This window comes from Nycticebus coucang, chromosome 22 (genome assembly GCF_027406575.1).
Source record: "Nycticebus coucang isolate mNycCou1 chromosome 22, mNycCou1.pri, whole genome shotgun sequence".
Classification (NCBI taxonomy): domain Eukaryota; kingdom Metazoa; phylum Chordata; class Mammalia; order Primates; family Lorisidae; genus Nycticebus; species Nycticebus coucang.
In genome coordinates this window covers 6,915,305-6,971,583 of record NC_069801.1, presented here as the reverse complement: position 1 = coordinate 6,971,583, position 56,279 = coordinate 6,915,305, and the positions used below count along the sequence as shown (strand labels likewise).

General features: G+C 42.8%; 2 protein-coding genes across 9 annotated transcripts; one reads left to right on the top strand and one right to left on the bottom strand.

The window, feature by feature from the left end:
* Nucleotides 1–1,120: 1,120 nt before the first annotated feature.
* Nucleotides 1,121–55,949, bottom strand: NMNAT1 (nicotinamide nucleotide adenylyltransferase 1). Of its 5 annotated transcripts, none has more exons than XM_053577281.1 (6): nucleotides 55,683–55,949; nucleotides 26,930–27,055; nucleotides 10,716–10,886; nucleotides 7,470–7,653; nucleotides 4,456–4,598; nucleotides 1,121–4,127 (listed from the first exon to the last, which is right to left on the bottom strand). In XM_053577281.1, exons 3-6 carry the CDS (start codon nucleotides 10,828–10,830, stop codon nucleotides 3,727–3,729), a joined length of 843 nt encoding a protein of 280 aa, XP_053433256.1. In that variant the 5' UTR covers nucleotides 10,831–10,886; nucleotides 26,930–27,055; nucleotides 55,683–55,949; the 3' UTR covers nucleotides 1,121–3,726. The 5 variants fall into 5 exon arrangements, with proteins under 5 accessions (XP_053433256.1, XP_053433255.1, XP_053433257.1 ...); XM_053577280.1 differs by lacking the exon at nucleotides 55,683–55,949 and adding an exon at nucleotides 27,795–27,886; XM_053577282.1 differs by lacking the exon at nucleotides 55,683–55,949 and adding an exon at nucleotides 27,629–27,774.
* On the top strand, nucleotides 27,843–41,012 carry LZIC (leucine zipper and CTNNBIP1 domain containing). Of its 4 annotated transcripts, none has more exons than XM_053577287.1 (8): nucleotides 27,843–27,960; nucleotides 28,563–28,704; nucleotides 35,035–35,143; nucleotides 36,390–36,525; nucleotides 36,829–36,927; nucleotides 37,991–38,086; nucleotides 38,260–38,341; nucleotides 39,596–41,012. In XM_053577287.1, the coding sequence occupies exons 2-8, from the start codon at nucleotides 28,662–28,664 to the stop codon at nucleotides 39,652–39,654; spliced, it is 624 nt and encodes a 207-aa protein (XP_053433262.1). In that variant the 5' UTR covers nucleotides 27,843–27,960; nucleotides 28,563–28,661; the 3' UTR covers nucleotides 39,655–41,012. The 4 variants fall into 4 exon arrangements, with proteins under 4 accessions (XP_053433262.1, XP_053433261.1, XP_053433263.1 ...); XM_053577286.1 differs by lacking the exon at nucleotides 27,843–27,960 and adding an exon at nucleotides 27,970–28,041; XM_053577288.1 differs by lacking the exon at nucleotides 27,843–27,960 and adding an exon at nucleotides 27,976–28,224.
* Nucleotides 55,950–56,279: the final 330 nt, after the last annotated feature.

The following is a 56,279-nucleotide window of genomic DNA, read 5'->3' as shown; positions in this document are numbered from 1 at the left end:
TAGCAAATCATATAACAAGCTTGTGTTTTTAACATGAAGTCAAGACTAATTATTTTTATTATTATTATTTTTTTTTTTGGTAGAGACAGAGTCTCACTTTATGGCCCTCTGTAGAGTGCCGTGGCATCACACAGCTCACAGCAACCTCCAACTGCTGGGCTTAAGCGATTCTCTGGCCTTAGCCTCCCAAGTAGCTGGGACTACAGAAGACTAATTATTATTTGAGAGTTTTCATACAAAAAGACAAGAAAAGGCAGCGCCTATGGCTCAAAGGAGTAGGGCGCTGGCCCCATATGCTCTGGCCCCATATGCTGGAGGTGGCGGATTCAAACCCAGCCCTGGGCAAAAACTGCAAAAAGACAAGAAAAAGAGTAAGAGGGCGGCGCCTGTGGCTCAGCGGGTAGGGCGCCGGCCCCACATGCCGAGGGTGGTGGGTTCAAACCCGGCCCTGGCCAAACTGCAACAAAAAAATAGCCGGGCGTTGTGGCGGGCGCCTGTAATCCCAGCTACTTGGGAGGCTGAGGCAAGAGAATCGCCTAAGCCTAGGAGTTGGAGGTTGCTGTGAGCTGTGTGACGCCACGGCACTCTACCAAGGGTGATAAAGTGAGACTCTGTCTCTACAAAAAAAAAAAAAAAAGAAAAAGAGTAAGAAAACAGACCCTTTTTCTGCTTAAATTCATGAATGGCAGATTGACAGTGGCTTAGAATAGAAATAACAGGGCTCTTCAGAAACTTGAGGGTTTTAGATTGAGGTTATGAGATTTCTTCCCTTGGTGCCCAAAATTCTGGGCTGGAATTGCTGCTGGGAGGCATTCCTCATGTTCTTAGAGTCTCCTTCCATCTTCTGATTATCAAGCTACCGACAAAGGCTAAGAGCATTCATACCTATAAAACGCTTGAATGAGACCCCTGATTTTCTGTGGTTCCCCCATTTCAAGGTCGCATGATGTCATCTCTGAAGTTGTTCCTGAAGATAAAGAGATGACAGAAGGCCAGAGCTGGAACATGATCCATAACAAGGCTGTGTTAAAAGAATGTGTATAGGGCAGCGCCTGTGGCTCAAGGAGTAGGGCGCTGGTCCCATATGCTGGAGGTGGTGGGTTCAAACCCAGCCCCAGCCAAAAAAAAAAAAAAAAAAAAAAAGAATGTGTATAATGTGTAAGGCAGCAGCTCTTGACCTCTGACAGGCATCAGAAATACCTGTGCACATTTCTGAACATGGGAGGGCTTGGCCCCAACTCCCTACTGCAAAACGTCAAGCTCCAGGTAGGTATCTCTTGCCAAAGCTTTATCAGCCATTCTAATATGTGCCACAGAAAACTAAATATTGGTGGAACATTTCTGCTGGGCGTATTCATGACCTTTTTTTTTTTGAGTAGATGGAGATGACTGATCGATGGTGCAATTTACAAGATTGGCATTTTATATAGAATGGAAAACATAAAAATATGATAATGAATGAAGCTTGTCTATCAGTTATCTCTTGTGGCTTAAAACAAGTACCAGTTTATTTTTTCTCTTTAGAGCAAGGCAGTTCTTCCGCTGGTGTTGCCTGGCCTGAGGTCACTAATGTGGCTGCTGCGGTGATCTGAAAGCTTGAGTTGGAGCTAGTTGAGCGAACCGTGACATCCCTCAGAGTTCCACATGATCTTTTCCTGCAGCGGCTAGACCAAATTTTTTCACATGGTGGCACCTTGTTCCAAGAAGGTGAGAGCTATAAGGCTTCTTGACATTTAGGCTTCAGAGACACAGTGTCACTCTGCCACATTCTATTGGTCAAAGCAAGTCACAGGTCAGCTAGATTTGAAGGATCTGACACAGATACCTCTGTGGATGGAAAATACTGCAAAGTAATACTGCATAGGACTGTCTTTTAGGGATGGTGGGGATTATTGCAGCTATTTAGTTTTATTAACCAAACTCTATTTGCTGGGACTAATAAAATTGTGTGAAGAACAGTGAAAATAAAAAAAAAAAACAAGATTGGCATTTTAAGAATTCCTTCCTTTGTTTACCCTCTCAGGGCAGATTACCCAGCAATAAGCGTGAAATGTAATGCCAGTTCCATTCATAAATAAAGTTAGGATTTTTTTTTTTTTGAGACATGGTCTCACTTTGTTGCCCAGGCTAAATCGTAGTTTTGTCATCATAGCTTACTGCAATCTCCAACTCCAGATGAGTTTGGGCTCAAGGGATTCTCCTGCCCCAGCTTCCCAAGTATCTAGGACTACAGGCACAGGCCACCGTGCCCAGCTAATTTATTTATTTATTGGATAGAGACTCACTACATTGCTAAAGTTGGTCTGAAACTCCTGGGCTCAAGTGATCCTTCAGCCTCAGTTTCCTAAATTACTGGGAGTACAGATGTGAGTCACTGCACTGGCTAAAGTTAGAATTTTAAATGGACTTTTGCTTTTCACATTTTGCTTCTTTTATGTGTCAGAGTCAAGATTCATCTTTTTTTTTTTGCGAAGTTTTTTTTTGGGTCAATGACTTTCTTACTTATTGCTAGTTTCTTTTTTTTAAATTTCGGATTAATATGAGGGTACCAGCTCAGCGCCTGTGGCTCAAGCGGTTAAGGCGCCAGTCATATACACCTGAGCTGGTGGGTTCGAATCCAGCCCGGGCCTGCCAAACAATGATGGCTGCAACCAAAAAATAGCCAGGCATTGTGGCAGGTGCCTGTAGTCCCAGCTACTTGGGAGACAGAGGCAGGAGACTCGCTTGAGCCCAGGAGTTGGAGGTTGCTGTGAGCTGTGATGACACAGCACTCTACCTAGGGTGATAGTTTGAGGCTCTGTCTCAAATTAAAAAAAAAAAAAAAATCCTAGGGTACCTAGGATTAGGTTACATTGTTTGCTTTTGTAAGGTGAAGTCCAAGTTGCTGCAGCTAGTTTCATTGAAAATTCTTCTGCTTTTTTTGGGCGGTGCCTGTGACTCAGTGAGTAGGCTGCCAGCCCCATAAACCGAGGGTGGGGGGTTCGAACCCAGCTCCCGCCAAACTGCAACAAAAAATAGCTGGGTGTTGTGGCGGGTACCTGTAGTCCCAGCTACTCAGGAGGCTGAGGTAAGAGAATCACCTAAGCCCAAGAGCTAGAGGTTGCTGTGAGCTGTGACACCAAAGCACTCTACAGAGGGCGATAAAGTGAGACTCTGTCTCAAAAAAAAAAAGAAAATTCTTCTGGTTTTAGTGTATTGCCAATTTCTTCTTTTAAAGAGAAAGAGATCCGAACAATCTTTTTAAAAAAATAAATAACATATACTGAAAACATTCATCTTAGCAACTTCCAATAAAAAGAAAATAAAAAATACTCTGATTTGGCTCGGTGCCCGTAGCACAGTGGTTACAGTGCCAGCCACATACACTGAGGGTGGCGGGTTCGAACACGACCTGGGGCAGCTAAACAACTGCAACAGAAAAATAGCTGGGCATTGTGGTGGGTGCCTGTAGTTCCAGCTACTTGGGAGGCTAAGGCAAGAGAATCGCTTAAGCCCAAGAGTTGGAGGTTGCCGTGAGCTGTGACACCAAGAGGGCGACATAGGAAGACTCTGTCTCAAAAAAAAAAAGAAAAAAGAACCCCTGATTTAAATTTACTGCTGATTTTTACCAAACTTTTAAACTTTAGTTTATGAAACAGGATCACAGTCCTTTTCCCCAACAGCTAATACCAAGATTGTTTCAAATCCCCCAAAAAGGAGAAGTCCAAAATACCCACTGTAGAGCTTCTACACCTTGGCTTTTGCAGTATTTCTCTGCAGAGGAGCTAGGATGACCTCCACGTCCCTGTCGTCACTCTCAGAGCTATACAAATTATGCTTTTCAATGTATTCTTGGACAAGCTCTGGCACCAAGTAGCAGATGCTCTGGCCCCTCCTGAGGGCTCTCCGGATCTTCGTGGACGAGATGTCGTTCGTGATCCACTCGTTCACCAGGTGAATGTTGCTCCTGTGCTTCCACAGCACGTCAGATTCATAGATGAACTTCTGAGCGTCACTTCCAGCCCGAGTAATGCATATGAGTCCGTAGTCTGCAACGATTTGGGTGATATCCTCACTCTTCCACAAATTGGGAACACCAAAGGACTCCAGTAAATCTGCCCCGCACAGCAACTTGACCTTCGGCACATCTGGGAAGAGAAGAGAACAGAGCTTCAGGATCTGCTTTTGTAATAACCTCCTGCATCAAAATGAATGTGTGTGTGTTTTCTGGGAATGAGGGTTTACGGTTTTTATCAGATTCAGATTTCCAAAAGCGACCCAGGACACCTCCAAAGTTAAAAGACCACAAACAGGAGAAATAAATGAGGGAGGCTTTTACTCTCTTTTTCTTCACAAAACCAGGGGCATTTCCAGGCACCCTCATATATGGAATATGAAATAAAAATAAAAAGGGAGTTTGTCCAGCTCTAGAATCACTTCACTGCTAGTCTGTGAATCCTGGTAAAGCACACAAACCTTTTGGTTTTGGATCTAAGGATTTCTTTTGGCTAGAATCTTGTCTTGGTTCAGTCCACTTCCTCTTCCGTCCAGGCCTCTCTAGCACAGGTGAGTTCTGTGAGTGGTCACAGTTACTGGCCTCCAGTTTCTCTTGATGGTGTCTATAAAACGACAAAACAACAGAATACTTTCCTTTCTCACAATGCTCCTCGAAAATACTGTTCACAAGAGTTCAAATCATGCATCATGTACCACACGCTACGCTACACTAACCCTTCACGTGTGTTATGGGATTACATCTTCTCAATACGCTAGATCATAAATCCACAGTCCCACAGTCCCCGTGGATCCCTAGATCATGACCCACAGGAAGCATTCAATATCAATGTTATTATTATTTTTTTTTTTTTGTAGAGACAGAGTCTCACTTTATTGCCCTCGGTAGAGTGCTGCGGCATCACAGCTCACAGCAACCTCCAACTCCCGGGTCTAGGCAATTCTCTTGCCTCAGCCTCCCGAGTAGCTGGGCCTACAGGCGCCCGACACAACGCCCAGCTATCTTTTTGTTGCAGTTTGGCCGGGGCCGGATTTGAACCCGCCACCCTTGGTATATGGGGCCCGTGCCCTACCCACGGACCGACAGGCGCCGCCCTATCAATGTTATTTTTGAGACAAGGTCTTCCTCTGTTGCCCAGGCTAGAGTATAGTGGCATCATTACAGCTCACTGCAACTTCAAACTCCTGGGCTCAAGAGATCTTCCTGCCTCAGCTCTTGAGTAGCTGGGACCACAAGTGTATACCACCATGTTCAGCTAATTTTTCTATTTTTAGTAGAGATGGGATCTCACCATGTTTCTTAGGGTGGTCTTAACTCTTGGCCTCAAGTAATCCTCCTCCCTCAGCCTCCCAGAATGCTAGGATTATAGGCATGAGCCACTGCACCTGGCAGCACAAGTGATTCTCCTGCCTCAGTCTCCCAAAGTGCTACAATTATAGGCATGAGCCATAGCACCCCATTTGATAACATTTAACTGAGAGTGAGGCAGGTGCAGTGGCTCATACCTATAATCCTAGCACTCTAGGACGCCAAGGCAAGTGGATTGCTTGAGCTCAGGAGTTCGAAACCAGCCTGAGAAAGAGCGAGACCCTATTTCTACTAAAAATGAAAAACTGAGGCAAGAGGATCGCCTGAGCCCAAGAGTTTGAGGTTGCTCTGAGCTATGATGCCATGGCACTTTACCCAAGGTGACAAAGTGAAACTCGGTATTTAAAAAAATAAAAAAAAATTAATGGAGTGAATGTTTTGGTTATTACAAAGTAACTGTATTGTTTGCCACTTTTTTTTTTTTTTAGAGACAGGGTTTTACTTTGTCACCCTCGGTAGAGTGCCATGGCATCACAGCTCACAGCAATGTCCAGCTCTTGGGCTTAGGCGATTCTCCTGCCTCAGCCTCCCGAACAGCTGGGACTACAGGCGCCCGACACAACGCCCGGCTAGTTTTTTGTTGCAGTTTGGCTAGGGTTTGAACCCACCACCCTCGGTATATGGGGCTGGCACCCTACTCACTGACCTACAGGCGCCACCTCATTGAGAGGACATTAACTAATGTGCCCAGACAGCAGAGCCAGGACTCAAACCTCAGCACTACTTGAACACTGAAAAGTGTGGCCTGAACTAGTAATGAAGAACCACAACGGCAAGGGTAAGGTCCTGGAGGGACAAATGCTTGAAGCTAAAAGTGAGGGACCACAGGCAGGCAGAAGGTGCTGCTTTATTCTAGGCTGGCAGCAGGATGCCCACTGCTTTACAACTGTGCGATGCAACCCAATGACATAAGCCACACTTGTAGGATCCACTGGTGGGTCATTTGTGACCCTACATCCCTTTCTTTCTGAGTAACTGAGTTGACTTTGTAATGAACAATAGGTTACTATGGAGCCAAGAGGGTTGGGTAGGGCTGGAGCTCAGAAGCCTGGTCTCTGATGGGAGAATTTTTTGCCAAAGAATGAAGACTTTCCCTGTAAGCCTGAAAAGCAAGTCCTCTTGGTAAGTTCACTGTGCTAGACACTGTCTACTGGCTCATTACCCAATCTCACCCTAAACACACTCCCCAGACATCCTGGATGCAGGTTCTGGATGTGACTGAGATTCTGCTAATGAAATTCTCTCACAAGAGATTTGGAAGGCAGAGGCCATCTTTGTGGAGCCTGACGATTAATCTGTATGGTTTGAGTGTGGGGGCAGCCTCCATAGTCCACTATCCAGTCAAAACTCCAGGAGTCTGAGGCAGTTTAACAGCAGCGGAGGTGGCAGCAGAATCAGTTCGCTGAACTTCGGCTGCAGCTAAGGAGGGATGACCTTGAATCACACACCAGCTTCCACTACAGCTCTTTCACCACTTCTGCCTTATCCTACTCTGAACCACAAATGACACGGCCAGTAACCCGGAGGTCCAGAACTCTAAAAACAGAGATTAGACAGAAAGGCTTTTCAAAAAATCCCTTTATTTTACATTCAAGATAATATCAAGAAATAATTAGATGCTACTCTGGTTTCTGAATCCTTAATTGGAACTGTTTCAAAGTTACAAGCACAGAGATTTGTGCTCTTCCAAGGCTGTCAGGCCTGTCCGCGACCAAGCAGCACTTGATGCTTGTCCTCCTCAAATTACCTGCCTCTCTTTTATACCTAGAAGACTGAGGACAGTAACATCCTCTTCCAACTCTGCCTATCTCATTTGGGGCACAGTCAGGCCTCTTTTATTTTCTAAGAGATACTGCATGGCAGCAAGTGTGCAAACATCTCACAATGTAACGGAGACTCATGGCTGAGGAATACCCGCCTCTGCTGCTGTGCTCCGTACCCCTGTAATGACCCCCCACGGGAATGGCACGGCCTTATCCTTTCTAACCCCAGGAACAGTTTCACAAATCAGCATGTTCACAAGTGTGGGAGTATAGAAACATGGCAAAAACAAGAAAGCTCCCACCCACTTCCACAGAACTGACAACGCTGGTTTCACTGTAGATACCTTAGCACCTTAACAGTCTCTGTCCACTCCTTCTGAAGACTTTCCCAAGTATCAACTTCCAGCCACTTTGAATTCCTGGTGGCAAGTTCTGCCATGATAACTCGGTGATGAGCAGGGATGAGCTCTTTCTTATTATATGCATCACCAACAGGAGAAATTATGCCTTTGATCACTCTATATTTTCCTGGAAAAAGAGTTAGATTTGACACTAAATTTAATGTACAGGAAATACTATGATCAATATTGTTTTATAATCACAGATTCTTTTCTTTACAGAGGAATTTAGGTTTATCAATCAATTGATCTATTTGAAATTGTAGTAAAATGTATATGACATAGAACTTACCGTTTTAACCATTTAAGTGTACAGTTCTGTGATATTAATGCATGCACACTTTGTACAACCATCGCCACCATTCATCTCTAAACCGTCTCACCTTCCCCAACTGGAATTCTTTACCTACTAAACACTAACTCCCTACTCCCCTGCGCAGTGTACATTTGGATTGATACTGCCAAGTTGCTTTGTAAAAAGCCTTAATTAATTTGTATCACCCACCTAAGGTGTATGCAAGAGCCCATTTCTCTCCAACTTCTGATACTTAATATCACCAAGTTTTAAAAGTTTTGTCAATGTGATGGGCAAAATACGTATCATTTCTTACTTTATTATTTATTTATTTAGTTTTTGCAATTTTAGCCGGGGCTGGGTTTGAACCCACCACCTCCGGCACATGGGGCTGGTGCCCAACTCCTTTGAGCCACAAGTGCCGCCCTTTCTTACTTTATTTTTAAAATTTAAAAAATACTATTTATTTTTTTAAATAATGTAATATTTAAATGAATATTGCCCAGACTGGAATGCAGTAGTACTATCAGAGTTCACTGAAATCTCAAACTCCTGACCTCAAGCAATCCCAAAATGCTGGGATTATAGACATGAGCCACTGTGCCCAACCAGTATGTCATTTCTTATTTTAGTTCTCTAATTATTAGGATTATTAGTGAGTTTTTCTATCCATCCATCCATCTATCTACCTATCAGAATCTTATATGATCATTTGTGTAATAAAAAAATATATAAAAATATGTGCATCTAAACTCATATGCATCTAAATACAAAAAAACCTGGAAGGATATACTTTAAACTGTCAACAATATTTGCCTTCAGACAGAACGAGAGGTGAGCATTTTGTTTAATTAAAACAATTTTTTTTACTTTTAATTTTACTACAGCTGCTAGAAACTCTGAATATTTTTTTTTTTGTTGTTGCAGTTTGGCCGGGGCTGGGTTTGAACCCGCCACCCTCGGCATATGGGGCTGGCGCCCTACTCACTGAGCCACAGGCGCCGCCCGAAACTCTGAATATTTTATAGACTTTTAATTTTTTAATTTTTTTAGAGACAGGGTCTTGCTCTGTTGCTCAGGCTGCTATAATTATAGCTTACTGCAGCCTTGAACTTCTGAACTCAAGTGATCCTCCCACCTCAGCCTCTGGAGTAGCTAGGATGACAGGTACCTGCCACCATGCCCAGCTAATTTTTGGATATTATAGAGATGGGGGTTTCACTATGTTGCCCAGACTGGTCTGCAACTCCTGGCTTCAACTGATCTTCTTGCCTTGGCCTCCCAAAGTACTGGGATTATAGGCATAAGCCACTGCACCCAGCCCCCTATTTTGTATACATATTTACTCTTTTAAAACATCTTGGCTCAGCACCTGTGGCTCAAGAGGCTAGGGCGTCAGCACATACACCTGAGCTGGCGGGTTCAAATCCAGCCCTGGTCCGCCAAACAACAATGACGGCTGCAACCAAAAAATAGCTGGGCGTTGTGGCGGGCACCTGTGGTCCCAGCTACTTGGGAGGCTGAGGCAAGAGAATCGCTTTAGCCTAGGAGTTGGAGGTTGCTGTGAGCGGTGATGCCATAGCACTCTACCCAGGGCGACAGCTTGAGGCTCTGTCTCAAAAAAAAAAAAAAAAAATCTTTAGTTTTTTTCTTCATTTACAATGAAGATATACTTAATGGCCATAAAGTGTGGAAACAGGTGAATATACATGACAAATAGTTTATTGATACTGTGTTACAATATGTGTAAAATAATATTATGCATACTCTATGTCTATGCCCGGTTCTGGAGGTCTAACTTACGCTGAAGTAAGGGTTTTTACTTCCCGCCTTAAGTAATGGGAAACTCCTGAAATAGTTTAAGTAGGGGATGGCAGAATCAAATTTCTATTTTAGAAAAGCCATTCTGGAATAATGTGGCTGAAAATCCAGTGGAGAAAGGGGGAACAGACTGAAGTCAGGAAAATCAGTAGGACACTCTAAGCAGCAAATATTTACTTTGCTGACTTCCCTCTTCCTTTACAGAGTCACTGAGGAGGAGAAACTGCATTTATATATATACACAGATATATATGCTCTCAGTGGTTAGGGCACCGGACACATACACTGAGGCAGGTGGGTTTGAACCCAGCCTGGGCCTGATAAACAACAATGACAACTGCAATGACAACAACAACAAAAAAGCTGGGCATTGTGGTGAGCACCTGTAGTCCCAGCTACTTGGGAGGCTGAGGTAAGAGAATCACTTAAGCCTAAGAGTTAGAGGTTGCTGTGAGCTGTGATGCCAAGCACTCTACTGAGGCAACACAGTGAGACTCTGTCTCAAAACAAACAAACACTGTTGTATAAGTGAATCACCGTATGAAGTGGCATTATGTAAAAGCAATGTTTTCTTTTTCCTTTTTTTTTTTTGAGACAGAGTCTCACTATGTCACCCTTGGTAGAATGTCGTGGCGTCACAGCTCACAGTAACCTCAAACTCCTGGACTTAAGCGATCCTCTTGCCTCAGCCTCCCAAGTAGCTGGGACTACAGGTGCCCGCCACAATGCCTGGCTATTTTTGTTGTTGCAGTTTGTTATTGTGGTTTTTTAGCTGGCCCAGGCAGGGTTCAAATAGGCCAGTCTTGGTATGTGGCTAGAGCCCCATCCACTGAGCTACAGGCACCGCCCCAAATCAATGTTTTCTTATGAAACAAGAAAACTTGAATTTTAAAGTTTGGAAAATCATTATTGTCCCTTCTACTGGATTCTAGCTATACAAATCTGTACTTTTTATTCTATAAGCTATTAGTCAGATGTTCAATTCTTCCCTGGACAAAACGTACCATCTTCGTTGGCTAAGTTCCTATACAGAACGATCCTTACTGTTTTAAGTTGCGTTTGGCTACTGTTCCTACCTGTTCCATTCATGTAGTCCTTGGCCAGCTCAAACAACCTGAGGTGCATGTTGGTGATAGGATTAAAGGAACCACAAGCAAGGAGAACCACTTCTGTCTTCTCTGAATTCTCCATGGTAAGAATTTGAAGCTGTTGATCTAAATGGAAAACTGTGACACCTCCCTTGATGTCTACAAAGGAAAAAAAATAAGATCAGTTATAGATCTTTTGAGGTCCTTCCTTGCATGTTCTCATTCCAAACAAACAGACGGATAAAAATGTTTGGCTTCAATAATTATGCTAGGAACTGCAAAAGGGCTCCCTTTTTTCCACCGCTCCTTTCAGTGTGAATTTGCAGCTCCTACGTAAGGGGATGGAAACTACATATACCCTTCTTTACTGTCAGTTACTTGCTTTGGCCAAAAAAATGTGACAGAAGTGACAGTGTCAATTCTGAGTCTAGGCCCTAGACCAGTGATTTTATCTCTGCTTTTTTCAACTTTTTTTATCTCACAGCATACTTGAACCTATAATTAAATGTCCACGGCACATTTAAATTATGTTGATTAAAAAAAGAGTAAACATAAGAAAACACTGTGCTTTGAACTTTATTTATTTATTTATTTATTTTAGAGACAGAGTCTCACTTTGTCACCCTTGGTAGAGTGCCATGGCATCACAGCTCACAGCAACCTTTAGCTCTTGGGCTTAGCTGATTCTCTTGCCTCAGCCTCTGGAGTACCTGGGACTACAGGTGCCTGCCTCAATTCCTGGCTATGTTTTTTGTTGTTGTTGTTGCAGTTTGGCCGGGGCCAGGTTCTAACCTACCACCTTCAGTATATGGGGCCAGTGCCCTACTCATGGAACCACAGGCGCCGCCCTATTTTTTTTTTTTTTTTTTTGTAGAGACAGAGTCTCACTGTACCGCCCTCGGGTAGAGTGCCGTGGCATCACATGGCTCACAGCAACCTCTAACTCTCGGGCTTACGCGATTCTCTTGCCTCAGCCTCCCGAGCAGCTGGGACTACAGGCGCCCGCCACAACGCCCGGCTATTTTTTTGTTGCAGTTTGGCCGGGGCTGGGTTTGAACCCACCACCCTCGGCATATGGGGCCGGCGCCCTACTCACTGAGCCACAGGCGCCGCCCCCACTTTTTTTTTTTTGAGAAAGAGTTTCACTTTGTTACCCTCAGTAGAGTGCTATGGCATCACAGCTCACAGCAACCTCAACTTCTTGGGCTTAAGCGATTCTCTTGCGTCAGCCTCCCAAGTAGCTGGGACTACAAGCACTTGCCACAACACCCAGCTATTTTTTTGTTGTAGTTGTCACTGTTGTTTTAGCTGGCCCAGGCCAGATTCAAACCCACCAGCCTCAGTGTATGTGGCCGGTGCCCTACTCATTGAGCTACGGGTACTGCCTGTGCTTTGAATTTCTTTTGAAAATAATTTATGGGGCGGTGCCTGTGGCTCAGCGGGTAGGGCGCCGGTCCCATATGCCGGAGGTGGCGGGTTCAAACCCAGCCCCGGCCAAATTAAAAAAAAAAAAAAAAAAAGAAAATAATTTATGATATTTAAAACTTTTCATGGCACACCTAAGATCCTCTCACGCCACACCAGTGTGCCACAGCAAACCAGTTGAAAATCGCTGCTGAAGAAGCTTACTCTTCCTCTGTCTTTGGGCTGCAACTTTTGCCATGAGGCTAACTTGCTAGAGAAATGACGGAAAGTGCGGAAGAGAGCTGATGCTCCAGCAGGTGGACACCCCACCATTCCATATATGACTGCAGCCATCCAGACCAGCCAAACCACAGCTGACCTGCTCAGATGTACTTGTCTGTGAAGCCAACCAACCACGTCTGGCCGAGATCAGCAAACCAACAGGCAGTTCCTAGTCTCATGAGCAAAAATGAATGTCCACTGTTACATGCCACTCATGCCTCCTGTTTTGTGACTGCACTATTATGGCCACAGTTAACTGATACAATAACATTATTATCTACCAAATGGGGTTCAGTAACAACAGGTCCTTCAAACAGTATTTTTGCCTTTTAGCCAACATGATTATAATAACAGTAACAGTTTATAATGTACAAACCTCTTTTGGCTATCAATTATTCCATTTGATCCTTCCATAACCCTAATGAAGTAGTTCAAGACATCTGATTTTTAAATTTTATTAAAAATTTTTAGGCTGGGAGCAGTGGCTCATGCCTGTAATCCTAGCACTCTAGGAGGTCGAAGCAGGAGGATCACTTGAACTCAGGAGTTTGAGACCACCCTGAGCAAGCATGAGACCTTGTCTCTACAAAAAAATAGGAAAAAAAAATTAGCCAGGAATGTTGGTACACACCTGTAGTCCCAGGTACTCAGGAGACTAAGGCAGAAGGATCACTTAAACTCAGGAGTTACAGGCTTCCGTGAGCTACAATGATACCACTGCACTCTTCCAGGGTGACAGAGTGAGACTGTCTCAAACAAACAAACAAACAAACAAACAAAAAAAAACCTTACTGAACCAATTCACGTATGTAGGTTTAAAACCCTAGGGCAAAAAAAAAGCCCTTTAATAAAAACCAGTGGCCATCAACCATACCCCATTCACCATCCTCTCCATCTAGCTTCCTAAAGGCAACCACTTTTGACTTTTTCAGCTATCTGTTTATCTTTTATTATTATTATTATTATTATTGAAACAGAGTCTCACTTTGTCACCCTCGGTAGAATGTCATGGCATCATAGCTAACAGCAACCTCAAACTCTTGGGCTTAAGCGATTCTCTTCCCTCAGCCCCCCAAGTAGCTGGGACTACAGGCACCTGCCACAACGCCTGGCTATTTTTTGGTTGCAGTTGTCTTTGTTGTTTAGCAGGCCTGAGCCAGGTTCGAACCCACCAGCCTTGGTGCATGTGGCTGGCGCCATGGCCACTGTGCTATAGGTGCCAAGCCTCTTTGGTGGTTTTTTTTTGTGTGTGTGGCTTTTGTTTGTTTGGGGGACAGGGTCTCATTTTGTCTTCTAGCCTAGAGTGCACTGGCATGATCATAGCTCACTGTGACCTCAAACTCCTGGGCTCAATCGATCCTCCTGCCTCAGCCTCCTGAGTAGCTGGGCCCACAGGTGTGCATCACCATGCCTGGCTAATTCAGCATTCTATTTTTTGTAGAGATGAAATCTTGCTATGTTGCTCACGCTGGTTTCAAACTCCTGGCCTCAAGTGATCCTTCTGCCCCAGCCTTCCAGAGTGCTGGGATTACAGGTGTGAGCCACCACACCCAGCAACTTTGGTGTTACAGGGTGGTATAACCACAACATTATCACAGTGCTCTGGGCCCTACAGCGAAATCAGGGCACCTGCCATCCACTGAACACGCACTGGTGGAGGGACTGGGTTCAGTCGCTGCTCAGTGTCAGTCCCAGCTGCACCATCTCAGGTGTCCCCAGACAGAGTGAGACAAAAGAAGGGGCAGGTTGAGATCATGCGGTGTGGGTCCTCCAGGGAGCTGCTGTGGTCCTGGAGCAGAGTTCAGGGAAGGATGGAACAAAGAGCTTGAACTCTGTCCTTGGGGATGAGCTCAAGTTTCCAGGTGATCCCCAAGGGATGGAAGGGGCTGAGGCAAGCTGATCTCTCAGCATAAAGGAAGCTCTTTCTTCTCTGTCACATTTATAACCTGTCTCATATATCTAGTGGTTCCATTAATTCACTGTGAACACAACCAGCTTGAACTCGGACTGGACTCTACACCCTCAAAGTCTCAGAAGAGTTAAAGTTACGGTGATCTAGGATCTGTCCCTCTGCAGGGAGTGAGGGGGGAGCACAGCAGGTGATGAAGGGGTGTGGGGGTTTAGAAACTATCGGAACTGTCCTGGATCCTCCTTGCCTCCCTCTAGGTGCTCCGGAACCAATGTCACCATGATTCACTTCTGTTTGGCCCACAAAGCCTATCGCTTGCACTGCTGGCTGCCAAGAACCCACCGGCTCAGGCTGTAAGTGTCCCTCCCCAGCTGAGATAATAAGGAATTGGTTCGTTTCCTCCTGAGGTAGTTTTGAGGTTTCACCAAAATTTACTTTTAATTTTAACATCAATGATCTTTTAAAGTTTTAAAAACATTGAGGTATAAATATTAATGTAAACATTTTATAAACATTAAGCCAGTTTTTAGAACATTAACTTTTCAAAAAGAATAGCAATTTTGTTTGGCTTTGTCACACTTTAGGATGTTCAGTGCAGTTAAACCTGTGTTGGCTGACTGTTAAATAACGGGACTTTACCACTTCTCAGAATTTACACTGCTAAAAGGATGCTATTCCTTTCAAAATAGTAACTTTAAGTATGTAGCTATATTCTATTCCAAAAGTGCTGCCATTGCTTTAAGTACTCTTGGGGGAATGTTTTGAAATTGCATATTCTTTCGAGTATCTTCACTGGGAGAAATCTTTGTCTTTGGAGAGTTATGTGATTTCTACAAATGCCCTGAAGTCATTGGCTGACAAACCCAACTCATAAATAATCAAGGTGAATAATACAGTTTATAGGGAAGAAGACAGAGCTATTAGTTAATGAAGATTTTCTTATAGCCATAGAAACTATGTACATGTAATTTAATTTCAAAAATGTTTTAAGCAGTAACAGCAATCTTCATTTGGTTATGCAAGTTGTGGTAGGTAGGTTTGTCAGTTACACTCAGTGTGATTCTTCCTGCTGGAGACAGCTGGCAGAGCATGGGGGTGTGGTGACAGGCCTCAGATCCAGGTTCAATTCTAGGTGTTTGTTCTTGGACATGACACTTAAATTGAATCTCAAGCAGGGCATAGTAAGTAGCTTGTGCCTGTAATTCCAGCATTTGGGGAGGTCAAGACAAGAGGATCATTTTAAGACAGGCTTGTGCAACCTAGTGAGACCTTGTCTCTATGAAAAATTTAAAAATTAGCTGGGTGTGGTAGTGTACACCTGTAGTCCCAGCTGCTCAGGAGACTGGGCCAGGGGCATCGCTTGAGCCTAGGAGTTAGAGGTTACAGTAAGCTGTGGTCCTACCACTGGAATCAGTCTCAGCAACAAGGGTGAGACCCTGCCTGAAACAAAAAACAAAAATAAACAAAACCCAAGTCTCTGTTTCCTCATTTATAAAACAGGCAACCATAGTCCCTACCTCATAGGATTTTGTGCATATTAAATGAGGTAAAGCATGTAAGATTATTGATACATTTGTCTACCAACTACAAATATTAGCAACTTGGTGCCCCATGATCACATTAATGTACACAGCTATGATTTAATAAAAAATAAATAAATAAAAAAATAAAAAACCAAATATTAGCAACTCTTGTGGGTTGTTTTACAGCATTAATTTAAGTCATGGTAAAAAACCCAAAGTTTTCTTTTTTTTTTTTGCAATTTTTGGCAGGGGCTGGGCTTGAACCCGCCACCTCCAGCATACGGGGCTGGTGCCCTACTCCTTTGAGCCACAGGTGCCACCCCCAAAGAACCGAAGTTTTAAAAGATGGCCTAGAGATCAATATCAACAATGCCTCCTACACAGTCTGAGCTCAATAAGGGACAGCTGTTATTAATACTCTTACTGAAGCATTATTCGATATAATTTTGTTCTAATGGGATGGGCCTCAATTCATCTTTGCTATATTCAAAACTTTATCTCTGTAGTTAACGTAACATCATAAACTAGAACTGGAATTTGTTTTCTTGAAGCCATTTTGTCACAAAACGTAATGTAAACTGTAACTCGCTGTGCTCCTTACAGCCGGGTGACAGTGTTCTTGATTGGGACTACCGCTCTGCTTCTCCAGTTCTATGTTCTGCTGAGCTGAGCTCTTACCCCGGCAGCTCAGCATGTGTGTGTCTTACCTGCAGACATGGTTTGGGTGCTCCCTGTGATTCCTGCCACACGTTTAACTGCAGTCTGCCCCATTGTTTCTGCCTCTGTTTTGGATGGCAGTCACTCACTTTGCCTCTTTGAAAGATCAAAAATCTCAACACAGTGAGAATAGCTGGAATTAGGATAGATTGAGTTCAACTTTTAATCGACACTTACTTCTTCCAGCATAAGAAGACATTAAATGGGAGACAATGAGAACACCGAAGCCTCAATTAGGAATTCCCTAGAGACCAGTCCCAGCAGTCTAGCAGTAGCTAATATCTGCAGGGCTGAAGGCGACAAGGGCATGCTTGACCTGTCACTTGATATATCAGATTCTATGTTTTGGAAATTAGTCACAGCAGAAACAGTCAATAAATTTAATTTTACAAAATCTGAAAACTGTGAGTCCACTTAAGTGTTGGGGATGGACAAGAAGCTGCGACACGCACTGTGATTAGCTGAACTCAAATCCATCGGCTTCTAGTATGAGAGGTTTGTGTGTGGTCAGGCATATTTCCTTATTCTGGGTCAGAATTTCCGCAAAATATTTGTTCACCAAAGTATCAAATTAGAAAAATTATAAACACTATTTGTCCACCAATTATGAATATTAGTAACTTTTACTAGTACTTGTGGGCTGATTTATGGCATTAATTTGCAGCCTTGGTAAAGAAAATAAAGTTTTGGGGTAGCTCAAAGGAGTAGGGCGCCAGCCCCGTATGCTGGAGGTGGCAGGTTCAAACCCAGCCCTGGCCAAAAACTACAAAAAAACCAAGAAAATAAAGTTTTAAAGAGGAGTTAAGTTGCACAGAGCCAAGATGAACGAAGCACGAATGAGAATTTCAGGGTCAGTGCTGCATTTACACCAGGGATTTGTTGTAAGAAGTAACAAATTAATGCACCATCCAGTGTGTTGACTTTTAGGCCCAGATCTTCTCGATACTGCAGTCAACCTCTCCTGTACAACCTGGTCGGTAATATCATCTTTACTTTTTTCGCGATTGGTAAGTGTGCAGTCACCTGTCAAGCACTTATTAAATGTCTATAATTTGCCAGACACTGCCTGAACAAAAATGAGTAATACAGGGCTTTCTGCGCCTCAGAAACTCACAGACCAGACCAGCGGTTCTCAACCTGTGGGTTGTGACCCCTTTGTAACAATGAAAATACATCGTGGCATTAGGAAGGTTGAGAACCTCTGGACTAGACTAAGAAATAATGCACCTCCAAAATTCAGGTGAAGGGAATCTTTTTGTTTTTTTTGAGACAGAGTCTCACTATGTTACCCTTGGTAGAGTGCCGTGGCATCACAGCTTACAGCAACCTCAAACTCTTGGGCTTAAGCGATTCTCTTGCCTCAGCCTCCCAAGTAGCTGGGATTACAAGTGCCCACCACAACACCCAGCTATTTTTGGTTGCATTTGTCATTGTTGTTTAGCAGGTCTGGGCCGGGTTCGAACCTGCCACACCGGTGTATGTGGCTAGCACCCTACCCACTGAGCTATGGGTGCCGAGACAAGCAAAGGGAATCTTTAAAATGTTCCTCAGTGCCCGGCTTGGTGCCTCACGCCTGTAGTCCTAGCACTGTGGGAGGCCAAGGTGGGAGGATCGGTTGAACTCAGGAGTTTGAGACCAGCCTGAGCAAGACTCCCATCTCTAAAAATAGCCAGGGGCTGTGGTGGACACCTGTAGTCTCAGCTACTTGGGAGGCTGAAGCAAGAGAACCACCAAGGAGTGAGACTCTGTCCCAAAAAAAAAAACAAAAAGCAGCAACAAAAAAATTGTTCCTTAGTTGCACTACAATTTGAATATGAAAGCAAATTAAGTTAAATACAAATGCTTTGTGTTGTGGAATTCTTTACAATTATATTAAAGTATTAGATTCAGTTATTCATTCAATAAATAGCTACTGAGCAGGAGATGATACCAGGTAGAAAAATAAGAACAATGACAACTTGAAGTTAAAAAATAGGCCCAACTACAGTGGCTCACACCTATAATCCCAGCACTTTGGGAGGATCCCTGAGGCCAGGAGTTCAAGACCAGCTTAAGGAACATAAGAGGGACCCTGTTTCTATAAAAAAGTTTTTTTTTGTGGTAAGAGTCTTACTTTGTTGCCCTTGATAGAATGCTGTGGCATCATAGCTCACAGCAACCTCAAACTCTTGCAATCAAGAGATCCTTCTTGTCTTAGCATCAAGTAGCTAGGACTATAGGCGTCCACCACAACGCATGGCTAATTTTCCTATTTTTAGAAGAGACAAGGTCTCAGTCTTGCTCAGTCTGGTCTTGACTCCTGAGCTTAGGCTATCTGCCTGCCTCAACCTCTCAGAGGGCTAGGGTTACAGGTGTAAGCAACCATGACCAGCTTTTGAGCATTTCTTTTCACAGTAGGAAAGCAAGGAAAAAAATTTTTAGGTTTATATTCAAGAATATGTTTTTGAGACAATTAAACCTGTATATTGATGCTGTTCACCTGTCCTTTTAGGTTTTACTGTGCTGCTTATTCAGATAGAACCCGTCCCACAGGCACTAAAGGGAATGTTTTCTGCATTTGGTGTAGGATCCTTCAACAACGGAGTCTGCACTATGGTGTTAACAGTTTTGGGAACAGACTGTGTACGTTTTTAAATACTGAATTTCTGAAGACTTATCTTAATCTGAAAGCTTGGCTGTAAACAATATACTACTAGTCTTCAATATTTATTTTCTATTTACACTGAAATAGAGACATGTAGAGTCAGAATTCCTAAGCAGACACATGTCACAGTTAAAACATTTCACCAAGGCACATTTTTAAAATATGACAAGAGATTTTTCTTTTTGTGGGTGAATTCCACTTTACTAGAATTTTTAGAAGTAGTTAAGATATTAATCAACAGTGAAGCTGTTGGACTATTCTTGGCACAGCAAGCAGCAAGCCTTCTCTGTTTTAATTTTTTCTCACTCTGTTGTTCTGGGTGGAGTGCCATGGCATCATCAAAGCTCACAGCACCTCAAACTCTTGGGCTCAAGCGATCCTCTTGCCTCAGCCTCCTGAGTAGCAGGGACTACAGATGCCTGCACAGTACCCAGTTAGTTTTTCTATTATTATTATTATTTTTTTAAGAGACAGTCTCACTCCATTGTCTTCAATAGAGTGCCGTAGTGTCACAGCTCACAGCAACCTCCAACTCCTGGGCTTGGGCGATTCTCTTGCCTCAGCCTCCTGAGCAGCTGGGACTATAGGCGCCCACCACAATGCCTGGCCAAGGTTTTTCTATTTTTAGTAGAGATGGGATTTCACTCTTGCTCAGGCTGGTCTCAAACTCCTGAGCTCAAAGAATTACGGGCGCCAGCCACTGTGCTTGGCCAAGCCTTCTCTTTATTGCTGAATTGGCACTTTCTTTTAAATCCTTGGGGCAAAAATGTTCCAATGAATGATAGATAACGTATTCCTCACAGTGCCTTTTTCCTTTCACATATAGGAAAAAACTACCCCTGAACTTTACTACCTGTCTGTGCTGCTGTCGGTGAGCAGCTTGGTTTCTACAGGTAAGCAAACGGGGTTCCCAAGTGACCTGTTTTTGTCAGAGACTTACTGGTCCTGCAAGGAAAGTAACTGCTTGGTCAGAACTATTATATTGCAAGGGAATCCCTGGTTCCAATTAAAGCAAAGCAATGAAAAAGGGGGGTGGGCTGGCTCGGCACCCATAGCACAGTGGTTATAGTGCCAGCCACATACAGCAAGGCTGGCGAGTTCGAACCTGGCCTGGGCCCGCTAAACAACAATGACAACTGCAAAAAAAATAGCTGGGTCTTGAGGCCAGCGCCTGTAGTCCCAGTTACTTGGGAGGCTGAGGCAAGAGAATCGCTAAAGCCTGAGAGTTGGAGTTTGCTGTGAGCTGTAACACCACGGCACTCTACCAAGGGCAACATAATGAGACTCTGTCTCAAAAAAAAAAAAAAAAAGGAAGAAAAGAAAAAGGGATGGGATGGGATGGCATATGAAAAGCCACCTTTCTCACATTATTCGTCCTCTGTTTAATTACACCTCATTCTCCATCCTGTAGTGCTTTTCTCAGGCAGATGGTCAGATGCTGACTCAACAGTCTGAAGCTGGCTTTTGCGTCCTGCTGGTCTCCTGCCTCAGAAATGCCTCCTTGGCAGACTGAGTTTGTCCCAGCAGCACTGCCCCCTGTTTGCAATCACAGCATCTCCTCTCCTGCTGTTTCTAGATGAAGTGGTCAGCTGAACTTCAGAGCCAACAAAAGGAAACACATCAAGACCAGTTTTTTGGAAGAAAGTTGCTTTTAAGTTATAACAAGCACTGACAATGAATAAAAAGAAATAGTTCAACTGAAATCAGCATTGACATCACGACTAAATTTACCCCAAATAAAGATCTCCTATTAAATACTTGCTAAATCTCATTTTTTGTTCAATGAAGTTAGTAGCATCAGCTGGATAGATGCTGAAAAAGGAAAAGGAAAATATAAACCTTAGCCATGAATAAAAGTTTCATTTCAAAAGGACACAGTGATGCAGATTGTGTATTTGAATAAGGTCGATTTATTATTTCTTTAAAAAATGCAGTGGGAAATATTGGAATAAAAATAATTATAACCTTCTCCTTCTGCTTATGGATTGCAACAGTCTTCTACATCATGACAGCTAATTGTTTCCTATAGAAAATAGCCAAAATAACTCACATTGCCTTTGTCTTCTTTCTTCTGTGTATATTTAACAGTTCTGAAGTATTTAAGGTGGGAGCTAGTTACAGATGGTCTCAATGTATTTAAGAACGGGAGAGAACTCCATTTCTTGAGGAAATGAACAGTACTGGGAGGAGGAATGAATTCAGGATCAAGTCTCTGAAAACATCTGAGGGAGACACAGCATCTGACAAGTGGAGATGACTGTTCTTCACCTGCTTCTTTGCTCGGGTGGAATCTGCTGGAGGGGAAGTTATCCAACACATACACTCTATCCATCTACACACTTTCTGAACACCTTCCACATTTCAGACATAGCACTAAGTTAGGAATTGGAAATCTGAATAACTCATATATTAACGATGACATTTCTTTGAAATAATTCTATTATTGTGATTAACAGAAACTATTTTAAAACATGGCTTTTATGTTCTGTAGGCCTCGCAACTCATTAACCAAAATATTGCCACATGAGATAAATGTTAACTTATTTCAAGGTATGTTTCCACTGGAACTTTTCCCCCCTAAACTCTCCATCTTGCTTCCCTTGAACCTGATCTACTTGAAGATCTCAGCTGATGACAACTCCATTCCTCCAGTCACTGAGGACAAGTACCTCAAATCATCCTTCATTCCTTTCTACTCTTCTCCTACATCTCATTAGGAAGTTCTGTTAGTTCCAACTTCAAAATATATCCAGAATCCAACCAATTTTCCTTTGGAAATTATTCACTAATTGTTCATATTATGTGGAAGATAGAAGGAAGAGTGAGGCCGGGTATGGTGGCTCATGCCTATAATCCTAGCTCTCTGGGAGGCTGAGGTGGGAGGATCACTTGAGCTCAAGACCAGACTGAGCAAGACTTGAGACACCATCTCTACCAAAAGTAGAAAAAAATTAGCTGGGTGTGGTGGTGGGCACCTGTAGTCCCAACTACTTGAGAGGCTGAGGCAGGAGGATCAGCCTAGGAATTTGAGGTTGCACTGAACTAGGCTGACACCACAGCATTTTAACCTGGGCAACAGAGTGAGAGTGAGACTGTTTAAAAAAAAAAGTAAAGAAACATAACAAAGAATGTTCGAAATAAAGTACAGCGCAAAAGTCTTGAGGAAGACGTGTCTATCATGTTGCTGGAGTACAGACAGAAACCAGAATGACTGGAACAGAGTAACTGAGGGCTGAGGAGCAACAGACAGTCAGTGATGTAAGGGGAAGTCACTGCGGGGTTTTGAGCAGAGAAGTGACGTGATCCGACTGACTGAATGACTTATTTATTCAGACAGAGTCTTGCTCTGTTGCCCTGGCTGCAGTGCAATGGTATGAGCATAGCTCACTGCAGCCTTGAACTCTTGGGCTCAAGCGATACTGCGGTACTCCTGCCTCAGCCTCCTCACTCAGCAGCTGGGACTACAGGCACATGCTACCATGTCTGGCTAATTTCTCTTATCGTTTGTAGAGACAGGGACTCTCTAGGTCACCTAGGTTGGTTTCAAACTCCTGGCCTCAAGTAATGCTCCCACCTTGGCCTCCCAAAGTACTGGGATTACTGGTGTGAGCCAGCATGCCCAGCCCTGACTTATTTTTAAAGGATCTTTGGCTGTTGAAGTTAAGAACATAATAAAGGGCACAAGCAAGAAGGCCAGAGAGGTGGCTACTGCAATAATCAAGGTGAGAGCTGATGCTTGGACAAGGTGCAGGGTGCTGAGAAGTCATCAGATTTTGGATTTACAGCAGAACCTCTCTTAGGTGACCACCCAAGGGACTGTAATAAACTCAACATATAGAGGTGGTCAACATAAGGGACTAGGCCTACTGATATGTACATGTGGTACATGTCTGGTCTAGGAAAATTACACTTTGGTTTATCCAAGTACATTTTCCAGTATATTTGCCTTGTTATGACTTCCCTGGGTACAATTTATGTTAATTACATATTTGGATTTACTAGAGTATTTGAGGAGGGTGAAGGGTGGTGTGTACATCCTTTATGGCCTTGTTCAATTAAGCTCTCTTTTTCTTTTATATTTATTTATTTTTTTTGAGACAGACTCATCCTGGATAGAATGTAGAGGCAACCGGGCGGCACCTGTGGCTCAGTGAGTAGGGCGCTGGCCCCATATGCCAAGGGTGGCAGGTTCAAACCCAGCCCCGGCCAAACTGCAACCAAAAAATAGCCAGGCGTTGTGGCGGGCGCCTGTAGTCCTAGCTGCTGGGGAGGCTGAGGCAAGAGAATTGCGTAAGCCCAAGAGTTAGAGGTTGCTGTGAGCCGTGTGACGCCATGGCACTCTACCCGAGGGCGGTACAGCGAGACTCTGTCTCTACAGAAAAAAAAAAAAAAAAAAGAATGTAGAGGCAACCTAAGATCCCAGGGTTCAAGTGATATTCCAGACTCAGCCTCCTGAGTAGCTGGTACTATAGGCACACACCACAACTTCCAGCTAATTTTTCTATTTCTTTAGTACAGAAAGGGTCTCACTCTTGCTCAGGTTAATCTCAAACTCCTGAACTCCAACAGTCCTCTCACCTCAGCCTCCTAGAGTGTTAGGATTATAGACATGAGCCACTTTGGCCTAAACTTTGTATTTTTTTTTTTTTTTTGAGACAAGAGTCTCACTTTGTCACCCCGAGTAGAGTGCCGCGGTGCCACAGCCCACAGCAACTTCAAACTCCTGGGCTCAAGCGTTCCCTGGCCTCCGCCTCCCAAACAGCTGGGACTACAGGCACCCACCATGGTGCCCAGCTATAAACTCTATATTCTTAATTTATTGTAAAAATATTCCTTTGACCTTTAGTTTCATAAAGTAGGATATTCTTTAAGTAGAAAATGTAGTCCATTTCTTTCCATTGCATAAGCTACACTTTGACCTAACATTTTTATGAAAATACTTGTGCTTACTTTAAGAAATTTAGAGTTTGCTAAAGATGGTGATATATAAGCTGAACTGGCAGAAAGATGGTGAGGTTTATCTGACTAGTGCCACTAGAGGAAAGGGAAGGCACAAAGAGAAAGACTACTGTTTTATAGGTATTAAACTTGGGGTAGACACAGGAAGTCTAAGAAGAAAGGTCCAGCAGCAGGTAGGAATAGACTACAACCAGGAAATAAAATTGTCAAACACTATCTTCAATGGGATATAATGGTTAAGAGAAGGTTGTTTATTTGGTTTGATTTTTCATTCTGAATAGAAGAGGATTACAATATCGGAAAGTTGCAGGGAAAGCACCATTGGGAAGCCACAGAAGCTGCAAAAGTATAACTGTTGGAGGAAGATTCTCAAGGAGGCCATAGAGAAAGAATTTTAGGTATCAATTAAAATAATAGCTTAAAAATAAGGAGAAATGGGCGGCGCCTGTGGCTCAGTTGGTGAGGTGCCGGCCCCATATACCGAGGGTGGCGGGTTCAAACTTGGCCCCAGCTGAACTGCAACCAAAAACTAGCTGGGCGTTGTGGCGGGCGCCTGTAGTCCCAGCTACTCAGGAGGCTGAGGCAAGAGGATCGCTTAAGCCCAGGAGTTGGAGGTTGCTGTGAGCTGTGTGAGGCCACGGCACTCTACCGAGGGCCGTAAAGTGAGACTCTGTCTCTACAAAAAAAAAAATAATAATAATGAGAAATGAATACCTATGTCTATGCAAAGAATTATACAGTTTGGCTTTATATATAACAATCAAAAACTGGAAATAACTCATGTTAATCAAGAGGTGAATGAATGAATGAGAAAATTAGATCCATCTAGCCAGGTGTTGTGGCGGGCGCCTGTAGTCCCAGCTACTTGGGAGGCTGAAGCAAGAGAATCGCTAAAGCCCAGGAGTTGGAGGTTGCTGTGAGCTGTGACGGCACAGCACTCTACCCAGGGCAACAAAGTGAAACTATGTCTCGGAAAAAGAAAAAAAAAAAAAAGAGTGCTCTGAGCGCTCCCCCCTTTAGAAAATTAGATCCATCAATATAATGGAATACTACTGAGCAATAGAAAGGAACAAATAACATGGATGACACTCACAGCTATTTTGAGTGAATCAGCCAGATTTTTTAAAAAAGCACATACAGTAAGATTCCAGTTACATGGAATCCTCACAGGTAATTTAATCTAAAATGGCAGAGGGCAGGCAGGTGGATGCCTGAGGATGTGTTGGGGGTGGCAAATTGACAAAAGAGGAGCAGAAAACTTCAGGGTTCTTGCTCATTGAATCCTTCATTTTCTTTCCTGTGACTTCATTGAATGGCAATACATCTACTCACTCTCTTGGGATGGGCATATTCCTTATCAGTACATATTTAATTATGCCTATTTTACTATAACGATAATAACAATGATAATATTCGCTGAGTTTTTCCTACATGTTGAGCAACAGGCTAAGCACTCATGGGATCTTTACAACAAACTCAGTGGGATAGGTACTATTATTATCCCTCTCAACCTATTTTTTTTTTCCTTTTCTTTTTTACAATACAGATACAGATGAAGAAACTGAAGTTTAGAAAGGCTGATTAATTTGCTCAGGATCTCACAGCTGGATTAATATCCTTGATTCTAAAAGTTCATTTTTTAACCCATTATATAAGACATTATGGTACAAGCTATCTACTGGCAGACATTTAAAAAAGACCCAAGTGTTCAGTGAGCCTTTGGCTCACAGAATATCTTGTTTGTTAGCCACTCAAGTTTCATCTGCCCAAGCATGTTTCCTAGCTAGTAAGAGCAATTTGCATTCTCTGGGCTCTCATCCCAAGTCTAAGCTGAAGTGTCCTACACTGCTCTAGCAGCCAAACAGCATTTATCTGGTTTCCCAGGTATGGCTTCCCAGTTCTGGGGTTATTTTCTCTAGTGCTGTCTCCCCCTTTTTTTTTTTTGTGACAAAGTCTCAGTCACTCTGGGGTTGAGTGCCATGGCGTCATAGCTCACAACAACCTCAAACTCTTGGGCTAAAGTGATCCTCTTGCCTCAGCCTCCTGAGTAGCTGGAACTATAGGTGTCTGCCACAACACCTGGCTATTTTTAGAGACAAGGTCTCCATCTTGCTCAGGCTGGTCTTGAACTCTTGGGCTCAGGCAATCCACCCACCTTGGCCTCCCAGAGTGGTAGGATTATAGGTATGAGCCACCTGGCCTTACCAGTGCTGTCTCTTGTGACTCCCTATCTAACACATCATTTCTCTTTCTCCAATTTCTTCTCTGCCTCCTGTCTGAATGCTTGGATTCTATTTTTGTTTCAGAACTAGATCCCAAACAATTTCTCTTACTTATGCACTAGGAATAGGTTTTCATTATCCACTAACTCTAAATAAGAATTTAAAGGTATGTAAGAATACTTGACCCTAAGCATAGAACTGAACCAGATTAAGTTACTGAGAAAGAAGAGTGGGCAAATACAATGTAGGTAAGGGCTTTCCTCTACAGCTTCTAGGATTGCACATACTAAAACCAGCCCACAAATTCCTGAGCAGAATATCACATTATCATCAGCAAAATCAGGGGACATACACTGTGAATAAGTGTTTATTCAGAAAAGTCTTCAAATGGTGAAAAAAAAGACGTATTTTCCAGCTTTGTTTTGTTTAGCATTGACTCTATTTGTCACTGTAAGTTACATTTTACCCAAAATGTTGACATTTTCACACATATTCACCAATCAAAAATTAAAGATAATTGTGTCACTGTAACAATCACTTACTTTTACAAAGGAAATTCTCTGAATCTGAAAGAGTTTTGCAAGGTCAACTATTGGAGCCATTCCAACTAGCATGCCAACAGTCTTCTACATGGCCTAAACAAGCGGTTTCTTATCCAAATTGAAAGTCTGAAAAACAATTAATGGTAATAAGGAAGTCACAATCAGAACTGACAAAAACAACTCACTCTAGTAGAGTTCAAGGGTAACCTAAGTTGGAAGTTTAGTCTTGGGCTGACGAAATATAACTAACTTCAAGGACTACAACTCTGAAACAATTTTGCATAAACCCTCCTGACTTTTATGTCCTGTGGACTACTGACTTTTCAGACAGATGGGCTAAGAACAACAGAAAATGATTTCCATCCAATTTCTGGGTAGCTTCTTTAGTGCTGCCGGAAAGCTAGCTTCCTCTTTCTCAAGGGGCATGACAGTCAAACTGTTTCCAGGAAGGTGGATCTAATCTACAGATTTGGAAGAAAGGATTTAGGTGGAAAGGAAAGTCATACAGAATGAAGGACCTCCTCCTCCGCCAAGCCCAAGGATGCCAGCCCTTAAGCCCCCTCTAGAAAGGGACCCAGTGCGGGCCCCCGCCGCCGGGTGAATTCATGTCTCCAAAATCAGAAGCAAATTTACTGAGCTTTTCAATTCCACTGAAAGAATTAAGGGGTCAATACTCCTTGCCAAAAACTTGTACACGACCTTGCCTGGGAGACCGCTGCATTCGACCCTAAAGACCTCAGCACCTTGGACTGAGGTCCTTTTGTTTCGCTATGGAACAAAAAGGAGTCCTGGGCTGACTTTACTAGGGACTGGTTTCTTAGAGGCTCCGGGGTCGGAGATCGGGAGTCGAGGGGCGGGGGCTTACCACGCCCTCAGGTCGACCCGTCCAGTCCTTCCCGGAGAAGAGCAGCGACCCGGACCCCAGAGAGAAGAACACCGCGGTTGCACTCTGATTGGTTCCGGGAGCCCGGAAGTGCGTGCGCCCGGGGGAAGTGGTCCTCTTGCGCCATCCGCCAGGCCGGGGCCCTCAGGTAGGCGGGGCCCCTGGCACCAAACTCGGGGACTGACTGGTGGACGGGAGACCGAAAGGGGACCCCGGAGGCCCAAGAAGGGTGTGCGGTTCTGATGAGGGAGGGCTGGAAGGAGTTTCGGGGGCGACAAGTTCACAGCTACCTCGGGTTGCAACTGAGGCCTGGCGGAGCCTGGCCGCCGCGGGACTTAAGTGCGGGAGTTTCTAGTACCCGCGTGGAGATGGGATTTGCGCCCGTGGCCGGAGCGACTTCTTAATCCGAGTGGTAGTGGTCCGAACGCTCCTAGCTTTCAGTCAGGAAAAGGGGTGCTGTCTGTCCTTCCCTCTTCTGTGCTTCTGGGTTTGACAGCTTCCTTCAAGGGGCGTCCGAATGCAGGGTTTTCCGCCGTGACACCCTCGGACCTCGAGGGAAAAGCTGCAGAAAGGCTGCCCTAGGCAAGGTTGAGGGAGAAAGCGCCACAGCCCTTGACGTCTTCCTAGGAAGACAGGAGTGTGTTTTCCATTGCTGGTTGCTTAATTTAAGCTGGAAGTTATCTGGACTGCTTTAGGCTAAGTTCATATTACAAATACAACTACTTGTTAATGGTGGTTTTCTTTTCTTAGCCAACTCCACCGCGACCTGGTTTGGACTTTGAGCCTCTTGTAGACCTGATGAACAGTTTCATTTTCCTCTGACACTCGGCACTTAAAGAATTGAAGTTTATGCAACTGACACGGGTCAGGATTGTTCAGAGTGCTAAGACAGGTGAGCATGAATAAGAACCTTCCACTCCAAATAATAGTTATTTGAGAGCCCTGTCTTTAGTTTCCTTAAAAGTGCACCACCTTTATTGAATACTAGATGGTGCCAGTGAGTTAGTCTCTCTGGACCGAATCTCAAATAATGTTTAAGGCTAGGTTAAGGCTTTTATTTGCTGTCGCCCAAGGCTGGATGGAGTACAGCTCATTGCAGCTTTGAACTCCTGGGCCCTGGAGCTAGGACTACAGGCACGTGCCACCAGGCCTGGCTATTTTTTTTTTTTTTTTTTTTTTTTTGTAGAGACAGAGTTTCACTTTATCGCCCTCGGTAGAGTGCTGTGGCGTCACACGGCTCACAGCAACCTCCAACTCCTGGGCTTAGGCGATTCTCTTGCCTCAGCCTCCCAAGTAGCTGGGACTACAGGCGCCCGCCACAACGCCTGGCTATTTTTTTGTTGCAGTTTGGCCGGGGCTGGGTTTGAACCCGCCACCCTCGGCATATGGGGCCGGCGCCCTACTCACTGAGCCACAGGTGCCGCCCAGGCCTGGCTATTTTTAAAAAAAATTTTTGGTAGAGATTGGGGTCTCACCATGTTGCCCCCGGCTGGTCTGGAACTTCTGGGCTCAGTTGATCCTCCCACCTCAGCCTCCCAAAGTGCTGTGATTACAGGCATGAACCACCGTGCCTAGCTAAGATAATTTTAAAAGGTAGTAATACCAGATATTTGCTGATTATATTTTATTTTGACTATATTGTAAGAATCGTTTGCCTTGAAGTTCACATGTCAAATCATCTGGGAATGATTTCTTTTTTTTTCATTTTTTATTTATTTTTTTGAGACAGAACCTCAAGCTGTCGCCCTGGGTAGAGTGCTGTGGCATCACAGCTCATAGCAACATACAACTCCTGGGCTTAAGCGATTCTCTTGCCTCAGCCTCCGAGTAGCTGGGACTACAGGTGTCCCCCACAACGCTTGGCTATTTTTTGGTTGTAGTTGTCATTATTTAGCAGGCCCAGACTGGATTCGAACCTGCCAGTTCTGGTGTATGTGGCTGGCGCCTTAGCTGCTTGAGCTACAGGTGTTGAGCCAATGATTTATGTGTAGGAAAATAAAACATGCTTTAATAAGTTACCCTAGGATTTAAGTTCTGGTGAGTAGTTATGCCTAATATTAAACAAAATGTATTTCCTAAAAGGAATGTAAATCTAATTTTTGTAAATGGAAAATTTAAATGCTATAAATGTTAAGGTAAATACATATAATATCAACTCAAGAAATATCAGTTGCTTTTCTCTATATCACTGACAATCAGATATTGTAATAACAAAAACCCTTTTCCCAATAAATAAGAGAAAATCTAAGAACAGCCATTGTTCAAAGCCTATGTGAATATAATAGTACTTTTCTTTTTAAACTAAAGATCAAGGCCAGCTGTGGCTCATGCCTGTAATCCTAGCACTCTGGGAGGCTAAGGCGAGTGGAATGCCTGAGCTCATGAGTTCAAGACCAGCCTGACCAAAGTGAGACCTCGTCTCTAAAAATATAGCCGGGCGTTGTGGTGGGCGCCTGTAGTCCCAGCTACTTGGGAGGCTGAGGCTTAAGAGAACACTTAAGCCTAAGAGTTGGAGGGTGCAGGCGGCACCTGTGGCTCAGTGAGTAGGGTGCCGGCCCCATATGCCGAGGGTGGCGGGTTCAAACCCAGCCCCGGCCAAACTGCAACAAAAAATAGCCGGGCATTGTGGCGGGCGCCTGTAGTCCCAGCTGCTTGGGAGGCTGAACAAGAGAATCGCATAAGCCCAAGAGTTAGAGGTTTCTGTGAGCTGTGTGACGCCATGGCACTCTACCCGAGGGCGGTACAGTGAGACTCTGTCTCTACAAAAAAAAAAAAAAAAAAAGAGTTGGAGGGTGCTATGAGCTGTGATGGCATGGCACTCTACCGAGGGCTATAAAGTGAGACTATCTCAAAAAAAAAAAAAATTAATAAATAAACTAAAGATCATACAAGAAGGCCTAGGTAAATGGAGCAATATATTCCTTAATAGGAATATTCAGATTTAAAGGATACAAATTTTCTTCTTCTTTTTTTTTTTTTAATTGCCGTGTGTGCTTTATTGGCTATTTTGTGATTAATACATACTTGCAAGACTTTTAGCCTGATGACTATTTGGTATTTGGGTGGTAAAATGGAAACAGATTGTGCTTAGTCCCTCTTCTGACTAGAAGCTTTGTACCTACCCAGTAGAGGGAAGGAGAGCAAGACGTGGAGTCAGTCAAGTACCTTTGGGGATTGAAGGAAAATGGGTTTTATTGGTGGTAGACTCAGTTTAGATGAGTTCATTTTGTACACACACAAATTGGGACCTCTTTCTACTGCTAAGTAAAGGTAAATCCATCCCAATAAATAGATAGGACTAGATGTCAGGAGAGTGTGGTCTGTCTTATTTTGGTGAATCATATTCAACTCTGTCCTCCTGGGACTAGACCAGCCTTATTTTTAGTTTGTTGCTTTTTGTTTGTTTGTTTGTTTTTGTTTTTTTTCTGGAAAGGGAAAGATAGAGGAGGGAGATGAGACTAACACATATCTAAGTTGGTGACTGGAGTAAGACCTGTGCTAGTGCGCTCAATGTGAGTGAGACTATACAAAAACATCTCCTACTTAATCTAGTGCTTGCTAGTTCAGAGGCCTGCTAATTCCTTTAAATTTTGATTGTGATAGGGCAATAATGGAGAATTGGCTATGAAGGTTTGTTTATTTTTTTCTTTTAAAAAAATTTTGAACTATTATGGTTACATTATAATTGTGCATATATGTGAGGTACATGTGATGGGTAGATAACGGGCACACCATGTCCAATGATCACGTTGGGATAGTGGGGTGTCCATCACCTCAAGTACTCATCATTTCTTTGTATTAGGAGCATTCTTATTCCACTCTTTTAGTTTAAAATATATATTATTGTTAACTACAGTTACCCTGTTGTGCTACTGAATTCTAGATGTCATTCATTCTTTCTCCCTAACCTGTAGAATTTACAAGTTTTAGATAATTAGTTGTTCTTATACTTTGGGAACAACATGTTGGACTTTGAAATACATGAATACTGCTCTAAGATTAGCTTTAATCCCTGCTTTGCATGTTCACAGTGATATTGTTGGCCTTTTAGTTTCCTGGAAAAGATATTTTATCATTAATCTATTTTATTAGAATAATTAGTAGACTACTGTGTTTGAAAATGCCTTAGTGAGTTATCAGTATTTTCTTTAGAAATTTCTTAGTGCATTTCTGAAATAAACCTATATGGCTACAGGTACCAAGATCACAAACAGAATTTTTCTGGCACTGCTTACTTCAGTGATTATAGTATCACTTTGAATACTAAATATTTTTCCTTTTTCCCTCTAACTCTGAAAGTTGTGTAGATAAACTTTATGAACAACTAACTCTTCGTGGATATACAATTTGCTCCTGTGTAGTTCGACTAACAGGACACAAATTTTCTTGATACTAGTCTATAACTTTAATCTCTGTCAAAATTTCCATAGAATTTTTTTGTTTATTGGAGACAGAGTCTCAAGCTGTCGCCCTGAGTAGAGTGCTGTGGCATCACAGCTCACAGCAACCTCAAAGTCTTGGGTTTAAGTGATTCTCTTGCCTCAACCTCCCAAGTAGTTGGGACTACAGGCACCTGTCACAATGCTTGGCTATTTTTGTTGTTGTTCCAGTTGTCATTGCTGTTTAGATGGCCAGGGCTGGGTTCCAACCCGCCAGCCTTCCAATAGATTTTTTTTTTTTTGAGACAGAGTCTCAATGTGTCTCCCTCAGTAGAATGCCTGTGGTGTCCTAGCTCACAGCAACCTCAAACTCTTGGGCTTAAGCTATTCTCTCGCCTCAGCCTCCCAAGTAGATGGGACTACAGGTGCTTGCCACAATGCCTGGCTTATTTTTGGTTGGAGTTGTTGTTGTTTAGCAGGCCCCGGCCAGGTTCAAATCCGCCAGCCTCAGTGTATGTGGCCAATGCTGTAACCACCATGCTATGGGCACCTCCAATAGAATTTTTTTGACAAACCGATTGTCAGATTCATCCAGAAGGGAAAGTGCACAAGAATAGCCAAGACTTTGGAGGGGAAAAAACAATAAAGGCAAGTCCTTATCAGTTATCAAAATATACCAGTGATAGGGCAGCACCTATGGCTCAAAGGACTAAGGCGCCGGCCCCATATACCAGAAATAGCATGTTCAAACCCGGCCCGGTCAAAAACTGCAAAAAAAAAAAAAAAATAATAATAATTATATATATGCACACACACACTAGTGATAAAGCTATAATAATTTAACTATCAAGGTGATACCATAGGAGTAAAAAATTAGCAATAAAAATGAGTCTGGGGACACCGTGCCTGTAGCTCAGCAGCTAGGGTGCCACATACAGCAAAGCTGGTGAGTTCAAATCCAGCCTGGGCCTGCCAAACAACAATGACAACTACAACCAAAAAATAGCCGGGTGTTGTAGTGGGTGCCTGTAGTTCCAGCTACTTGGGAGACTGAGGCAAGAGAATTGCTGAAGCTCAAGAGTTGGAGGTTGCTGTGAGCTGTGACATCACGGCACTTGACTGAGTGAGACTCTGTTTCAAAAAAAGAAAAAAGAAAATGAGTCTGGGAATTTGGTTTATAATACAGGTGATCAATAAATAAAGGGTGTTGGGACAATTGACTATCCATTTGAGAGAAAAAAGACCCTTACTTAATAGGATATACAAAAAATGTTGCAGGTAGCTTTTTTTCTATAGCTAGAAAAAAATTTATTTATAAAAGTGATGAATACAAAGATATGTAAGCAGTTGAATAATTAAGTTCACAAACTTATCCTACAGAATGTACTACATACCTAATTGCTGAGTGTCATCACTATAGTCACCTTCTTAATACTCACTTTGGCCATCTTGGTGATCATAGTAATACCCAGCAGTGAAGTATGGACCACTTTTTCTAGGATGAGTTTGTAAACTTAATTGTCAGACCTCTTACCACAACAGCTCTGATGGGCTTTTTCTTCCATAAAAGAGTTACAAACTCCTTTGAAGGATGGTATAGGCACTGGTGTTGGTGCATAGCTTTCCAAGGGAAGTACCTCGAGGGATGTAGCAGTTTTTCTAGGATGAACTCATGAATTTAATGGTCCAACCTTGTACTTTTATAAATCTTGAGATATTTAGAGACTGCTTTCATGGGACATAAAGAAGATTTAAAAGAAAAGATAGATCTGTCCATTAAAAAGTAACAATTTACCACGACAAAACCCACCATAAACAAAACTTACAGTCAAGAGACAAGAGATAATATTTGCACTATAATTACAGAGGCTTCATATCCACGTGATAGAAATCAGTAAGAGAAAAATAATCCACTAGAGGGCGGCGCCTGTGGCTCAGTGAGTAGGGCGCTGGCCCCATATGCTGAGGGTGACGGGTTCAAACCGAGTCCCGGCCAAACTGCAACAAAAAAAAAAAAAAGAAAGAAAATAGCCGGGTGTTGTGGTGGGCACCTGTAGTCCCAGCTGCTCGGGAGGCTGAGGCAAGAGAGTCGCGTAAGCCCAAGAGTTAGAGGTTGCTGTGAGCCGTGTGACGCCACGGCACTCTACCCGAGGGCAGTACAGTGAGACTCTGTCTCTACAAAAAAAAAAATAATAATAATCCACTAGAAAACTGGGCACATTTCTTGGGCGACACCTGTGGCTCAAGGAGTAGGGCGCCGGTCCCATATGCCGGAGGTGGTGGGTTCAAACCCAGCCCCGGCCAAAAATCACAAAAAAAAAAAAAAGAAAAATGGGCACATTTCTAAAGGAAGAAATTCATATCAAAATCTGTTCATGCTTGCCAGGTAACTGTAAATAAGACCATCAAAATAATATCAAAAGTATTCTCAGTCCTGGAGTGTACTTACAAAAACAAAAAAGAATGCTATAATCTTTTTATAAAGTAAAGTCACGTTTGATCTATTTCTTTACAAATTTGTGTTTTCATCTATCAAACTTGGTAACATAGCCCAGTAGTGAAAACTTCTAATCAATTTGTGAAGTCGATTAAGAAGACTGTACCAAGAAATCACTAAGCCACGAAAAAAGAAAAAAAATTAAGATTGTCAGGCATTTTTGTGTGGTGCTTTTACTATATGAGCTTAAACTTTTGTATCTAAATTGAGATTTTCTTTGCATAACTAGCTTTCCTATACCTGTAGCTAAGAAAGAGTATAGTCTATTTTAAATTGCACTGGTATGTTGAACCTCCTCAAATAATCAAATATAATGTATGGTATGTGGGTTTATTGTTCCACGTAGAATTTAAAATGGCTTCCAGAGGAAAGACAGAGACAAGCAAATTAAAACAGAATTTAGAAGAACAGTTGGATAGACTAATGCAGCAATTACAAGATCTGGAGGAATGCAGGTAATAGTATAATGGTACGTTGTTATGCTGTAAAATGGCTGCAGCTAGATCACAAGCTCCGTGGCTGCAGGCCCATGTGTGATTTTGGTTTCCCCCATAGCATATTGGAGAAGTAAACTCTTTGCTGACTTTGGAGTGATAAAGGCTGGGATGTGAAAGCCTTTCAGTTAACAGCTAAGTGCATGTGAACTTAAGCAAAACACTTAACCTCCTTGAAGTGGAAATGATAACACCTACCTTGTCTTAAGTATTTAAAACAGGCCTGCTTGGTATCAGGCTGAGAAAGTAATACTTGAACTTCTTGTGTTTGGTTTTAGCCCTAACTGCACAAAGGACCACTGTTCATTGCAGTTGTAAACAACCTTGCAAGGTTTTTGTAGATACTACAAATGTAGGGGCCATTACAAGGCTTAAGAGTAGGTGTTTAGTGATAGCTGTTGTTATTTGTAGTCAATGTCTAATAAATGGCTTTTTTTTTTTTTTTTTTTTGAGACAGGGTCTCATTTTGTCGCCCTTGGTAGAGTGCCGTGGCGTCAAGTTACACAGCAACCTCCAGCTGTTGGGTTTAGGCGATTCTCTTGCCTCAGCCTCCCAAGTAGCTGGGACTATAGGCGCCTGCCACAATGCCCGGCTATTTGTTTTTGTTGTTGCAATTTGGCCGGGTCCTGGTTGGAACCTACCACCCTTGGTATATGGGGCCAGCACCCTACTCACTGAGCCACAGGCGCCGCCCATAAATGGCTTTTTTAGTGAATAAAAATAACCTTTTACTCAGATGACAAATATTCTGTTGTTATATTGCAAAGTACATGAAATTTTTCTACTATTAATGATGCTGCTGCTAATAATAACAGCTATTTGTCAATTACCTGTTATATGCTAAGCACTTTCCATACCTCATTGAATGAGCATTCCAACCCTATTAGGTAGATGTTATCACTATCCAAAGCTTTATAGATAAAGAAGCTGAGGCTTGGCTATGCCCAGTATCTTGTTGAATATATACCAACGATTGCTTAATCTAAAGTTATTATGTGGCTTGTAAAAGAAGCCATTTGGTAAAAGAAAATTGTTTAATTATCAAAGTAACCATATATCAGGAAAATGCCCATACTACTACTACTGGACCACAATCATCATTAGCATTTTGGTATTTCCCTTCAGCCTTTTTTTATTATACAAGTACTAAGATTGCTTTTTTCATTTGGAACTCTATTTCTATATTATATTATTCACTGTACTTCAGAGAAGAACTTGATATGGATGAATATGAAGAAACCAAAAAGGAAACTCTGGAGCAACTAAGTGAATTTAATGATTCACTAAAGAAAATTATGTCTGGAAATATGACTTTGGTAGATGAACTAAGTGGAATGCAGTTGGTAAGCATAATTTATTTATATCAGTGACAGTTCGGTTCTTCTTTTGTAAGTATATTTCAGATAGCAAATGTACCCCTGTTTTGGATGTAACTTCCAGGTGAGTGTCTACTTCTGAATAAAACAGCATATCCTTCTGGATCTTCATTTAGTTATTTATTTGGCTTCAGTGACATGCACAGAAAAAGCAAATAAAAACCGAAATTGTAACAGTGTTGATGAACAATTAAAGACCCCTCAGTCAAATATTGCCATATCTGTTTTGTTGGAACGCTTTGGTTAGTTTTTGCCTGCTTGTGTTTCTAGGCTATTCAGGCAGCAATCAGCCAGGCCTTTAAAACCCCAGAGGTCATCAGATTGTTTGCAAAGAAACAGCCAGGTCAGCTTCGGACAAGATTAGCAGAGGTAAAGTTTCTTTAAATTGATCTGGTTGTGTGTATTTCTTTTCCTAGCCCAAGAATTTGCTCATTATGGTATTTTACAGCTTGAAAACTGGTCAGTTGATTTTTAGAGCCACAACTCACACTTTTCTGACAAAAGTAGTGTTTTGAGCAATTTTGGTTGATTAATGAATGTAGAGGTTTAAATAGTGTATGGCAGTTTAAATTGCCACTGACCATTTCTACCTGGACTCTACTTTGAATGTTCCACCATTTACTTCTGGAGCCCCAGCTTGAAATCCCATTGAAGATTATTAGCAGCATCATTTTTGTGCACATGTAGCCTAGCTAGAATCTCAAGTATCTTTATAAGCCTGATACTTCCAGAAGTCTCTTTATAGACTTGAATATTATAAAGGTTAACAAATTATTTGCAACTATGGGTAATTCAGTAGTGTAGTGATTAAGAGGACAGACTTGGACCAGACTGGCTGGATTTGAATTCCTCCTCCACTACTGAGATATGTGACCTTAGGCAAGTTATTTAATTCAGCCTCTTCATGCCTCAGTTTCCCTGTCTGAAAGAAGGTGATAATGGTTGTTATGAAGATTAAATGAAGTAATATGTGTAAAAGCACTTAGAATACCACCAGTTTATAGTACATGCTATCTGTGTTTCCGGTGGTGAGAGTGATATTCAACCTAAGTTTAGAGATCTGGTACTAGTTATCTCATTCAAGCCTATAGACCACATTTCAGTTTAATGAAAGGAGGTTTTGTTTTTTTTGTTTTTTGTTTTTAAGGCACATCACTTCAAAAGAAATGAGCTCTTAAAGGATAGCTCCTCTTTAAAGGATGCGATTGACCTACTAACTTGTAGAGTTTATAACTAAGACAATAGTTAGGATTAGCATTAATATGTATTAGAACTACATCATAGCATTTCTATCCTGTTTACCTTGGATTATTTTTATACTTCTGTGTAATATTAATTAGCTAGAGGATTTTTTTAAGTAGGTCTGAGAAGCTGTGTTTTATGTGTGGAATGTTTTTCACTGAAATATATGCCTTACATTCATTCATTTTAGATGGATAGAGATCTGATGGTAGGAAAATTGGAAAGAGACCTGTATACTCAACAGAAAGTGGAGATACTGACAGCTCTCAGGAAACTTGGAGAGAAGGTACCAGCATTTAATCTAACATATTAAGTATAAAGAAACAATGTAAAGTATTTGGTACAAAATTTCTTGATCTGTGGTCTAGTTTGTGATCCTAAGACATTTTTAACTGTGGTTTCTAGAATCGCCTGTAACCTTTGAACCCACTCAACCGGATTTTGTTTTACTTTGTTTAGCTGACTGCAGATGATGAGGCCTTCTTGTCAGCAAATGCAGGTGCTATACTCAGCCAGTTTGAGAAAGTCTCTACAGACCTTGGTGAGTGCCCTCATATTATCATGGAGAACATGGCTGAGATAACATGATGACTTTTTCTGGCTCGGCGCCTGTAGCTCTGTGAGTAGGGTGCCAGCCACGTACACTGAAGTTGTTGGGTTCAAGCCCAGCCCAGGGCTAAACAATAATGACAATTGCAACCAAAAAATAGCTGGGCATTGTAGCGGGTGCCTGTAGTCCCAGCTACTCAGGAGGCTGAGGCAAGAGAATCACTTAAGCCCAAGAGTTAGAGGTTGCTGTGAGCTGTGACATCACAGCATTCTACCGAGGGCAACAAAGTGAGACTCTGTCTCTTAAAAAAAAAAAAAAAAAAAAAAAGGAACCATCTGGGAGGGCAAGGTGGGTGGATTGCCTGACCTCACAGGTTCGAGACCAGATTGAGCCAGAGTGAGACCTTGGCTGTGGTAGGCATTGTGGTAGGCACTTGTAGTCCCAGGTACTTAGGAGGCTGAGGCAAGAAAATCGCTTGAGCCCAAGAGTTTGAGGTTGTTGTGAACTGTGATGTCACGGCACTCTATCCAGGGCACAGAGTGATACTTTGTCTCAAAAAAAAAGAAAAGAAAAGAATGAATCCAGAATTGCTTTTTTAATAAATTCATTATATTGGTTTTATTTCCTAATACTTTGTAGTTAAAAATAAATTACTGCAGGGCGGCGCCTGTGGCTCAGTCGGTAGGGCGCCGGCCCCATATACCGAGGGTGGCGGGTTCAAGCCCAGCCCCGGCCAAACTGCAACCAAAAAAAAAATAGCAGGGCGTTGTGGCGGGCGCCTGTAGTCCCAGCTACTTGGGAGGCTGAGGCAAGAGAATCGCTTAAGCCCAGGAGTTGGAGGTTGCTGTGAGCTGTGTGAGCCCACGACACTCTACCGAGGGCCATAGTGAGACTCTGTCTCTACAAAAAAAAAAAAATAATAAATAAATAAATTACTGCAGCCTAATGTTTTTAAAATACTTGTCAATTAGATATAACTATAATAGTAAAGTAAAATTTTACATATTCCATTTCATTCATAGGGCTGGAGTAAGGATGTATAACCAGTAAGTCACCCTATGTAGGTGGATTGTACAGAGGGAAGGAAATTGGGATGGCCATGGGAAGGTGTATGGTTAATGTGCTGATAATGGAGGCTAATTCTATTCTCTATTTCAGTATCTCGAAAGATTTTCTCCTTCTTTTCCTGGAATTGTAAGTGCACTTGGAATAATCTTTTTGTTTATTATGTGTCTTTCTTCTTAGGCTCTGGAGACAAAGTCCTTGCTCTGGCGAGTTTTGAGGTTGAAAAAACAAAAAAATGACATGATGTGGAAGCTTGTAACATTGATCACATTCTTAATGTAAATGCCATTTTTCTTCTGAGGGTTTTCAGTTATTGAAAAGAAATGAAGAGATTCTCAAAATGCATTAATGACCTTAGAAAAGATGACATTCAGACATACTTGTGACTTCTCCTTATGCTCTTCATCATTGTGCTTTGAATAGGGCTACCTGCTGGAGTGATCCTGGACTTGTGGGGATGGAGGGACTCACTGGACTTTATTCATTAGGATTTGTCTCTTTAAGAGAGAGAAGAGAAAATATACTTTGTTTTTATTAAGGCTCCTTGGTTTAAGTGTTGATAGTGAATGAAAAAGTATGATCTGCTTATAACTTATCCCCACTTCATGGAGTTAACAGTGAAGCAACATCAATAGACTGCATATGTATTCATAGGATTTTAGAGTTCTATTTGATTTTAGAAATTATTTTCATTGACCGGACATGGTGGCTCATGCCTATAATCCTAGTACTCTGAGAGGCTGAGGCAGGAGGATTGCTTGAGCTCAGAAGTTCAAGATTACTCTGAGCAAAGAGTGAGACTCTGTCTCTACTAAAAATAAAAAATATTAGCTGGGCATTGTGGCAGGTGCCTGGAGTCCCAGTTACTTGGGAGGCTGAGGCAAGATCACTTGAACCCAAGAGTTTGAGGTTGCTGTGAGCTGTGATGACACTGCTATACTCTATCCAAGGCAACAAAGTAAGACTCTATCTCCAAAAAGAAAGAAAAGAAAAATTATTTTAATAAACAAGAAAACTGAGGTTCAGAAAGAGCAAGTGACTTGCTTAAAGTCACAGTATAGAGCTGGGGATAAGACTTGTGTGTCCTGACTCCTAGTTTAGTATCTGTTGAGTTTTATTTCTGTATTTAAACAAATAATAATTAACATTTGTGCAAGTAAGTGTTTTTGAAACTTAAATGTCCCAACAAAAAGTTGACCCTATACTAAGAGACCATCTCCCGGCTTGTAAGCTCCCTGTATGAATGGGGCCCATTGTATCTCTGAATTTTGAGCTGGAAACAATGGGAGCCCTGTTGAGAATCTCCTAAAGTAACTTAGCCTCCTTAGTTGTTTCACCAGAGAAGCAATAGGAAATGGCAGCTAGAGGCCCTCCAGTGTATGACCTCTGGCCAAACTGAGGGGGTGGTAACTGTAAGATACTATCTACTTTTCAGTTTCTGGAGAAACACAAAATAAGTTATGTGGAAAAGCAAGTTTCTCTCCTGAGTATTCCCGTGTCTCTCTGCATGCTTAAATGTGTAGATACGTCCGTATGCGTGTACATTAGCTTATTTTTTAGGCTCTGACTATTTTATATTCTTTCATGTGTTTCTCAAGATTCTTTTTCTCTGTACTTTGTACACATTATATTTTTAAAGCTTCTTGTATATTGTAAACTCTACTAGGTGCTTTGCCAACTGAAAGAGGACCTCAGCTACATTGATGCCTTATTCGAACTTTTTTTTCTTTAATATGAACGATTAAAGCTAGTATCTGGACATGATGTGCAGCCTGTTTTAATGAACATACAAATCTTTCCTATGACCCTAACAGTGGTTGTGACCACACTTATAATCCCTCCAGTATGTGAAAGGTGGAGGTATATGTCCTTAACAACATTTAGAGGTGAAAAGGAGGATAGAAACCCTACATCCACAGAATAGAAGGAAGAAATTGCCTCGACATGGCTAAGTATTTTGTGCTCAGTGGCTTTTATATCAACAATGGCTTCTATGGCAAGAGCTAGAGGGTCAAACATATGTATGTGTGTTTGGATGTCATTGAGAATGTCAAATTGATGAAAGTCTGATTTTTTTTTTTTTTTTTTGTGAGACAGAGTCTCACTATGTCACCCTCGGTGGAGTGCTGTGGCATCACAGCTCACAGCAACCTCAAACTCTTAGGTTTAAGTGATTTTCTTGCCTCAGCTTCCCGAGTAGCTAGGACTGCAAGCACCTGCCACGATGCCTGGCTATTTCTTTTTTTTTTTTTTTGTAGTTTTCGTTGTTTAGCAGGCCTAGGCCACGTTTGAACCCGCCAGCCCTGGTGTGTGTGACCGGCACCCTAACCACTGAGCTAAGAGTGCTGAGCCTTCTTTTTCTTTCTTTTTTTTTTTTTTTTTGGCCAGGGCTGGGTTTGAACCCGCCACCTCCGGCATATGGGACCGGCGCCCTACCTGCTGAGCCACAGGCGCCGCCCTCTTTCTTTTTTTTTTTGAGACAGAGGCTCAGTTTGTCACCCTTGGTAGAGTGCTGTGGCATCATAGCTCACAGCAACCTCAAACTCCTGGGCTCAAGCCCTTCACTTGCCTCAGCCTCCCAAGTAGCTGGGACTATAGGCACCCGCCACAATGTCTGGCTATTTTTTAGAGACGGGGTCTCGCTCTTGCTCAGCCTGGTCTTGAACTCCAGCAATCCACCCACCTCAGACTCCCAGAGTGCTAGGATTACAGGCATGAGCCATGGCGCCTGGCCTCTGCTCTGATTTTCTTTTTTTTGTTTTTTTAGAGACAGAGTCTCATTTTGTTGCCCCTCGTAGAGTGCCATGGCGTTGATTCTCCTGCCTCAGCGTCCCGAGTAGCTGGGACTATAGGAGCCTGCCACAACACCCAGCTATTTTTTTTTGTTGTTGTTGTTGCAGTTTGGCTGGGGTGGGTTTGAACCCACCACCCTCGGTATATGGGGCCAGTGCCCTACTCACTGAGCTACAGGAGCCACCCGTGCTCTGATTTTCTTAATGATTCTTGGTCCTGCTATGTTCTTGGGCTTCTCAGCCAAGGAAGTACAACTTGGGACATGTCATGACTAATCATTGGTGAATCATAAATACAGAACTCTCATACATGGCTGATAATAAGACAAGGTCCTGTTGTTATACTGCACAGGTGCATAAGGGTATTGAGATCCAGGGAAGGAACTTCACCTTGGTCACCACGCAGTGCCAGTACAGGACAGTTTTCCCACTCACAAGACTAACCACATTTTTCTCACCAATTACATGCTCAACAAAAGGAGTCACATCAGTTAATGGCTGGCATGTGAGTACTCTCTCCACAAGTCCCAAAATCACATGAAAAACGACAGCTATCTAGTAAGGGTGCAGTGATATCAATGATATACTGTTGGGTGTCTCATGTATGTTTCTAGCAGATCTCTGTCTTCCTTTTTGACCTTTTACAATCTAGAACTTATCATCTTAAAATTGCCATTTTTCATCCAGAAGAAATGGAAAGTGGAGTTTTTTGAATTTGACATGTACCAGCTGTGCCATGATTTTGCCAACATGTTTTGCAGACTATTCATCCATTTGAACAAGAGGCTTGAACCACAGGGAAGTTCTGGAGCTGAGCTGGCAGAAGCCAAGGTTAAAGTGCTTGAAGAACAAGCACTGCAGTTACCAAAGGGGCAGCATAAAAGTGGTGGGGGTGGACTAAAGGCCACAGTCACTCGTGCATCCAGGGGTCCTCAAACTTTGTAAACGGGGCCAGTTCACTGTCCCTCAGACCATTGGAGGGTGGGACTATAGTTTAAAAAAAGGACTATGAACAAATTCCTATGCACACTGCAAATATCTTATTTTGAAGTAAAAAAACAAAATAGGAACAAATACAATCACACCGCCTCATGTGGTCTGTGGGCTGTAGTTTGAGGACTCCTGAAAAGCAAAACAGTCTCGAGTAGTGCTGTGTAGCCATTGCCCAAATATCCATCCTGTTACCTCCCTACCACCAAGTAGTGCATGGGTCTTCTATGAACTTTGCTACAGTTGTGTGCCCTTCTTGAGGGGGAGCAGATCTGTAGTTAATTAAATGAGCACTCTTGAAAAACTCCCCAAGATGTATAAGTCAATTTTCTGAGTATCAGTATCTGTCATGGTCACATTGCAGGAGATATTTGCGAGGACTCTGATAGGAAAAGCGGGGTGTTCAAAAGTGATCACACCAGGAGTTGACGTGTGGCATAGCTTTGCATCAGTAAGTAGTCCATGAGTCAGGTGTTGGCGGGAGCTCAGGAGGAGCAGAAGCTTCTTTACAAGAAGTCGATGCTAGTTCAGAATAAATTGTTGGAGATGATTTCTCCAGGCTTCCACGAAGGTCAGCATAACGCTGAGGTGCCTTGGGGGAAACGAGGATAAAGCCAGTGCACTGACTAGTTTCTGTTAATATTCATTTCTTGTTGATTTCTTCAGTCAAGCTTGGTGCTTGATATAACTGTGATTCTACTCTCGATCTTCTGTTCTAAGCCTCTCTTCTCTGATGTTCTCTCCAACAGTTTCTGGAGTTTTTGCTCTACGGGCACTTGAATCATCCTTGCCCCTTGTCTCTGCTGTCTCCAGATGTATCTCCGCTTGATATAGGCTCTTTTGGAGGCTCACATTGTCCAACTGCCCTGCTTCTTTGTTTTCTATCTCCACTACAGATCATATCGCCTCCCTGGAGACTAAGCTTCTTTGCTTTGTTTTCCCCTCCCTCTTTGGTCTTGCTAGTTGTTCAGAATCTTCCTAGGAGGTTTCTGTATTTGTTTCTCCAGGGCCATGATTGGCCTTGTCAAGATGAACTGATCTTATCTTGTCTGCAGGAATTGACAATGCTTATGCTCTGACTGCCTTGTTTTGTCTGTTATGTGCTATTTGGAACTTTTAATGAGTTATTTTTTATATTTTTGTTTATGACTGTCACAAACTCACTGAGACTGAGTGTGGTGACTTAGTCCTGTAATCCTGGTGCTTTGGGAGGCTGAGGCAGGAGAATTGCTTGATGCCAGGAATTCATGAACAGCAGAAAAAATAACAAAAATTAGCCAGGCATGCTGGCTCCCACCTGGAGTCCCAGCTACTTGGGAGGCTAAGACAGGAGGATTGCTTGAGCCCAGGAATTTGAGGTTGTTGTGAGCTATGATCCTGCCATTGTGCTCCAGCCTAGACAACAGAACAAGACCCTATCTCTTAGAAACAAACAAACAAAAAACCTCACTAACTTCACTGAAACCGTGACAAACCAAGCCAAAACAAATTACCTACTATTCATCTAAGTAAGCTAAGGCTTTAGAGTCAATCATGGAGATAAAATTCATATGAAATTTGTCATTTTAAAGAGTACAATTCAGTGGCAGTTCGTACATTTACAGTGTTATGTGACCATCAATACTATCTAGTCCTAAAACATTTTCGTCTCCCCCAAAGGGACACCGCATGTCTACAAAGCAGTTACTGCCCATTCTCTTCTCTTCCCCCTTCCCCTTTCCCCCTTCCCTTACTTTCGTCTCACTTTGTCACCCTGGGTAGAGTGCCATGGCATTACAGCTCATAGCAACCTCTAACTCTTAGGTAATAAGCGATTCTCTTGCTTCAGGCTCCGAAGTAGCTGGGACTACAGGCGCCTGCCACAACACCCAGCTCTTTTTTTTGTGTTGCAGTTGTCATTGTTGTTTAGCAGGCCTGGGCTGGGTTCAAACCTGCCAGCCTCGGGTGTATGTGGCCTGCACCCTAACCACTGAGCTACAGGTGCTGAACCACCCCTTTCTTGTCTTAATACAGCTGTTTTAAGCAACATATATTTTGTTTCACAAATTTGGTATTCATTCAGAAAAATAACTTAAAAGTGAGTAAATTCTACAGTGCAATTATAATTATTAAATAATTTGTAAACTGTTTCCTATTCACATTTTACTACATTTAATCTAGGATTTTAGGTCTCTGAACAGTTTGTTCCCCTGTCAGAATATGCCATGAGTAAGACTTCATATAAAGGAATACATGTAGGCTTGGCGCCTGTAGCTCAAGCAACTAACGTGCCAGCCACATACACCAGAGCTTGTGGGTTTGAATCCAGCCCGGGCCTGACAAACAACAATGACAACTACAATCAAAAAATGGCTGGACATTGTGGCCGGCACCTGTAGTCCTAGCTACTTGGGAGGCTGAGGCAAGAGAATTGCTTAAGGCCGGGCGTTGGAGGTTGCTGTGAGCTGTGATGCTACAGCACTCTACCCAGGGTGACAACTTGAGGCTCTGTCTCCAAAAAAAAAAAAGGAATATATATAGACTTTCCATTCTTAGAAAATGTGCACTATATGCTTCCTTTGTGGGGATCTGCTCACTCCTTACAGGCCTCTCTTTGGAGAATCTGCACCAGTGGCACCCTCTGCTCCGGCCAGGAGTTTCTGACCTTCCTTGGTGCTACTTGTGCCAGAGTGAGAGGTTAATTGTGCCGGGTTAATTTTGTGAAATCAAAGTACTGGAAAAATTGTGCATACTAGGCCCTTTAGAGTTGAAAAATTCAAAATATGCATCTCCCTGATGGGAATTAGGTATTAAAATTGAAGAAAAGAAAAACATGTGTTGGAAAAATTTTACAGTAATTACTTTGTAGAAGTGGGGGAAGTTTCTATCTGCTATTTATCCTCTGATTGTGATGTCATTTAATCTTTCGTGAGAAATATGGCAGCACTTGTAGCTCAGTGGGTGGAGTGCCGGCCACATACACCTAAGCTACCGGCGCTGCCCAGAGCCACTCTTTCATACTTAATTTTTATCCCACTTTGTCAAGTGGCCTTCTGTATATTCATGTAGATATTGTGTTAAGAATGCTTATTAGGATGGACACAGTGGCTCACACCTATAATTTTAGCACTCTTGGGAGGCCAAGGCAGGAGGATCGCTTAAACTCAGGAGTTCCAGACCAGCCTGAGCAAGAGTGAGACCTCATCTCTACTAAAAACAGAAAATATAGCCCGGCGTTGTGGTAGGTGTCTGTTTTCCCAGCTACTTGGGAGGCTGAGGCAGGAGGATCACTTGAACCCAGGAGTTTGAGGTTGCTGTGAGCTTGGTTGATGCCATGGCACTCATTCTAGCCCGGGCAACAAAGTGAGGCTCTGTCTCAAAAAAACAAAAAATGGTTATTAAATGTATAATTTGCTTTGACATTACAGTATAAAAACTGAAAAGTAAAATAGTACTACGTTCATAAAATGTTTAAAATCTTAATAAATGCATTTGAAAAATACTCAGCAGGGGGCTGTGCCTATGGCTCAGTGAGTCGGGCGCTGGCCCCATATGCCGAGGGTGGCGGGTTCAAACTCAGCCCCAGCCAAACTACAACCAAAAAAACAGCCGGGTGTTGTGGTGGGCGCCTGTAGTCCCAGCTGCTCAGGAGGCTGAGGCAAGAGAATCGCGTAAGCCCAAGAGTTAGAGGTTGCTGTGAGCCGTGTGACGTCACGGCACTCTATCCGAGGGCGGTACAGTGAGACTCTGTCTCTACAAAAAAAAAAAAAAAATACTCAGCAGGCCGAGGTGGGATGATCTCTTGAGCCCAAGAGTTTGAGTCTAGCCTGGACAACATAGCAAGACCCTACCTCTAAACAAAAATAAAACAGAAGCAATGTGTTTGGTTTGACTAAGGGAAATCTGTGTGTTTGTAGTCCAGCTATTTGAAATAATGGGAAATGAAGATCTGAAGATCATAAAATTAACTGAGAGTACCTAATGTGGGAAAAAGACTATAATTCAGTTACTTTTGTCTTTTCCTTTCCTGAAGGTAAAGTAAATTACTTTTTCTGTTATATTTTCCTCTACTGATAAAAGTCATGCTAAAGATATCTTCTAATAGCCCAAGACATTCCAAGGAAAGAATGTGATTGGGTTGGTGGAAATTTGTGTGTTAATACTGTAGCCCGTCTCAGCAGGGTGTCATTAGCAGCAGAAATGGAAGGCAAATTAAAATGAGTCCTTTTATCTTTTCTAGACACTGCAGTCCTTTAGCTGCTGTTTCCTACTCTGAAAAGAAATTAATGGAAATTGCCTGCTCAAAGTTGTTTTTAAAAGTCATGTGTCACCTGTGTGCTTGCTTGAGGACTCCCTGCAGCCTCCCTTTTGTGAGCCTGGGTTCTTCTCTTTCCTAAGAAAGCTCTTCTGCTTATTAGTGAAATAAGTGCCCCTTTCTATTCTGTCTGTACTTAGACGCCAATTAATAAGATGAGCAGAAATGCTCCCATGCTGAGCCGGTGCTAGGGGCATGGAAGAAACTAACACTACTTCCTGATACAAGCAATGTTAGCACCTTTTCATCTCCTGGGAGAGGCCCTCAATAGTTTTGGTCTACCCTTGGAGTCTGTAGCTATTTCAGGCTACTCATTAAAGTCAATCTAAGATATTGCTAAAGCCTTTGGATTCTTTAAATGAATTGCCTCCGCTTGAATTCAGCTAAAAATAGTTCATTTTCACTCCCCAGAGCTGCCTCTGCCTTATACGAACTCCCCCCTCCGCCCCACACCCTAGCAAAAATATTGCTATCCCCAGCAAGACTAGCTTCCTATTAAAGACCCAGGATTAGCCAGGTGTGGAGGCATGCACCTGTAGTGTCAGCTTCTTTGGAGGCTGAGGCAAGAGGATTGCTTGAGCCTGGGAGTTTGAGGTTGCTGTGAGCTAGGCTGAGGCCAGGGCACTCTAGTCTGGCTGACACAATGAGACTGTCTCAATAAATAAATAAATATATAAATAAATAAATAATGAGTAAATAAAGACTCAGGACTATTGCGAATACATGCCTAACTGAAAGAATGGAAGCAAAGGATGAACCCAAGTTAAAGCCACGCATAAGAATATGAGAGAAGACCTTTAGAAAAGACATAGATTTTTCTTCTCAAATAATAATTTACATCTAAGACTTAGTGAGGGTACATAGCACTATGCCACACCCATCCATTGTAAACTGAATACCTACTATGCCTTTCTCTATTTTCCTTTTGTAGAATTGGTAGCCTGGGAGCAACTGGAAAAGAGTGAGCATTTCTGGGCAAGGGAGAGCCAGCTCTGATGAAAGAAACTCATCTTTACACAGAAGTGCAAAAAAAGAACTCTTGTAACATCATTTATTGTTACAGCAAGTACTTTGGGCCACCTAGAAACCATACACATACTGCATCCATAGTGACAAAGTTGTGCTCAAGGATCCTAAACTATTCTTTAAATGACCAAATCTGTGACAAAGTTGTGCTCAAGGATCCTAAACTATTCTTTAAATGACCAAATCTGATGATATATACATTTTATGCCATATATGGCAAAAAATGAAGCAGGTCATTTAGAGGCTAAAGCAAAGTGGCTTAGGATAAAGAAAAACAATAGAGTCTACCATTTACTAGGTTTCCATCAGAATGGAAAATGCTTGATCATTGCTGCTTTGATATATTGGAGTATTACTCAGAAAATATATGTTCATACTTCCTCCACTGGGGTGGAGTATAGTCCTTGCCCTATTGTTTTGGGCTTGGCCATGAGACAGTTTAGTCAGTGCCATTCAATGTGCTTCTACAGTTGGCCTTAGTGCTCTTGTTCTTCTGCCATTCATCCTAAGAGAAGCATGCTCCAACTTTGCTCTGGAACCAGGAAAGGGAGGAGGAGACACATGAAACACTGAATCCCAATCTGTAGCTACAGCCTGCTGATCCAGCCCATCCCAGGAGCACTATCGTCAACCCACAGTCCAAAGCCAGGCAGTTTTCAGACCCTTGAGCAAAAAACATAGCCACTAACTTTTAAAGTGGTTTGTTATATTGTATTATGCAGTAATAGCCAGCTGATACACCATTCTTGTTCCGTTTTAGTTCATTTTCCATGCTATAGCTATGTCATCTATTTAAATACAAATTTGATGGTGTCACAGTCTTGTTTAAACCCTTCAGTATTTCTCACTACTCTTGGAATAAAGAGCAAATGTTTAGCATGACCTATGAAGTCCTGTATCATCTGGACCTGGCCTCCTTCCTCATCACTCTGCACTCAAGCCCCCAGCATTCTCTCTCAGTTGTTTGATCTCACCATGTTCTCTTCCTCCTCACAAGGCTATCTTTTTTCTTTCTTTTTTTTTTTTTTTTTTGGAGACAAAGTCTCACTATGTTGCCCTGGGTGGAGTGCCATGGTGTCACAGCTCACAGCAACCTCCAACTCTTGGGCTTAAGTGATTCTCTTGCCTCAGTCTCCCAAGTAGCTGGGACTACAGGTGCCCGCCACAATGCCCAGCTATTTTTTTGTTATAGTTGTTATTGATGTTTAGTAGGCCCGGGCCAGGTTTGAACCCACGTGCCTCGTGGTATGTGGCCGGTGCCCTCACAACATTTTCACAGGATGGTCCCACTGTCTGCTTTGATCTTCTCTCCAGTCTTTACTTAGTTAACTCTGACTTACACCTCAAATGTGAGCTTAAATGTTACTCTCCCAAGGAAGCTCTCCCAGACCCAAATACAAGGTGAGATTCTCAATTATATGGTCTTACAGCCCCTGGTATGTCAGCATTTAGCACTTAACTACACTTGTGGTTTATTATTGTCATGAAACTCATTGATGTCTGTCTTACCCACTATAAAAGCAAGGACAATAAGGTGTAATTTGGGGCTTCATTCCCTTCCTAGTACGGTTCCATGCACCTGGGAACCACTCAGTAAATATCCTGAGTGAGTGAGTGACTGAAGAGACTGGATATGCTTGAACAAAAGTCAGATGAAGGTAAGAATCTGTGTGATTGTAAGAACTTAGTGTAAGGTAGTGTGAATATTGAACAAATCAGAAACAGACACCCACAAAGGAAACACGGTCTCTGTTAGTGTCAGGGCCAGGTTAGTTATAGTAATAATGAGACTTAGGTTTCCAAATGTTACTGAATTAGAAATGAAAACTGTGATGATGGGTGGGAATATGAATGTGTTAGCTGCACAAAGGTCGGCAATGTGGAAGGGTTGGACTGTGATAGAACCATCAAGAATTTGAAAATATTAAATAAAAGCTATTTTCTTAGTTCATAACTTTTTTTTTTTTTTGAGACAGCCTCAAGCTGTTGCCCTGGGTAGAGTGCCGTGGCTTCACAGCTTACAGCAACCTCCAACCTCTTGGGCTTAAGCAATTCTCCTGCCTCAGCCTCCCAAGTAGCTGGAACTACTGGTGCCTGCCACCACGCCCGGCTATTTTTTGTTTGCAGCCATCGTTGTTTGGCAGGCCCGGGCTGGATTCGAACCCGCCAGCTCAGGTGTATGTGGCTGGCGCCTTAGCCACTTGAGCCACAGGCGCCAAGCCGTTCATAACTTTTAAAATAGCATCACAGCTTATCTAATAGGAAGAAACTATTCTAGGTATCATGATATCTACAGAGTAAAGGTAAAACCTACCAGGAATCACATGAGGTTTGAGATTGGAAGTGAAAATCTCAGGAAGGTTTCACCTCCTTTTTCATTATGAGATCACAGAAGGAAGCCTGTGGAAGCAGTTCTATTTTGTTAGCAAAGCATACAATATTACTAAAAGGGAAAAATGAGGTAGAGAATTTTGAAAAATCCTTCTGCTATTAAGTCTCTTTGTCTATTTCCCTTGGCTCTGTAGCTTGTGCTAATTAAAATGATTGCAGTGCAGGATCCTAGAGTGCAGCTTCCTTTGCTTTGCTTTCTTTTCTTTCTTTTTTTTTTACTGCCTGTATTGGCTCTTATGTTCTTTGCTTAAATAATTAATAATAATTACTATCTGTTCTGCTGCATGTGGGAGAAGAGTGAGTAATCTCGGATCCCAGGACATTTGCACCATGCCTGTTCCCTTTGCATAAGCTTTCATGTGAGGCTCTTCATTAGCTGGCACCATAGTGTAGATTTGCCACCCTCAGCCGTTAGTGTTTATTAACTATAAAAAGGGCCCCCTCTGATTCACCAGCTAGGGGCAAATACTGCTGATGGGAAGTAATTTCCCAGAAGAACATTAATAAAGAAAGTGAAGTGAGGAATGTAGAGAAAACAAAATCACTAAGTTCATTTAGATTGAGCAATCTTGGCTGGACTGAATGCAAAATCTACGTGTCTGCCACGTTACAGCAAAGTTAGACTTTAGTCTTAGAAATAGCATAGGATTTCAGAAAAACCCTAGATAGGAATGTGAAAGAGGAAGGTTACGGTCTCAGGTAGTTTTGAAAATTGCTACTATCTTACAATGGTGAAGGATAGGAGCAAAGTTAACAGATATTTAATAACATCAGGCTCTGCTATTTGTTTACAAGAAATTACCAGGTGGTCTGTACTCAGTAGGGTGAGGAAAAAATTGCTTGTCAGGAATGGTCTTTTCTCACCTGAATACACTAACATCAGCGGGTAGGAGAAGCAATTATATGTGCAGGGAGGGAGGGGAGAAGACAGCTATTTTTATCACTCCTACAGATTAAAGCCTATTTGCTTTTAGGGATGGTCATTTTTTTTTCTTCTTTAATTGGGCAATAACCAGCAGGAAACAAGGTGATAAACAGGCTGCTGTACTTAAAAGCTAATAGGCTGAGCATTTGGATCCAAATTAAGGTTTTGTGTTGCTTTGTCTTTACTAGGTGATTAGAATGTTTCAGGCTGCACACACAAAATACAAGACACGTTGGTCCATCAAAATACTCAGTCAAAGAACTGAATAATTATTTCTTTATACTCTTCCCAAGCACATAAAAGCAGGGTTCTGTGATGTTGGGAGGCTGTACCCATCAGATGCTGCAGAGACCAACACTCTAGGGGCAGGCTGGCAGACAGCCAGATGTTCACAGTTGTATATACCCTACTCATGACACAAAATATGTATATTCACTGATCTACAAAATACTTTCATCATTGTGTTTAATAATTCCTTATTATCTGCAAAGTAAAATTAGATGACAAGTATTTGCCAAGGCACAACACAGGAGGATAGCATGTGACTATGGTACTCTTTGTATGCTGTGCACTTGACCTGCTTATCACTGTCTGTCCTCAGAGAAGTTAGAGCTGTACCAAATGCAAACAGGAGACAAACACAGGGATGGAAGCAAAATGTCATTTTTTTCACTTTCTATGTATTGGAAATTATTAAGCCATACATTGTCACCTTGTACCTGCTCAACTCATAAGCAGGAAGGACTTCTTATGCAGTAAAATTTGTGGACCATTATTTTTGTAAGGCCCTCACTGCTTTAAAATATGACCTCTCAGGCGGTGCCTGTGGCTCAGTCGGTAAGGCGCCGGCCCCATATACCGAGGGTGGCGGGTTCAAACCCGGCCCCGGCCAAACTGCAACCAAAAATAGCCGGGTGTTGTGGCGGGCGCCTGTAGTCCCAGCTACTCAGGAGGCTGAGGCAAGAGAATCGCTTAAGCCCAGGAGTTGGAGGTTGCTGTGAACTGTGTGAGGCCACGGCACTCTACTGAGGGCCATAAAGTGAGACTCTGTCTCTACAAAAAAAAAAAAACACACACACACACACACAAAAAATAAAATATGACCTCTCTTTCCCTGCAGCCTGCTATGGCTCCACTGTTGCTTCTACTTGGCCTGAAAATTTTGCTGTTACAGTTATCCTTTTAGTATTAAAAAAAAAAGTGCTTTTTTGTTTGTTTTTCTCTAGAAAGCAACTATTTAAAGATAATACATATATGTTCTGGGATCAAATGGAGGCTCTCCCCAGGATGAAAGGAGAAAATGTAGGAACATAAATTTAGTGACGGAAGAGTAAGGAGAGGGTTGAAAGCATGGAGTTGGGAGCAACATCCTGGGTGTAACATTTATTACATTAGTTTATTCATGCAGTTTTATTTATTGAGCCAGGTAATGTGCTAAGTAGAAGTGGGCCACGGTCACATAGTCCTTATACTCCTGGAATTTATGGCCATGCTGTGGGCTTGGACCTAGCATAGATTAAGAAAAGTCTCCGTGGGCGGCGCCTGTGGCTCAAAGGAGTAGGGTGCCAGCCCCATATGCGGAGGTGGCAGGTTCAAACCCAGCCCTGGCCAGGGACTGCAAAAAAAAAGAAAGGAAAGTCTCTGTGGAGAACACCTTCCCTGGCTCGGCGCCTGGGGCTCAGCGGCTAGGGTGCCAGCCACATGCACCGGAGCTGGCGGGTTCGAATCCAGCCTGGGCCTGCCAAACAACAATGACAACTACAACCAAAAAATAGCCCAGCACTGTGTTGTGTGCCTGTAGTCCCAGCTACTTGGGAGGCTGAGCCAAGAGGATCGCTTAAGCCCAAGAGCCCATGAGTTGTGACACCACGGCACTCTACCCAGAGCAACAGCTTGAGACTTTATCGCAAAAAAAAAAAAAAAAAGAAGACCTTCCCTCTCTTCAAATCTTGACGCATCAGTTCAGTATCATTGCCTTATTCTCTCTGACTTTCCATATGGTGCATGGATGATGCTGCTGGTGTTCTTGAGGTCACACCCTCACAGTTCTTGATCTGGTACGAAAGTGAAAGCTTCCCCTTCATTTCCAATCAGGACATTTCAGAGAAAGACTCAGATTGGCTCAGCTTAGGTCACATCCTACCTCTTTTTTTTTTTTTTTTTTTTGTGATTTTTTGGCCGGCTGGGTTTGAACCCGCCACCTCCGGCATATGGGACCGGCGCCCTACTCCTTGAACCACAGGCGCTGCCCCACATCCTACTTCTTAACCAATAATCAAGAGACGGTACAGGGCTGTCAGAAGTCATAGATATTCCCTACCTCTTTAGCCCTCCAGATCTTCTTCTATGACTGTACAGATAGGTGGAGCCTGAGTTAATCCCAAAGTAATGCTGCTATTTAGAAATGCAGAATTTTCCAACTCTGAGTGGATGGGAAGGACTGGATGTATTGTAATTTTGAACTATAAAAATTATGAAAACTTGCAGAAAAAACATTCATTTTACATGGACACATTATCATTCTATGTATTCCTTTCCCACTTTTATCCATAAACATACATCTTTTTTTGGAAACAGGGTCTCAGTTGCTTCTGCTAAAGAGCATGGGATCATCATCACTCACTGCAACCTCTAATTCCTGGGCCCACGTGATCTTCGCATCTTTGCCTTCCAAAGTGCTAGGATTACTGAATTCAGTGGGTCAGGTGGGAGGATCACTTGAGACCAAGAGTTCAAGACTAGCCTGGGTAACATAATGAGACCCCGTGTCTACCAAAAAAAATTTTTTTAACTAGCCAAGCTGTGATTGGACAAAGCTGTGTCTACCAAAAAAAAAAATTTTTTTTAACTGCCCTCCAGCTTGGGTGACAGAGCAAGACTTTAAAAAAAAAAAAAAAGTCATCTATACTTTGTGTCTTGATTACCAAGCAGTATGTTCAGTTTTAATTGAGTTGTTTAAACATCAATATTTACATAATAATTTGAATGTAAGTTTTTTGCATTGGTGTGCTCAGTCTGGGAAATTTGCAGGATCAGATGGCACACTGCATTGACAAATATTTGTTGAGCTCTTGCTATGAGCATGGTAGTGTTATGGACTGACGGGGATATTCAAATATGAATAGACGTATTTCTAGCCTTTAAGAGTTCATAATCTGGTGTGGGGGGGGGAGAGTTCATAATCTGGCTCAGCACCTGTGGCTCAAGCAGCAAAGGCGCCAGCCACATACACCTGAGCTGGCGGGTTCGAATCCAGCCCGGGCCCGCCAAACAACGATGGTGGCTGCAACCAAAAAATAGCCCGGTGTTGTGGCAGGAGAATCACTTGAGCCCAGGAGTTGGAGGTTGCTGTGAGCTGTGATGCTATAGCACTCTACCCAGGGCGACAGCTTGAGGCTCTGTCTCAACAACAACCAAAAAAGAGTTCATAATCTAATGACTTGATACAATTAAAATATTCCTCAAATGTAACTAACATATAGTTGTTAAATCAAAAGAGGGAAATTTTGATACGGAAATTATGGCATATAAACATAGTAAAGAAAAGTATCCTGAATTCTTGCCTAGGGAAGGGGAAGAAAAGTAGCCGGGAGTGGAAGAGGATGGGACAGAATAGGGGTGAAAAGAGTGGCTGTGAGGAAAGCAGGACAGGAAGGCTTCTGAATTGGGATTAGTGTCATGCTATGTAACTGGTAAATCAAAGTGTTGAAACTGAGATCACACTTAAGTCTCTTTAAATTTACATTTTGCCTAAAATGGGCTACTCTCCCTCCAGATAGAGCCAAACTTTCAGTAGAAACATTTTAATCACGGACAATCGCCCCGCAACCCCCGGGAAAATGCACTCACTGTCAATACACATGATAGTCTCTGGGCTCTGCTGATGCCAGGTTAGGCCCCAAATTCAAAGACGGCAACATTTTCAGCTCAACAGCGCAGAAAGACCACGCCTCCAAATGTCCTGCAACCTCATCCATTTCAGATTTTTCCGGGGTTCTGGGTAAATTGGCCTCACCAAGGATTCCGCCCCGTCTGGTTGCTCTCGTTTTAAAGCACAGATCGGTGTGTGGGAGAGGCCATTATTTTTACGGGATCACCGTGCTTCTGGAGCAGCCAGGGACACAGCGCCAGCTCCAACCGTACCTGGGCTCCGGGCCGTCTCCTTCCCTGAGCTCCCACCCGCCTGCCCCAACCAACTCCTCCCCTTTGGTCGCAGCGCGGACTCGGCCACTACTGGCGACCCTGTTCCAGACACTCACCTCGTGGCCCCGCCCCCAGACCTCTGGCCACGCTCCTCAGCCCGAAGAGCCCAATGAGCGCCCACATACGCCGCAAAAGCCCCGCCCCTCAACCTAACATCCCGCCTAACAGGCTGAGTTAACCAATGAGCGGATCAGGACCCGCCCATCCCCGCAGGCCCCGCCCCGGCGCCCGGCCCTCCGCGGC

Excerpts from the sequence above, each read along its gene's own strand:
- NMNAT1 (XM_053577279.1), bottom strand. The coding sequence starts at position 16,616 with ATGGGGCAGACTGCAGTTAAACGTGTGGCAGGAATCACAGGGAGCACC. Across the intron at positions 7,654-10,715 it reads GGACTACATGAATGGAACAG|GAAAATATAGAGTGATCAAA; the intron begins GTAGGAACAGTA and ends CTCTTTTTCCAG. Across the intron at positions 4,599-7,469 it reads GAGACTGTTAAGGTGCTAAG|ACACCATCAAGAGAAACTGG; the intron begins GTATCTACAGTG and ends GTCGTTTTATAG.
- LZIC (XM_053577287.1), top strand. The coding sequence starts at position 28,662 with ATGCAACTGACACGGGTCAGGATTGTTCAGAGTGCTAAGACAG. Across the intron at positions 28,705-35,034 it reads TGTTCAGAGTGCTAAGACAG|AATTTAAAATGGCTTCCAGA; the intron begins GTGAGCATGAAT and ends TGTTCCACGTAG. Across the intron at positions 35,144-36,389 it reads CAAGATCTGGAGGAATGCAG|AGAAGAACTTGATATGGATG; the intron begins GTAATAGTATAA and ends ACTGTACTTCAG.